The following is a 72,089-nucleotide window of genomic DNA, read 5'->3' as shown; positions in this document are numbered from 1 at the left end:
CTATACATAGACCACCAGCATGACTGACACTACAGTAGGTGTCCACCTCATCTCTACATAGATCACCAGCATGACTGACACTTCAGTAGTTGTCCACTCCGTCTCTACATAGATCACCAACATGACTGACACTTCAGTAGTTGTCCACTCCATCTCAACATAGATCACCAGCATAACTGACACTTCAGTAGTTGTCCACTCCATCTCTACATTGACCACCAGCATGACTGACACTACAGTAGGTGTCCACTCCATCTCTACATAGACCACCAGCATGACTGACACTTCAGTAGTTGTCCACTCCATCTCTACATAGACCACCAGCATGACTGACACTACAGTAGTTGTCCACTCCATCTCTACATAGACCACCAGCATGACTGACACTTCAGTAGTTGTCCACTCCATCTCTACATAGACCACCAGCATGACTGACACTACAGTAGTTGTCCACTCCATCTCTACATAGACCACCAGCATGACTGACACTTCAGTAGTTGTCCACTCCATCTCTACATAGACCACCAGCATGACTGACACTTCAGTAGGTGTCCACTCCATCTCTACATAGACCACCAGCATGACTGACACTTCAGTAGTTGTCCACTCCATCTCTACATAGACCACCAGCATGACTGACACTTCAGTAGTTGTCCACTCCATCTCTACATAGACCACCAGCATGACTGACACTTCAGTAGTTGTCCACTCCATCTCTACATAGACCACCAGCATGACTGACACTTCAGTAGTTGTCCACTCCATCTCTACATAGACCACCAGCATGACTGACACTACAGTAGTTGTCCACTCCATCTCTTCATAGATCACCAGCATGACTGACACTACAGTAGTTGTCCACACCATCTCTACATAGACCACCAGGATGACTGACACTACAGTAGTTGTCCACTCCATCTCTACATAGACCACCAGCTTGACTGACACTACAGTAGTTGTCCACTCCATCTCTACATAGACCACCAGCTTGACTGACATTACAGTAGTTGTCCACTCCGTCTTTACATAGATCACCAGCATGACTGACACTTCAGTAGTTGTCCACCTCATCTCTACCTAGATGACCAGCATGACTGACACTAAAGTAGTTATCCACTCCATCTCTACATAGACCACCAGCTTGACTGACACTACAGTAGTTGTCCACTCCGTCTTTACATAGATCACCAGCATGACTGACGCTTCAGTAGTTGTCCACCTCATCTCTACCTAGACCACCAGGATGACTGACACTACAGTAGTTGTCCACTCCATCTCTACATAGACCACCAGCATGACTAACACTACAGTAGTTATCCACTCCATCTCTACATAGATCACCAGCATGACTGACACTTCAGTAGTTGTCCTCCTCATCTCTACATAGACCACCAGCATGACTGACACTACAGTAGGGGTCCACCTCATCTCTACATAGATCACCAGCATGACTGACACTACAGTAGTTGTCCACTCCATCTCTACATAGATCACCAGCATGACTGACACTACAGTAGTTGTTCACTCCATCTCTACAAAGGTCACCAGCATGACTGTCACTACAGTAGTTCTCCACTCCATCTCTACATAGACCACCAACCTGACTGACACTACACTAGGTGTCCACTCCATCTCTACATAGACCACCAACACGGCTGACACTACAGTAGTTGTCCATTCCATCTCTATATAGACCACCCGCAGGACTGTCACTACAGTAGTTGTCCACTCCATCTCAACATGGACCACCAGCATGACTGACACTACATTAGTTGTCCACTCCATCTCTACATAGATCACCAGCATGACTGACACTTCAGTAGTTTTCCACTCCATCTCTACATAGACCACCAGCATGACTGACACTCAGTACTTGTCCACTCCATGTCTACATAGATCACCAGCATGACTGACACTTCAGTAGTTGTCCACTTCATCTCTATATAGATCACCAGCATGATTGACACTTAAGTAGTTGTCCACTGCATGTCTACATAGAACACCAGCATGACTGACATTACAGTAGCTGTCCACTCCATCTCTACATAGATCACCAGCATGACTGACACTACAGTAGTTGTCCACTCCATCTCTACATAGATCACCAGCATGACTAACACTTCAGTAGTTGTCCATTCCATGTATAGATAGTCCACCAGGATGACTGACACTACAGTAGTTGTCCACTCAATCTTTACATAGATCACCAGCATGACTGTCACTACAGTAGTTGTCCACCCCATCTCTACATAGACCACCTGGATGACTGACACTACAGTAGGTGTCCACTCCATCTCTACATAGACCACCAGCATGACTGACACTTCAGTAGTTGTCCACTCCATCTCTACATAGACCACCAGGATGACTGACACTACAGTAGGTGTCCACTCCGTCTCTACATAGACCACCAGCATGACTGACACTACAGTAGTTGTCCACTCCATCTCTACATAGATCACCAGCATGACTGTCACTACAGTAGTTGTCCACCCCATCTCTACCAGCATGACCGACATTACAGTAGTTGTCCACTCCATCTCTACATAGACCACCAGGATGACTGACACTTCAGTAGTTGTCCACTCTATCTCTACATAGATCACCAGCATGACCGACACTACAGTAGTTGTCCACTCCATCTCTACATAGATCACCAGCATGACCGACACTACAGTAGTTGTCCACTCCATCTCTACATAGACCACCAGCATGACTGACACTACAGTAGTTGTCCACTCCATCTCTTCATAGACCACCAGCATGACTTGACACTACAGTAGTTGTCCACTCCATCTCTACATAGACCACCAACATGACTGATACAACAGTAGTTGTTCACTCCATCTTTACCTAGACCACCAGCATGACTGATACAACAGTAGTTGTCCACCTCATCTCTACATAGACCACCAGGATGACTGACACTTCAGTAGTTGTCCACTCTATCTCTACATAGATCACCAGCATGACTGACACTTCAGTAGTTGTCCACTCCATGTATACATAGTCCACCAGGATGACTGACACTACAGTAGTTGTCCACTCCATCTCTACATAGATCACCAGCATGACTGTCACTACAGTAGTTGTCCACCCCATCTCTACATAGACCACCAACATGACTGACACTACAGTAGGTGTCCACTCCATCTCTACATAGACCACCAGGATGACTGACACTACAGTAGATGAACACTCCATCTCTACATAGATCACCAGCATGACCGACACTACAGTAGTTGTCCACTCCATCTCTACATAGACCACCAGCATGACTGATACAACACTAGTTGTCCACTCTATCTCTTCATAGACCACCAGCATGACTTGACACTACAGTAGTTGTCCACTCTATCTCTTCATAGACCACCAACATGACTGATACAACAGTAGTTGTCCACTCCATCTCTTCATAGACCACCAACATGACTGACACTACAGTAGTTGTTCACCTCATCTCTACATAGATCATCAGCATGACTGACACTTCAGTAGTTGTCCACTCCATCTCTACATGGACCACCAGCATGACTGACACTTCAGTAGTTGTCCACCTCATCTCTACATAGTCCACCAGCATGACTGATACAACAGTAGTTGTCTACTCCATCTCTACATGGACCACCAGCATGACTGACACTTCAGTAGTTGTCCACCTCATCTCTACATAGTCCACCAGCATGACTGATACAACAGTAGTTGTCCACCTCATCTCTACATAGTCCACCAGCATGACTGATACAACAGTAGTTGTCCACTCCATCTCTACATAGACCACCAGCATGACTGATACAACAGTAGTTGTCCACTCCATCTCTTCATAGACCACCAACATGACTAATACAACAGTAGTTGTCCACTCCATCTTTACATAGACCACCAGCATGACTGATACAACAGTAGTTGTCCACTCCATCTCTTCATAGTCCACCAGCATGTCTGATACAACAGTAGTTGTCCACTCTATCTCTACATAGACCACCAGCATGACTGATACAACAGTAGTTGTCCACTCCATCTCTACATAGACCACCAACATGACTGACACTTCAGTAGTTGTCCACTCCATCTTTACATAGACCACCAACATGACTGATACAACAGTTGTTGTCCACTCCATCTCTACATAGACCACCAGCATGACTGATACAACAGTAGTTGTCCACCTCATCTCTTCATAGACCACCAACATGACTGATACAACAGTAGTTGTCCACTCCATCTCTACATAGACCACCAGGATGACTGATATAACAGTAGTTGTCCACTCCATCTCTACATAGACCACCAGCATGACTGATAGAACAGTAGTTGTCCACTCCATCTCTACATAGACCACCAGCATGACTGATAGAACAGTAGTTGTCCACTCCATCTCTACATAGACCACCAGCATGACTGATAGAACAGTAGTTGTCCACTCAATCTCTTCATTGACCACCAGCATGACTGATTGAACAGTAGTTGTCCACTCCATCTCTACATAGACCACCAGCGTGACTGATACAACAGTAGTTGTCCACTCCATCTCTACATTGACCACCAGCATGACTGATACAACAGTAGTTGTCCACTCCATCTCTACATAGACCACCAGCATGACTGATAGAACAGTAGTTGTCCACTCCATCTCTTCATAGACCACCAACATGACTGACACTACAGTAGTTGTCCACCCCATCTCTTCATAGACCACCAGCATGACTGACACTACAGTAGTTGTCCACTCCATCTCTTCATAGATCACCAGCATGACTGACACTTCAGTTGTCTACTCCATCTGTACATAGACCACCAGGATGACTGACACTACAGTAGTTGTCCACTCCATCTTTACATAGATCACCAGCATGACTGATACTACAGTAGTTGTCCACCTCATCTCTACATATATCACCAGTATGACTGACACTTCAGTAGTTGTCCACTCCATCTTTACATAGATCACCAGCATGACTGACACTACAGTAGTTGTCCACTCCATCTCTACATAGATCACCAGCATGACTGAAACTTCAGTAGTTGTCCACTCCGTCTCTACATAGACCACCAGCTTGACTGACACTACAGTAGTTGTCCACTCCGTCTTTACATAGATCACCAGCATGACTGACACTTCAGTAGTTGTCCACCTCATCTCTACCTAGACCACCAGGATGACTGACACTACAGTAGTTGTCCACTCCATCTCTACATAGACCACCAGCATGACTGACACTACAGTAGTTATCCACTCCATCTCTAAATAGATCACCAGCATGACTGACACTTTAGTAGTTGTCCTCCTCATCTCTACATAGACCACCAGCATGACTGACACTACAGTAGGTGTCCACCTCATCTCTACATAGATCACCAGCATGACTGACACTACAGTAGTTGTCCACTCCATCTCTACATAGATCACCAGCATGACTGACACTACAGTAGTTGTTCACTCCATCTCTACAAAGGTCACCAGCATGACTGACACTACAGTAGTTTTCCACTCCATCTCTATATAGACCACCCGCAGGACTGTCACTACAGTAGTTCTCCACTCCATCTCTACATAGACCACCAACCTGACTGACACTACACTAGGTGTCCACTCCATCTCTACATAGACCACCAACACGGCTGACACTACAGTAGTGTTCCATTCCATCTCTATATAGACCACCCGCAGGACTGTCACTAGAGTAGTTGTCCACTCCATCTCTACATAGACCACCAGCATGACTGACACTACAGTAGTTGTCCACTCCATCTCTACATAGATCACCAGTATGACTGACACTTCAGTAGTTGTCCACTCCATCTCTACATTGACCACCAGCATGACTGACACTACAGTAGTTGTCCACTCCATGTCTACATAGATCATCAGCATGACTGACACTTCAGTAGTTGTCCACTTCATCTCTATATAGATCACCAGCATGACTGACACTACAGTAGTTGTCCACCCCATCTCTACATAGACCACCAGGATGACTGACACTACAGTAGGTGTCCACTCCATCTCTACATAGACCACCAGCATGACTGACACTTCAGTAGTTGTCCACTCCATCTCTACATAGACCACCAGGATGACTGACACTACAGTAGGTGTCCACTCCATCTCTACATAGATCACCAGCATGACCGACACTACAGTAGTTGTCCACTCCATCTCTACATAGACCACCAGCATGACTGACACTACAGTAGTTATCCACTCCATCTCTTCATAGACCACCAGCATGACTTGACACTACAGTAGTTGTCCACTCTATCTCTTCATAGACCACCAACATGACTGATACAACAGTAGTTGTCCACCCCATCTCTTCATAGACCACCAACATGACTGATACAACAGTAGTTGTCCACTCCATCTCTACATAGACCATCCGCATGACTGACACTTCAGTAGTTGTCCATTCCATGTATACATAGTCCACCAGCATGACTGACACTTCAGTAGTTGTCCACTCCGTCTCTACATAGATCACCAGCATGACTGACACTACAGTAGTTGTCCACTCCGTCTTTACATAGATCACAAGCATGACTGACACTTCAGTCGTTGTCCACTCCATGTATACATAGTCCACCAGGATGACTGACACTACAGTAGTTGTCCACTCAATCTTTACATAGATCACCAGCATGACTGACACTTCAGTAGTTGTCCACCTCATCTCTACATAGTCCACCAGCATGACTGATACAACAGTAGTTGTCTACTCCATCTCTACATGGACCACCAGCATGACTGACACTTCAGTAGTTGTCCACCTCATCTCTACATAGTCCACCAGCATGACTGATACAACAGTAGTTGTCCACCTCATCTCTACATAGTCCACCAGCATGACTGATACAACAGTAGTTGTCCACTCCATCTCTACATAGACCACCAGCATGACTGATACAACAGGAGTTGTCCACTCCATCTCTTCATAGACCACCAACATGACTGATACAACAGTAGTTGTCCACTCCATCTTTACATAGACCACCAGCATGACTGATACAACAGTAGTTGTCCACTCCATCTCTTCATAGTCCAACAGCATGACTGATACAACAGTAGTTGTCCACTCTATCTCTACATAGACCACCAGCATGACTGATACAACAGTAGTTGTCCACTCCATCTCTTCATAGACCACCAACATCACTGACACTTCAGTAGTTGTCCACTCCATCTTTACATAGACCACCAACATGACTGATACAACAGTAGTTGTCCACTCCATCTCTACATAGACCACCAGCATGACTGATACAACAGTAGTTGTCCACCTCATCTCTTCATAGACCACCAACATGACTGATACAACAGTAGTTGTCCACTCCATCTCTACATAGACCACCAGGATGACTGATACAACAGTAGTTGTCCACTCCATCTCTACATAGACCACCAGCATGACTGATAGAACAGTAGTTGTCCACTCCATCTCTACATAGACCACCAGCATGACTGATAGAACAGTAGTTGTCCACTCCATCTCTTCATTGACCACCAGCATGACTGATTGAACAGTAGTTGTCCACTCCATCTCTACATAGACCACCAGCATGACTGATACAACAGTAGTTGTCCACTCCATCTCTACATAGACCACCAGCATGACTGATACAACAGTAGTTGTCCACTCCATCTCTACATAGACCACCAGCATGACTGATAGAACAGTAGTTGTCCACTCCATCTCTTCATAGACCACCAACATGACTGACACTACAGTAGTTGTCCACCCCATCTCTTCATAGACCACCAGCATGACTGACACTACAGTAGTTGTCCACTCCATCTCTTCATAGATCACCAGCATGACTGACACTTCAGTTGTCCACTCCATCTCTACATAGACCACCAGGATGACTGACACTACAGTAGTTGTCCACTCCATCTTTACATGGATCACCAGCATGACTGATACTACAGTAGTTGTCCACCTCATCTCTACATATATCACCAGCATGACTGACACTTCAGTAGTTGTCCACTCCATCTTTACATAGATCACCAGCATGACTGACACTACAGTAGTTGTCCACTCCATCTCTACATAGATCACCAGCATGACTGACACTTCAGTAGTTGTCCACTCCGTCTCTACATAGACCACCAGCTTGACTGACACTACAGTAGTTGTCCACTCCGTCTTTACATAGATCACCAGCATGACTGACACTTCAGTAGTTGTCCACCTCATCTCTACCTAGACCACCAGGATGACTGACACTACAGTAGTTGTCCACTCCATCTCTACATAGACCACCAGCATGACTGACACTACAGTAGTTATCCACTCCATCTCTAAATAGATCACCAGCATGACTGACACTTTAGTAGTTGTCCTCCACATCTCTACATAGACCACCAGCATGACTGACACTACAGTAGGTGTCCACCTCATCTCTACATAGATCACCAGCATGACTGACACTACAGTAGTTGTCCACTCCATCTCTACATAGATCACCAGCATGACTGACACTACAGTAGTTGTTCACTCCATCTCTACAAAGGTCACCAGCATGACTGACACTACTGTAGTTTTCCACTCCATCTCTATATAGACCACCCGCAGGACTGTCACTAAAGTAGTTCTCCACTCCATCACTACATAGACCACCAACCTGACTGAAACTACACTAGGTGTCCACTCCATCTCTACATAGACCACCAACACGGCTGACACTACAGTAGTTGTCCACTCCATGTAAACATAGTCCACCAGGATGACTGACACTACAGTAGTTGTCCACTCCATCTCTACATAGATCACCAGCATGACTGTCACTACAGTAGTTGTCCACCTCATCTCTACATAGATCACCAGCATGACTGACACTTCAGTAGTTGTCCACTCCATCTTTACATAGATCACCAGCATGACTGATACTACAGTAGTTGTCCACTCCATCTCTACATAGATCACCAGCATGACTGACACTTCAGTAGTTGTCCACTCCATGTAAACATAGTCCACCAGGATGACTGACACTACAGTAGTTGTCCACTCCATCTCTACATAGATCACCAGCATGACTGTCACTACAGTAGTTGTCCACCCCATCTCTACATAGACCATCAGCATGACTGACACTACAGTAGGTGTCCACTCCATCTCTACATAGACCACCAGGATGACTGACACTACAGTAGGTGTCCACTCCATCTCTACATAGATCACCAGCATGACCGACACTACAGTAGTTGTCCACTCCATCTCTACATAGACCACCAGCATGACTGATACAACAGTAGTTGTCCACTCCATCTCTACATAGACCACCAGCATGACTTGACACTACAGTAGTTGTCCACTCTATCTCTACATAGACCACCAACATGACTGATACAACAGTAGTTGTCCACTCCATCTCTTCATAGACCACCAACATGACTGACACTACAGTAGTTGTCCAACCCATCTCTTCATAGACCACCAGCATGACTGACACTACAGTAGTTGTCCACCTCATCTCTACATAGACCACCAGCATGACTGACACTTCAGTAGTTGTCCACTCCATCTCTACATAGACCACCAGCATCACTGACACTACAGTAGTTGTCCACTCCATCTTTACACAGATCACCAGCATGACTGATACTACAGTAGTTGTCCACCTCATCTCTACATAGATCACCAGCATGACTGACACTTCAGTAGTTGTCCACTCCATCTTTACATAGATCACCAGCATGACTGATACTACAGTAGTTGTCCACTCCATCTCTACATAGATCACCAGCATGACTGACACTTCAGTAGTTGTCCACTCCGTCTCTACATAGACCACCCGCATGACTGACACTACAGTAGTTGTCCACTCAATCTCTACATAGATCACCAGCATGACTGACACTACAGTAGCTGTCCACTCCATGTATACATAGACCACCAGGATGACTGACACTACTGTAGTTTTCCACTCAATCTCTACATAGATCACCAGCATGACTGACACTACAGTAGTTGTCCACCCCATCTCTACATAGACCACCAGCATCACTGACACTGCAGTAGCTGTCCACTCCATCTCTACATAGATCACCAGCATGACTGACACTTCAGTAGTTGTCCACTCCGTCTCTACATAGATCACCAGCATGACTGACACTACAGTAGTTGTCCACTCCATCTTTACATAGACCACCAGCATCACTGACACTAGAGTATTTGTCCACTCCATTTCTACATAGATCACCAGCATGACTGACACTTCAGTAGTTGTCCACTCCGTCTCTACATAGATCACCAGCATGACTGACACTACAGTAGTTGTCCACTCCATCTCTACATAGACAACCAGGATGACTGATAAGTAGTTGTCCACCTCATCTCTACATAGATCACCAGCATGACTGACACTACTGTAGTTGTCCACTCCATCTCTACATAGACAATCAACATGACTGACACTTCAGTAGTTGTCCACTCCGTCTCTACATGATCCACCAGCATTACTGACACTACTGTAGTTGTCCACTCCATCTCTACATAGATCACCAGCATGACTGACACTACTGTAGTTGTCCACTCCATCTCTACATAGACCACCAGCATGACTGACACTACAGTAGTTGTCCACTCCATCTCTACATAGACCACCAGCATGACTGACACTACTGTAGTTGTCCACTCCATCTCTATATAGACCACCAACATGACTGACACTTCAGTAGTTGTCCACTCCATCTCTACATAGACCACCAGCATGACTGACACTACAGTAGTTATCCACTCCATCTCTACATAGACCACCAGCTTGACTGACACTACAGTAGTTGTCCACTCCATCTCAACATAGATCACCAGCATGACTGACACTACATTAGTTGTCCACCCCATCTCTACATGGACCACCAGGATGACTTGCACTACAGTAGGTGTCCACTTCATCTCTACATAGACCACCAGGATGACAAACACTACAGGAGGTTTCCACTCCGTCTCTACATAGATCACCAGCATGACTGACACTTCAGTAGTTGTCCACTCCATCTCTACATAGACCACCAGCATGACTGACACTACAGTAGTTGTCAACTCCATTTCTACATAGATCACCAGCATGACTGACACTTCAGTAGTTGTCCACTCCGTCTCTACATAGATCACCAGCATGACTGACACTACAGCAGCTGTCCACCCCATCATTACATAGACCACCATGATGACTGACACTACAGTAGGTGTTCACTCCATCTCTACATAGACCACCAACATGACTGACGCTACAATAGTTGTCCACTCCATCTCTACATAGACCACCAGCTTGACTGACACTACAGTAGTTTTCCACTCCATCTCTACATAGACCACCAACATGACTGACGCTACAGTAGGTGTCCACTCCATCTCTACATTAAGGACCAGCATGACTGACACTACAGTAATTGTCCACTCCATCTCTACATAGACCACCAGCATGACTAACACTTCAGTAGTTGTCCACCACTTCTCTACATAGACCACCAGCATAACTGACACTTCAGTAGTTGTCCACCCCATCTTTACATTAATCACCAGCATGACTGACACTTCAGTAGGTGTCCACTCCATCTCTACATAGATCACCAGCATGACTGATACTACAGTAGTTGTCCACTCCATCTCTACATAGATCACCAGCATGACTGACACTTCAGTAGTTGTCTACTCTGTCTCTACATAGACCACCAGCATGACTGACACTACAGTAGTTGTCCACTCCATGTATACATATACCACCAGGATGACTGACACTACTGTAGTTTTCCACTCAATCTCTATATAGATCACCAGCATGACTGACACTACAGTAGTTGTCCATTCCATCTCTATATAGATCACCAGCATGACTGACACTACAGTAGTTTTCCACTCAATCTTTACATAGATCACCAGCATGACTGACACTACAGTAGTTATCCTCCTCATCTCTACATAGACCACCAGCATGACTGACACTTCAGTAGTTGTCCATTCCATCTCTACATAGATCACCAGCATGACTGACACTACAGTAGTTTTCCACTCAATCTCTACATAGATCACCAGCATGACTGACACTACTGTAGTTTTCCACTCAATCTCTACATGGATGACCAGCATGACTGACACTACAGTAGTTGTCCACCCCATCTCTACATAGACCACCAGCATCACTGACACTACAGTAGCTGTCCACTCCATCTCTACATAGATCACCAGCATGACTGACACTTCATTAGTTGTCCACTCCGTCTCTACATAGATCACCAGCATCACTGACACTACAGTAGTTGTCCACTCCATCTCTACATACACCACCAGCATCACTGACACTAGAGTAGTTTTCCACTCCATTTCTACATAGATCACCAGCATGACTGACACTTCAGTAGTTGTCCACTCCGTCTCTACATAGATCACCAGGATGACTGACACTACAGTAGTTGTCCACTCCATCTCTACATAGACCTCCAGCATGACTGACACTACAGTAGTTGTCAACTCCATTTTTACCTAGACCACCAGCATGACTGACACTTCAGTAGTTGTCCACTCCGTCTCTACATAGATCACCAGCATGACTGACACTACAGCAGCTGTCCACTCCGTCTCTACATAGATCACCAGCATGACTGACACTTCAGTAGTTGTCCACTCCGTCTCTACATAGATCACCAGCATGACTGACACTACAGCAGCTGTCCACCCCATCTCTACATAGACCACCAGGATGACTGACACTACAGTAGGTGTCCACTCCATCTCTACATAGACCACCAACATGACTGACACTACAATAGTTGTCCACTCCATCTCTACATAGACCACCAGCATGACTGACACTACAGAAGTTGTCCACTCCATCTCTACATAGACCACCAACATGACTGACGCTACAGTAGGTGTCCACTCCATCTCTACATTAAGGACCAGCATGACTGACACTACAGTAGTTGTCCACTCCATCTCTACATAGACCACCAGCATGACTGGCACTACAGTAGTTGTCCACTCCATCTCTACATAGATCACCAGCATGACTGACACTACTGTAGTTGCCACTCCATCTCTACATAGATCACCAACATGACTGACACTACAGAAGTTGTCCACTCCATCTCTACATGGACCACCAACATGACTGACACTACAGTAGTTGTCCACTCCATCACTACATAGACCACCAGCATGACTGACACTTCAGTAGTTGTCCACCCCATCTCTACATTGATCACCAGCATGACTGACACTTCAGTAGGTGTCCACTCCATCTCTACATAGACCACCAGCATGACTGACACTACAGTAGTTGTCCACTCCATTTCTACATAGATCACCAGCATCACTGACACTACAGTAGTTGTCCACTCCATCTCTATATACACCACCAGCATCACTGACACTAGAGTAGTTGTCCACTCCATTTCTACATAGATCACCAGCATGACTGACACTTCAGTAGTTGTCCACTCCGTCTCTACATAGACCACCAACATGACTGACGCTACAGTAGGTGTCCACTCCATCTCTACATTAAGGACCAGCATGACTGACACTACAGTAGTTGTCCACTCCATCTCTACATAGACCACCAGCATTACTAACACTTAAGTAGTTGTCCACCACTTCTCTTCATAGACCACCAGCATGACTGACACTTCAGTAGTTGTCCACCCCATCTCTACATTAATCACCAGCATGACTGACACTTCAGTAGGTGTCCACTCCATCTCTACATAGATCACCAGCATGACTGATACTACAGTAGTTGTCCACTCCATCTCTACATAGATCACCAGCATGACTGACACTTCAGTTGTTGTCCATTCCATCTCTACATAGATCACCAGCATGACTGACACTACAGTAGCTGTCCACTACATGTATACATAGACCACCAGGATGACTGACACTACTGTAGTTTTCCACTCAATCTCTACATAGATCACCAGCATGACTGACACTACAGTAGTTGTCCACCCCATTTCTACATAGACCACCAGCATCACTGACACTACAGTAGCTGTCCACTCCATCTCTACATAGATCACCAGCATGACTGACACTTCATTAGTTGTCCACTCCGTCTCTACATAGATCACCAGCATCACTGACACTACAGTAGTTGTCCACTCCATCTCTACATACACCACCAGCATCACTGACACTAGAGTAGTTGTCCACTCCATTTCTACATAGATCACCAGCATGACTGACACTTCAGTAGTTGTCCACTCCGTCTCTACATAGATCACCAGCATGACTGACAATACAGTAGTTGTCCACTCCATCTCTACATAGACCACCAGCATGACTTACACTACAGTAGTTGTCCACTCCATTTCTACATAGATCACCAGCATGACTGACACTTCAGTAGTTGTCCACTCCGTCTCTACATAGATCACCAGCATGACTGACACTACAGCAGCTGTCCACCCCATCTCTACATAGACCACCAGGATGACTGACACTACAGTAGGTGTCCACTCTATCTCTACATAGACCACCAACATAACTGACGCTACAATAGTTGTCGACTCCATCTCTACATAGACCACCAGCATGACTGACACTACAGTAGTTGTCCACTCCATCTCTACATAGACCACCAACATGACTGACGCTACAGTAGGTGTCCACTCCATCTCTACATTAAGGACCAGCATGACTGACACTACAGTAGTTGTCCACTCCATCTCTACATAGACCACCAGCATGACTAACACTTCAGTAGTTGTCCAACACTTCTCTACATAGACCACCAGCATGACTGACACTTCAGTAGTTGTCCACCCCATCTCTACATTAATCACCAGCATGACTGACACTTCAGTAGGTGTCCACTCCATCTCTACATAGACCACCAGCATGACTGTCACTATAGTAGTTGTCCACTCCATCTCTACATAGATCACCAGCATGACTGACGCTACAGTAGTTGTCCACTCCATCTCTACATAGACCACCAGCATAACTGACACTTTAGTAGTTGTCCACCCCATCTCTACATAGACCACCAGCATGACTAACACTTTAGTAGTTGTCCACTTCATCTCTACATAGATCACCAACATGACTGACACTACAGTAGGTGTCCACTTCATCTCTACATAGACCACCAGCATGACTGACACTTTAGTAGTTGTCCCCTTCATCTCTCTATAGACCACCAGCATGACTGACACTACAGTAGTTGTCCACTCCATCTCTACATAGACCACCAGCTTGACTGACACTACAGTAGTTGTCCACTCCATCTCTTCATAGACCACCAGCATGACTAACACTTCAGTAGTTGTCCACCACTTCTCTTCATAGACCACCAGCATGACTGACACTTCAGTAGTTGTCCACCCCATCTCTACATTAATCACCAGCATGACTGACACTTCAGTAGGTGTCCACTCCATCTCTACATAGATCACCAGCATGACTGATACTACAGTAGTTGTCCACTCCATCTCTACATAGATCACCAGCATGACTGACACTTCAGTAGTTGTCCATTCCATCTCTACATAGATCACCAGCATGACTGACACTACAGTAGCTGTCCACTCCATGTATGCATAGACCATCAGGATGACTGACACTACTGTAGTTTTCCACTCAATCTCTACATAGATCACCAGCATGACTGACACTACAGTAGTTGTCCACCCCATCTCTACATAGACCACCAGCATCACTGACACTTCAGTAATTGTCCACTCCATCTCTACATAGACCACCAGCTTGACTGACACTACAGTAGTTGTCCACTCCATTTCTACATAGATCACCAGCATGACTGACACTACATTAGTTGTCCACCCCATCTCTACATGGACCACCAGGATGACTGACACTACAGTAAGTGTCCACTCCATCTTTTCATAGATCACCATCATGACTGACACTACAGTAGCTGTCCACTCCATGTATACATAGACCACCAGGATGACTGACACTACTGTAGTTTTCCACTCAATCTCTACATAGATCACCAGCATGACTGACACTTCAGTAGTTGTCCACCCCATCTCTACATAGACCACCAGCATCACTGACACTACAGTAGCTGTCCACTCCATCTCTACATAGATCACCAGCATGACTGACACTTCCTTAGTTGTCCACTCCGTCTCTACATAGATCACCAGCATCACTGACACTACAGTAGTTGTCCACTCCATCTCTACATAAACCACCAGCATCACTGACACTAGAGTAGTTGTCCACTCCATTTCTACATAGATCACCAGCATGACTTACACTTCAGAAGTTGTCCACTCCGTCTCTACATAGATCACCAGCATGACTGAGACTACAGTAGTTGTCCACTCCATCTCTACATAGACCACCAGCATGACTGACACTACAGTAGTTGTCCACTCCATCTCTACATAGACCACCAGCATGACTGACACTACAGTAGTTGTCCACTCCATTTCTACATAGATCACCAGTATGACTGACACTTCAGTAGTTGTCCACTCCGTCTCTACATAGATCACCAGCATGACTGACACTACAGCAGCTGTCCACCCCATCTCTACATAGACCACCAGGATGACTGACACTACAGAAGGTGTCCACTCCATCTCTACATAGACCACCAACATGACTGACGCTACAATAGTTGTCCACTCCATCTCTACATAGACCACCAGCATGACTGACACTACAGTAGTTGTCCACTCCATCTCTACATAGACCACCAACATGACTGACGCTACAGTAGGTGTCCACTCCATCTCTACATTAAGGACTAGCATGACTGACACTACAGTAGTTGTCCACTCCATCTCTACATAGACCACCAGCATGACTAACACTTCAGTAGTTGTCCACCACTTCTCTACATAGACCACCAGCATGACTGACACTTCAGTAGTTGTCCACCCCATCTCTACATTAATCACCAGCATGACTGACACTTCAGTAGGTGTCCATTCCATCTCTACATAGACCACCAGCATGACTGTCACTACAGTAGTTGTCCACTCTATCTCTACATAGATCACCAGCCTGGCTGACACTACAGTAGTTGTCAACCCCATCTCTACATTAATCACCAGCATGACTGACACTTCAGTAGTTGTCCACTCCATCTCTACATAGACCACCAGCATGACTGACACTACAGTAGTTGTCAACCCCATCTCTACATTAATCACCAGCATGACTGACACTTCAGTAGTTGTCCACTCCATCTCTACATAGACCACCAACATGACTGTCACTACAGTAGTTGTCCCCTCCATCTCTACATAGATCACCAGCATGACTGACGCTACAGTAGGTGTGCACTCCATCTCTACATAGACCACCAGCATAACTGACACTTTAGTAGTTGCCCACCCCATCTCTACATAGACCACCAGCATGACTAACACTTTAGTAGTTGTCCACTTCATCTCTACATAGATCACCAACATGACTGACACTACAGTAGGTGTCCACTTCATCTCTACATAGACCTGCAGCATGACTGACACTTCAGTAGTTGTCCCCTCCATCTCTCTATAGACCACCAGCATGACTGACACTACAGTAGTTGTCCACTCCATCTCTACATAGACCACCAGCATGACTGACACTACAGTAGTTGTCCACTCCATCTCTACATAGACCACCAGCATGACTGACACTACAGTAGTTGTCCACTCCATCTCTACATAGACCACCAGCATGACTGACACTACAGTAGTTGTCCACTCCATCTCTACATAGACCACCAGCATGACTGACACTTCAGTAGTTGTCCCCTCCATCTCTCTATAGACCACCAGCATGACTGACACTACAGTAGTTGTCCACTCCATCTCTACATAGACCACCAACATGACTGACACTACAGTAGTTGTCCACTCCATCTCTACATAGACCACCAGCATGACTGACACTACAGTAGTTGTCCACTCCATCTCTACATAGACCACCAACATGACTGTCACTACAGTAGTTGTCCACTCCATCTGTACATAGATCACCAGCATGACTGACGCTACAGTAGGTGTGCACTCCATCTCTACATAGACCACCAGCATAACTGACACTTTAGTAGTTGCCCACCCCATCTCTACATAGACCACCAGCATGACTAACACTTTAGTAGTTGTCCACTTCATCTCTACATAGATCACCAACATGACTGACACTACAGTAGGTGTCCACTTCATCTCTACATAGACCTCCAGCATGACTGACACTTCAGTAGTTGTCCCCTCCATCTCTATAGACCACCAGCATGACTGACACTACAGTAGTTGTCCACTCCATCTCTACATAGACCACCAGCATGACTGACACTACAGTAGTTGTCCACTCCATCTCTACATAGACCACCAGCATGACTGACACTACAGTAGTTGTCCACTCCATCTCTACATAGACCACCAGCATGACTGACACTACAGTAGTTGTCCACTCCATCTCTACATAGACCACCAGCATGACTGACACTTCAGTAGTTGTCCCCTCCATCTCTCTATAGACCACCAGCATGACTGACACTACAGTAGTTGTCCACTCCATCTCTACATAGACCACCAACATGACTGACACTACAGTAGTTGTCCACTCCATCTCTACATAGACCACCAGCATGACTGACACTACAGTAGTTGTCCACTCCATCTCTACATAGACCACCAGCATGACTGACACTACAGTAGTTGTCCACTCCATCTGTACATAGACCACCAGCATGACTGACTCTACAGTAGTTGTCCACTCCATCTGTACATAGACCACCAGCATGACTGACTCTACAGGTGTAGTCCGCTCCATCTGTATTGATTTTGATTCATTATTGGAACTTTTTTAATCACATTTAAAATGATTTTCTTTGAATATATGTCGATTAGGTTGGCCGTTCCTACATAATTTGTTGGACAAGTTATAACAGGCCATTGCATTGCTTTTACAGAGATATGGTTAAAGAGATTGGTAACGGAATATTGAAAAACAAACACTTTCAAAGAAAACACATGTATTGTACGTGTATTATTAATTTGCCACCATAAAGCCTTACTCATTTTTTCCCCAGATAATTTGACACTGGAATGTTCTGTTAACCGCATGCGAAAGAATTTGCAGGTGCGTGATGTCAGCCGGATAACTTAAAGAATTATCCGGAGAATATACAAAGATTTAGTTTTTCGACCGGATTTCGTTTTTGGTCGGAACTATAAATTTATTATCAGGTCGCCTTTATTTTTTCTCTTACCGAGCTATATAGGTTGAGAACCAACTCGCAAACAAATCGCGAACTTGAGACCTAAACGGTAGAAAACTGGTTTCCCGGCTTTGGATTGTACGAACTACAGTGGAGAAGGTGGAGAACAAACTTTTAAGAGCTGTATGTGACACGCTACCCTACCATCCTAGAAATCACCATTCTGAGAAAACTCATTTGGGCCTTAAACGGTAGAAACCCCTTTTTCGGCTGGGTCTGGTACACACTAGGGTGGAGCAGGCGGAGAATCACCTAGTATGTGTTGTAGAGGACACATACACTTACCTTCCCATATAGGTCACCATACCGGGAAACCCGTTGTCCGGCGAGGCAAGTTTTAACATTCGTTTACTGGATTTTTGCACAAAGTGAACATGCACATCAACAGCCAGGTCGTGGTAGACTTCGAATAATGTGGTTCGGAAGTAACTGTCTATGGATGCTCAAGCGGCTGTAAACCTCCTCCTTGCGTTTTCTACATCGACTAAAGTATGCATTCCTCGCGTCATATATGATTCGGTATCAACTAGGAAACACGTCCCTAAATACACGGCCGTTAGTGCGGCCGGAAACGCAATTTTTCCTTTCTCTGTACAGCGAATTTCGCGGAAGCCTCCTTAAGTTCTCAAGGCCATGGAAAGCACGGGTAATACGAATACTTGTGCCAGCAAAACGATTTGCTCTACCGAGAACTTTGTTAACCTGTGTGTCAGAAAATGATATCAAAATTGATCATATACAAATCATAAATCCACACGCAATACATATTGCAAACTAGGGTAGTTTGTATTCCATTAAAGTGCAGTACGGCCACATTCCACTCAGTTGACGTCATGTCATAACAAGTATCGTTGCGCGATGTCCAACAGTAGTGTCAGTCTCCACCTCCTTTTAAAAATTATGTGAAACATATTGTGACCTGTATTAGTAAAATGTTGTTGTTGCTGTTTTCATCCAGAGAAGTAAAAGTAATCTATTTAACGGCTACATTTAGGTCAGGAATGTGGACAATGAAGGTATCGGCCCGTAAGAACCCTTGTTTTACTATCGGGCTGCAAGGTTTGCCCCACCAGGGTCGGATAGGGCAAATACGAAAGACACCTGGGATTGATTGAACTAAGACTGTACAACATTTCCAATTTGTCTAATAACATTAAAGAAACGGCAATTGCGAATACACATCCACATTGGTATATTATCTTGCCGGTTGATTTAAAGCACTGATACGCAGAATACAGCTCTACCGGGTTTGAAATTGTACGGAGTATACCATTTCCTCAGTATTACCCTTTAAATGTCGAGCGCCAAACAAGGTCATTACTGATACCGTAGTTTATGTCGTCTTTCTGTGGGACAGGCCCGGTCAGGGGACTTTGTTGCATTATTCATCAGCTTTTGACGTGCCTGAAACTTGTGGCGAGTTTCAAATGTTTTCATACATGTATTAAAATTATATTGTAACTCATGGTTATGCGGATCGTAGTGTGTTATTTTTTTCTTATTGTCACAATCGATGTCGGTGATGGTCAGCCTATGTTAATGTTTTTTTTAAATGTTAGGATCGCAAACAGCAGCAGCCGTGTGTCAGAAAAAACGATCTAATCAGGATACTTGGCGGGTCCAATGTGTCAGCACCTTCATTTGGAGGGAATAAACTCCTGCTTCAGTGGCATATGAAGGGGGTCAACGTGAAATGTGTTCGCCGAATTTTAAGTGAGGGAAATTGTGTGAAGCCGAATAAAATGGCGGCGTTGAAAAGAATTTCGGTGTTTCAAGGATGTATTTTCACCTGGTAAGTAAGTTATATCACCTTTCTCGCAATATAAATACGCCTACCCGGAGACCACACGTGTAAGCGTCTCCCGGTTTTTTACCCTATGTTTCTAGAGGCCTTTACAAAAAAGTTATTGAATGTATAAGCTGAACGATTGATTGTTTACAAAGTGAAAATAGAAAATTGCGTGACTTGAAACGGTGTTTTCGGCCCTAGTTTACCATTGTTGTACCTGTTTTAGCTATTTGTTATTGAATATTTACATTATTTATCTTTTCGACCGCTACTGCACTTACATGGGTATTATACGGTCGATTTTTTTTATGTTTAAACACCTTGTATGTTGGGCGACGAAGTTTTATGCAGATTTTGTGTGAAGCAGAATCAGAATAAGCGTGCTTTAAAGCTGCATTTTCACAGATTAAACGGTTTGACAACTTTTTAATTTAAGTCCTGGAACGCGCCATTTTTGCGAAAATCCATGGGAACCCGCTTTATAAGACTGCCGACAAAAAATTATAATTAAATTTAAAAAAAATATGTTTTATGCTTTTTTTTTAAATCGTTAGGAACGGTTTAAGCAATAAAATATTATTTTTACGGAACTAATCTGCGATCTGATTTTTGATCAACAATCTTTTAATATCAGTTTACTATTACTTACGCAAATAATTGTTCTTACCAAGACAAAAAATAAAAGAAAGTTGTAAAAACGGAATATCTGTGTGAGTGCAACATTAATAGCGTTCTTTAGACAAATTTTAATATAAATAAAAAAAAAAAATGTGGTACCCGATTAGAACATACCGCGTGTTTTTAATGCAAAATTACAGTCCAGATACACCTGTGTACTATTTTAGCAAGATTGTATACTCTAAAATTCACCATTTTACACTGACCGAAGATAAATTTATCGTATGGGAAGACCCCACAGCCTCTTTTTAATTCATAGACGATGTTGAGGGTATAAACACTTCACTGCGGTCAATAACTTACGTTCACTGAAATACGTGTACCAATGTTAAGGTAGTCTTAAAGGGTCTAGAATAAATAGTTGAGTGGGTTATACATTTGCGTGAAATTCCACTATCTATAATCCTGCATTGATAAGAATACCATATACTCTTAACAAATTGTTTTAGACCAGCTTAGACAACATAAATATCAGTACATTTCAGTGAAAGTAAGTCATTGTGCTTTATTATTATATCATAACATTTATTTCATACATATATTTTGTTATTTAGCGTTGTACCCAAAGATCCATTGCAAGACAACTGCCGGGGTTGGTGGGGTTGGGTATGGGTATGGGTAGACTTAAATTGCTTTAAAACGTATTTTCGTTGGTAAGATAAAATTAGACTGATAATATTGCATTCATTGTATTTGCCGTATTGCGGGACGTTCGTGTTACATCAAGAGTTCTTACATTTATTTACCGAGTAATAATTTGATTTCCGAGTTCATATAGATGAATTGCTGGAATACTATACAAGTAATTTTGCATAACAAATACACGGTACGTTCAAATTTCCTTTTGTTCTAATTATTAACATGTGTTAAAGCTCATGTCTTAATTAAACTTTTATTAACGCATGTATATTCTGATTCTGCTTCACACAAAAACTGCATAAAACTTCGTCGCCCAACATAAAAGGTGTTTAAACATGAAAAAATCGGCCGTATAATACCCATGTAAGTGCAGTAGCGGTCGAAAAGATAAATAGAGCAAATATTCAATAACAAATAGCTAAAACAGGTACAACAATGGTAAACTAGGGCCGAAAACACCGTTTCAAGTCGCGCAATTTTCTATTTTCACTTTGTAAACAATCAATCGTTCAGCTTATACATTCAATAACTTTTTTGTAAAGGCCTCTAGAAACATAGGTTAAAAACCGAGAGACGCTTACACGTGTGGTCTCCGGGTAGGCGTATTTATATTGCGAGAAAGGTGATATAACTTACTTACCAGGTGAAAATACATCCTTGAAACACCGAAATTCCTTTCAACGCCGCCATTTTATTCGGCTTCACACAATTTCCCTCACTTTAAATTCGGCGAACACATTTCACGTTGGATCCCCTGATATGGCCTGTACATTTAAATGACATTTAACCTAAAAGTATTTATTTTTTCTTCATATTCAAATAATTAAACTGCAGTAATACTCATTTATTTTTATGCTTGGACATTTTGAAATTGTGTTTTGTTTAATGTGCGTGATGCCTTGAACACGACCAATGCTATTATAAAAATAGGTTTCAAAAACAGTATATTGAACCCTGCATATATAGTATTGTGTAACCGATAGTCAATGTCGGTATTCGACTAAGGGAAGTAATGCAAAGAAAACAAAAAGATAAACAGTAATCGGGTAAAAATTGTTTTTAATTTATATATTTAACCAATTGTAGCATGTTTCATTCTGTATTAGTCAAAATAAATATCTTATTATGATGCGTTTAGTCAGACAAACGCCATATAATTTACTTACTCCTACTAAGATACCTGTAATAAGTCAATATAATACATTTTCGTGATGTGTTCCAATAATTTTGGTCATACACCACTGAATGAATTTCCTATATTTTCTAAAGTCAGTTAACCAATATGCAGTCGAAATCATATGTAACCTTGAGTAGTTACCTCCGAGTTGGTGGAATTTGCTCTTTAGGGTAACCCTTTATTTTTCGTGTTTTATTAAAACTGCACTTTTAAAGGGACTGTACGTATGATAAAACAGCGGGAAAAAAAGGAAAATTGTCGAAAACAGACATTAACTTGGTATCGATGTGTACAATGCATTGGAACTAACTGAAGTACCACATAGTTTACAATTAATTTTTTTTTGCAGTTTTTTCGTAATTTTCCATTAAAAATATTACTAGGTATGTCTACCTAGTAGAATTTATTCCTTATGCGTGATTGGCTTATCAATGTTATCACGTGATATGACCATGGTAGGTATAAATAGCTTAAAACCATGCAGAAAATTACGATTTTAGAGCCATCCCCACAGTCTGTACAGTATTGTGTTTAAATAGTGAAAATGAAATAAAAATGTCATTTTTTTTTACATATTTTCACTGGGAATCACTTATACTTTTTTGTCTGAACATAATGTAGCTAATAATTGATTGATGATTAAAATGAAAAAAAAATGCCATCAAAACATACTGTACAATTTTACATTGAATCATGGAGAAAGTATTTAAGTCCATGATGACCACTATTGCCTTTGATATCCTTTTCGGAATTATTTAAAATCCACATTTTCATATTTAAACGCTGGACATAGTTTTTAATGTCACAATGCTATTGTTTGGAGGCATTAATGGATTAACTATATGTAAATATAAAAAAAGAATATTTGTTTTATTTTGGTAGTTTGGGATAACCACCTTGATTGGCCCCTAAAGGTCAGAGACCCCTTAATTAGTTTCCTATATATTTTATAGTCGATTTGCATGCGAAATAACATTTGTAGTGCTTAACGACCTCCACACCAAATATAGGAAGAAAGTTCCACTTGTTAGATATATAGCTTAAATATACCACTCGTTTGAACTAAGCCTTCGTAGCACAGTGGATACAACACTGGACTGCAATTTTGGCGACACGGGTTCGAACCCGGTCTCCGACACAATTTTTTTTTTACATTTTGGTCCTTTTTTTTTATACAATTATGATATCAAAGCGTAACACATTCTATTAAATAATTGTCCTGAGATTCGTTACAGAAAAATCTTTTTTTGATGCCAGTCTGGTGTATAGTCCCTTTAACAATAAACATCGTTTGAAATAAGTTACATTACTTATAAGAAAAATGAAATTGGTTGAATGTGACCACTGTGTGATTGATAAAGTAACCACAAAATATGTATTATAAAAAAGTATATCCAGTAGAACCAGCATGTTCAGCCTGTTTTTGAAATCACCAGTCATTCAGCTTTAAATACTATACGAAGGAAATACGCTTTGATTCGCTGCCATGCATGTGTTTTAGATAGAAAAAAAGGCATGTTGCAATTAATTATTAATTCATATATGGAGCCTAGTCTAGACAATTAAGACTATTCATTTAAGATGCTATTTTGTGATTCTTGCTTATGCCATAGGAAGTTTTCATGATGCCTTGTCAAAAATGGTAAAGAAGTGCTTTTAAAGAATATAACTATTTGCTCTATAAAGAAAAAAACCCACATGTAACATATATATGTAATTCTTACAAATAGGATAAATCTGAAAGCAGGAATGGAGGATTCCATGATGAGACTGTTACAACCATTGTTACAACCACTGGAATGTAGTGATAGAAGCCTGCTCCATATGTGTGCAGCTGCCTTGGCCAAACATCCACAACTGCTGAAACACGAAGATACATTTGGTAACATTTTGTTCAATAAACACTTTAAGGGAAATTAAATTAAGTTCTAAGACTTAGTTATCTAATCCTAAGCCCCATTTAAAGCTGCACTCTCACAGATATACCGTTTTTACAACTTTTTTTGTCTTGGAAATATCAAATATTTGGGTAAATATCTGTAGACCAATGATATAAGGTTCCTGACAGTGTTTCCATTTCGAAAATTAATGTTTTATGGCTTAAAACTGTTACTAACGGTTTAAGAAATATCATAAAACATCAATTTTTGATCTAAGATATAAAAATCTGCGATCTAATTTTTTGTCAGCAGTCTTATATAACTGGTTTCCATGGATTTTCGCAAAAATTGGCCCGTTCCAAGACAAAAAAAAGTTGTCAAAACGTTCAATCTGTGAGAGTGCAGCTTTAAAGGTAAACATGCTCAAGCTTCTCACCCAATGATACTAGAGTTTGACCTTGGGTATGGATGCCTGCGTTTCCATCTTAGTGACGGTATTGTGAAACAAACAGCGGTAAAGTGCAGTTATTTTTTAGAACTACCCAGCGAGGTTTTGCAAGTTGTGTGCCAGTATCTAAGCACAGAGGACCTTTTGCAACTTGCACAAGTACTAACAGATAAAGGTGAGAATGTATCGTTCAGTCAGTAATACATGCATGCGTATTTAAAACCTAAAAATGAATGAAATGCATATTTTTGAATTTGAGGACCCTTGTACTTAGTGTTGATTCAGCTGAATTACTTTGTTATATTCATATAAATGATACAATTCGAAGTTATTTTATACACATATATTTATATATATATATATATATATATATATATATATATATATATATATATATATATATATCGTGACGCTTTTTTTTTCTTTAAACCATCATGCAGGTGTTGTCACTAGAAGTGTATGGCTCCAGCACATGCTTTCCATCAACATGTCTCTTCACTTCTTCCTGTTCAAAATGACATCAGGCAGTCATGACTGTGCTTGTTTCCATGGTAACCCAGTGCCGGCGACTGGGCAGTTGGTGCTGAAACAGATCTGTACAATGTTCCCCGTCGACATGAAGACCTCAGGCATTACTGGTAAAACACTATTAAGTGTAACAGTATTTTTATAACAAGATTTTGAGCCTTCCTATACAGATTCAGGCATTTCTGGAATGTTATTTCTATTATACAGTTATTAATACACAAGTTTATCGTAATTGTTTTTGATCAACGTGTTATTTAATTTTTACTCATATTTTATATTTTGTTTTGCAGATTTTGATCTTTTGAGTAGAACTGTCCTTTACTTTACACATGTGTATGATATTTCTTTACGCTGGGGAGAATTGAAGACATTTTCTAAAGACAGGCCTCTTTTCAAAAAAATACCTTCTTTGCAAAAGAGTTTAGTTTCCATGGATATATTCGGTGCACCCCTTAATGTTCCACATGAAGATGCTCACAACGTCAAGGATTTTTTAGAATCGTTGGTTTTGCACGGAAAGCTGGCGCATCTCACATTGCACGTGAAACATGACGATTTGGATGAAGTGAGCGGTTTGTGTCTTTCAGACCTGCTAGTTCCATTTATGTCAACACTTACAGAATCCTGTACAAACCTTGGACGCCACAGTGCTCAATCCAGTTCTGTAGCTGGCGCGTTTGTAAAAGAACCCATTGCTTCTTCAGGTGTAACAAAGGAATGTCGTAAAGGAATCCATGCTATTGACCTGAAGTTTCTTGGAGACTATGACATTAGTTGTTTTAAATTCATCTGGAACATGCCGTATTTGATACATTTAGAAATTGATATCAGTGTCGGAAATCACAGGAAAGGTAAAGCGGGATGATTTAGTTTTTTTAAGTGTTGCTTAAAATATTTAGATTGGATTTATTATATAATTAACGAATGCTGATTTCAAAAGTTTGCATACTTAGGCTACATTTCACTCTTAAATATCGTTTGTTTAGGGGAGGCACGGAGTTAAATTTGAAGGTGTATATTGCTAATTCGGAGTTTGAAGTTATGCAAACAGTTGAAGTTCTTTACTGAGTATGATTTTGTCCCTTGTTGTTTCAGTGTTTTTGGACAATTTACCTATGTTGTTGAATTCACGGAACCTCCAGCACTTGAAGATATCATGCAATAACCCATACAGAGGTGAAGTAGACTTCTTTTCACTTGTCCTGGTACCAATATATTCCATATACAGGTTTGTGTTTTCTGTGTTGTATATAATGTAAATCGGCACTCGAAGGATAATTTCTTCCTAATAATCAGCCATAAGCGCAAATTGTACACACGTACAAATACATTGCTTTGTCCAGTTTGTGTATCTCGATTTGCATTTTTAAAATGCGTAACACTGAAGGAAATATTAATGATTGGTGCATCAACGAAGCCCCTACCGTGTATGTTCTGTTATTCACCAGCACTGATCAAGAACGGCTTCCTTTCCAATACCTTGGTTTAGATGGGCCGCAAAAGAAAATTCAGTGGTTAGACTCCCTGAATGGAGGCAAGTACATGTTCATTAAGTTTTAAAATCGTTATAGTTTTGGTTGCTTTTTGTACTTGGAAAGTCGAGGAATTGTCATAATCCTTGTTGCCCTCGTCCAAATGCCCGAATGTCATTAACGCTGGCTGTTAATTACCGAGTTATGTCCCTTGGTAACCTGTTTATTTAAACAACAGATGATAGTTTGAACTGATAATGTCGTTAATTATGGTTTAGCAAGTTTATTTAATACATTGCAGGAGTAAAATAATCGATAAGTAACTGCTGAACGTAACTTGAAATCCGAAATAAAAATCGTTATATACATGAATTATTACTAGGAAAGAAGCATTCTAATTTCTTTTAGGGTCAGTCATAAGGTACTTAACCACATGCTCTGCATAGTCACGGTTGTAGTGACCGCCTCGCAATGATGTACTAGTCAAGTATTGAATGATTTATAGAAATAAATTTAATTGCATTTATGCATGTGTCATGATATACAAGCCACTTTTCTTTTTTAGGTCCAGTCAATGCTGTTGAGTATTTAGACTTGGTTGGTATGGATTTGACTCCCGACACGTGGCGTCCTATAAAAGACTTCATGAAGATTAATGCTTGTATGACAGGAATAACTTTTGTGGACATGTCGGAAAATTGCAATGACGTTAGCTGCATTTACGAGGAACTTCTGTCGGATGTCATTGGCAAATGGTAAGTAGAAAAATCGCCTAGTTTCTATAAGCACAAATTTCTATGAAAAATTGATGTTAAAAAAGTTATGAAATGAATTAATATATGGATGTAATGCCGTAAAGAAGATATTTACTATTTTCAGCAATGGTCGTTTGAAGACCATGCAGTTGGGCTGTTTGGGGGAAAGATTTCAAAGCAGAGTGTTCTTAAATAATCTGACCACGTCTCTAAGAACTAATCCAGCACTTGTGTGCCTTAGTCTGTGTGATTTATGCTCTAACGGTGAGAATATCGTATATCTTTGCTCTAACTTATTTCATTCCTTGATCAAATGTTTAAAAAAATTAGAAATACGTTGACTCGCACGAAATCATGCCGTATGCCTTGTGCATCTGTTTTATTTATATCTGTGAATTCATTTCAGATACGATGGCTTTGGGATTCGTTGAAGCTATAGAAGAGCTGAACTGTTTGGAGTTTTTTAGGCTGCGGAATGTTCATCTAGGTGAGAAACTTAATGACGGACAAAGAATAAGATACACATACTTAGTAATTTGAAATATTTAACAGACACCATGGCGAGGTCTGAAAATGTATTCAACTCTGTATGCACGGTACAGGTGATCGTAACTTGTTTAACTTTAAATGTTGGGATAATTAAGAGTGTGCGTGCTTGCAAACTAGATTCATCCCCTATAAACTGTTACGCAGACCGTTTGAAATGGTAACCCCATCATTCAGTAAAGATATGTTTAGGTAATGTGTCTGTTGTTTTGTGTCACTCATTCAGTGTCTGTTAGGCCTTGAACCATGAGCCTTTAAGCAGGGTTATTTTGTTTCGACTTTTATCTTGTAGTTCCTAGCGTTGAATTGGTGGTGCGGAAGCCATATTCCTGTTGCCGTCAGTCCAGTTCCATCGATTTGAATTTGAACATTTAAATCGGCGATTTTTTTCTTATAAATTAGTTACGAGCGAGAGTTGTATTTAATCTAAAGGTCTTGAAAAGGGCAAAGACAGACATCATGTATAAAGCTTTATAACAAAGTGGAAAACCTGGGGTTTGATTATGTTTTCATGTACGCTTCTTTGGCTGATCATGGACTACTTGGCACATTTTGGGAAATTCATATTGTATATACTTCATGTAGATCTTAACCGAAATAAATGCAAGTTACCTTTGCTCCCGAGAAGTGTTTTCCCCATGTGTTCATAAATGTTTTCCCATTCATTCGTGTTTCAAGATTGATAGCCAAACTTTGCAAGATATCCAGTCTGCTTCTGTTTACTTAAGTCAATTTTATTCAAATTTCTATCAAACTTCACAGAAATGTACAGCCGCATCGGAATGTGTTTCGTGCATATGCGTTTGTACTCTCGACGCAAAGTTCAAGGCCACACACATAGGACAATCGACTGTCACTCCGACAAGGCCAAATCAGGGGCATTTTTCACATTCCTTGTTATAATATTGATTTACGTCTGTTTCAGGATCTGCCATTTACAAACTTTTAGAAGACGTATTTGTCATCGGATGTAAATTACGACCCGAACATTTCATAGTTGAGTGAGTATCACTTGTTTCTTATTAGTTGACTGTGCATTGAATACAGGTATAGTGTACGTTTATGATTGTAGGCAAGCCAATAATGTAATATTCGCGTTATATTTTTTATTCTGCCCTTTTTAATCAATGTTATTATTAATTGCACTTAACATACCAATGTCTAACTTCGGAGGATATTGCTCCCAGATGTATAATACTAATAGTCCTATACAAGACTTTGACAGATATTTGATGAAATTTGCCATGTAAGTATTATATCATGTTTGTATTTACAGAAAGTGCAAGCTAAGAGCAAATGGGATTGAAGAATTCCTCAACAAAGTGGAACTAAAGGGCATGAAGCATAGGGCAGGGTATGTGTACATGGATATTGCTTCACCCCTGAAAGTAAGGGACGGGATCAGAAAGCAACTGCAACGACTTGGTCTAACCGTAAGATTGGCCTTTGAGCCAGAGCGGGCGATGCTGGAATATGTTGCCCAAATGTGAACCATTTACCTGAAAGCAGCTGCAAAAACTTGATCTAGCCGACAGCTTGGCTTTTGAGCCGAAACGGGCGATGTTGGAACATGTTGCCCAAATGTAACGCATTTACCAGAAAGCAACTGCAACGGCTTAGTCTAACCGTCAGATTGGCGTTTGATTTGGAGTGGGCGATGTTTTGAATTTGATGCCCAAATGTGAACCATTTACCAGAAAGCAACTTCAATGCCTTGATATAACCGTTAGATTGGCTTTTAAATCGAAACGGGCGATGTTTGAACATGTTGTCCAAAAGTTAATCATTTAACAGACACCAACTGCAACGATTTGGTCTAACCGTCAGATTTGCGTTTATTTCGGAGCGAGCGATGTTTGGAACATGTTGCCCATATGTGGCTCATTTGCCAAAATTCAACTGCAACGTACGTCTTTGTAACCGTCAGATTGGCGTATGCGCCGGAGCGGGCGATGTTGGAATATGTTGCCCAAATGTGAACCGTTTACCAGAAACCAACTGCATCGACTAGGTATTAACGTCAGATTAGCCTTTGAGTCGAAAGAAGCGATGTTGGAACATGTTGCCCAACTGGGACTCATTTACCAGAAAACAACTTCAATGGCTTAGTCTAACCGTCAGATTGGCGTTTGATTTGGCGATGTGGGCGATGATTGAATGTGTTTCCCGAATGTAAATCATTTAACAGAAATCATCTGCAACGACTTGTTCTAATCGTCAGATTGGCTTTTAAGTCGGAGCGGATGATGTTTGAACGTGCTACCCAAATATGAGCCATTTACCAGAAAGCAACTGCAACGACTTGGTGTACCCGTCAGATTGGCTTTTGAGTCGGAGACGGCGATGTTGGCACATGTTGCCTGCATGAATTGTTTAGTTGAGTACCTATTAGTTTGTATTTTCTTTTAATGTCATTCTTTGTTAGTTTATTCCTGAAATGATATGTGTTTACTTAGTAGTTTTGCACTTGTATGAAATATATTGATATAAATTTGATTTGATTGGATTATGTTAATGGGTTTTAAGGCGAACACCCGGTCAATAAACGAAAATGAACCGGTCATCATTATTTATTTACATTTTATTTAACTTTCTCCAATGTTAAGGGATTAGCTATGATGTTTATAGATATCTTTTCAAATGTCTAAACAGAGTATATGGTGAGTTTTGCATTGAAGAATAATGTAGAAAAGGGAATTTCATTTTATAATATTGCAATGATAACTGCAGTGAAATCCCAGTAGGGAAAAAATCAAACATGTCCTGTTTAGAGGCACAAGGCCAAAACGACAGTAAATACGAGACACAACCCGACACAAATACAAATCCATAAACATACCAAATGCATCAAATGATAGGATTACTGCATTGGAAAGGTCAGTGAAGCACGAGTTAACTGGAATTCGAGTCTTCTGGGGGCTTAAGTAGTTTATATGACCACTGCTCACCATAACATCACTTGTGTCCCAGCATTTATTAACAAAGTCTGGACAGTGAGTGGTAACAATCATAGACTGAAATGAAGACCAAAACAAAAAACTTTATACAAAAGAAACAAGCAGTTTATTAATGAATATTGGGATAATTCCATGAACATTAGTTTGAGTGATGCAAGAAGCCCAGTAAAACTCGCGACATGTCAATATAAAACAAGCCTTATTTCGAGACATTTCTTCTCGAGTCTGACCGATTTTTGCGGATTCAGCAAGTGTTTATAACGTGTTTTATCTGTTCTGAAAACGCGACCGAATTCATTATGTTTCAGAGATATGTAGTGGACTTGAAAGTATGGTTCAAACCTTGACCCATACGTGTGTTTTGCACGACACTTTGATACGTTTCATTAATGCATTTCAATTGGTGTATGCAATACATCGCAGGCATAGACATTTGGCAAATAGCAGTGTTCTTGACCCCGTGAAACCTCGGCCTTGTTTTTGTGAGTTGAACATGTGACAGCATCCAAAGTGAGTTATTCGCGTCACCTTGATGAGGTGAACATCTGCCCATTGTGACACTCAAATCCGTCAGACGTTGGCGAAAGGGAGTGATCACCTGATCAGATGAAATGTTGGCAATTGAACTCGATGAAGAAGATTTTCATAAGTACTTTTGTAAGTTTCAGTAGCGATGCATCTTACCCAGGCTGGGTAAGATGCATCGCTATTGAAACTTACAAAAGTAAGGTATCTCACGAGAATGTAATCAAAACCTTGTAGCTTTGGAGATATGAAAATTAAATCTCAGATTTGAAAACTGTGTAGATATGCCATCAGTAAGAACAACTAAATACGAGAGTAGAACTTTTTTCCGCGTTGAGATCATGGCAGTCAGGTATGGAACAGCCTCCCAAAGGAAATAAGGTTCTCCCAAAACTTCCTAGAATTAAAAAGGCTGATCCACACCTGGACAGGTCCCTCTTGTAAATGCTCAAAGTGAAAATAATATTTTATATCTTAAAAAATAGAGGAAATTAAGAGTTATAATGTTTCTATTCTAATATCTTATCTGTTGTCTTAACACAATTAGGAGTTTTTTTAGTGGGATGGGTTACACCCACTGGACAAGATGTGGTGTTCATTTCAACGGGAATTTTTAATATGGATATTAATTATCGAAATTGAATAACAAAAACATATGTTTTTGTTGTTGTTGTTTTTTTCAAACTTGAATATATTATTAACATCTATCGAACACAAACAACTACTTCTGTGTTTTGGCAAGTTTTTTTGTTACGATTTGATAAATTCTAAAGACATTCTAACACAGAGGTAGGTTCTGATATTGTCAGGACAGTGGACGGGCAAGATTTGGATGGTTACCTGTACGTAATTCACCCATTCATAAAAGGGGCAGCTATGTCTTTGTACGCTTCTGTTTGATAACGCGGAAATGGCCGTTTATGAAAGCAGAAATTATTGTTTTTCGAAACGGCGGCCCGTTGAGAAATTATGAAAATTGATTATACAGAGGTCAAAATTTGAAGGTAACTTCTTATTAAGCTGTTTGACACTATGGTTGTCCCCATTCTGACAAATTGAGTGGAGATCACGGGTTGTAGCTACTGAATAGAACGAGTTCAAAGTTCCTTCTGTAAAAACTTTCTCGGTGTAAATATTGCCCTCATAACTGTATGTAGAATGTGGTCGTGCTCAAATCTGTGTGAACTTTTATTGAATATGTATTATATTCTGGTCACGGTAAATTCTGCAAATGCCGAATCAACGCTTCCCTTAAATTTGTTAAGTTATGTTAAAACGTTTAGAAAATATTGGGAGGATAAACTGGACAACCTTTATTAGAGGAATATGGATTTGGTTACGTCTGGTTATGGCAAGACGTAGGCGACATTAATATTTTTACCTCGCAGTTTAAACATCGTTTAATCGACTGTATCACTCAGGAGTGGCACGATACAGTGAATACTTCTTCACGATGAGATCTCTATAAACTCGTTAAATCCTTACTCAATACGGAAAATATATTTCCATCAAGTGATGTTTTTAAGTCGCACAAATTTGTTCGAGCGCTCGTGTGATATAGTTGTTCAATTGACCTGTTAAATATCGAAGATGGTCGGCATCTTAACATAGAAAATAATGACAGAATATGTGCGTCCTTCCGTTGATCAACGGAAACAGGTTTTCGTTAGAAGACTAGTTCCATGCGTTTTTAACATGCCGGAGAATTTTTAGGCTACTGTAATAATTCAGTTTTCAATTAGCTGGTACACGGGTCGTTCTGACCTACATGCCTTTTTAGACTCCTACAGTCTGATAATAGTTTTGTAAAAAGACAATGTCAATTTAGATAAAAAATCCACCGTCTAAAATTTGTATAAAGCAATGACACCATTGTATGTTAATAATGTAATGATGTATATATAATATGAGGTATTTTGGACCGGAGGCCAGTATGTACTGATTTATGTTGGGTCGACGGTATACTTTTTCCAATATGTAACCACGAACCTATAAACGGTTTATTGGTCCGTGATGTAACCTATCAAAAACTATTTGCTTTTGTTTCTAGGTCACCATGTTTTGTAATGTCATGTATGTGTGTCATTCATTCGGAAATTAGATCATTAAGCTAATGTTTCTTGTTATCATAATTATACCCGACTTTAAAAGATTTTTGGCTTTGATAATCAAGAACTTTACATGATCATGGTTCTTAGTTCTTGAATTACGGTGCCCCGTGTAAAAGGAACCGATTATAAGCCTTATAATTTGAGAAACAATGAAAACTTTGTAACAATGAATAAACGTTTAGAAATATACAACCGCTCAACGTTACCGTCGTCCTTGTCATTATTGAATTTGCTTGATATTAATATAAGGCAATCACCAACTCTTTCGAGCTTAAAGCGTAAGTTAAAAAATAAAATCAAACACACCACAGTTCCGTCGTTTTATCTTTGTGGGGAACGTCGCTTTTCTGTATATCATGCAAGACGAAGAAACAACCGTAGTGACTTAAATTCCGACTTGTTTTACAATCACGCTTGAGACTCGCCGTTATGTTCACATTGTAAAGTAATCGAAGATGTTGAACAATTCTTCTTCCGTTGTACACTATTCACAGAGCAACGCATACAACTTTTCAGAAACACAAGACGATTCCACTCATTGAGCTCTGCCAAATTACTTTTCGGGCTTGACAACATTTCCGGTGATCAAAATGTCTGTGTTTTTTCAGAGAAATTCAATGCTTCATCAAAAATACAAATCGTTTTAAATACATCAGAAGCAGGATCTAGCCTTCTTCTCTGCCTCTCTCTTCTTTCAATATTTTCCTTTCTCACATCTTACACTAAAATTTTACATTACATTTTTAAACATATAAACAATATACTTTGACATAAAAATTACTTTCTTACTTTAATGACTTATACAATGTTAAAATGTGGCTCGGACAATAATATTACGTATGGTGGCAACAACTGGGCTCACCAAGCTAAAATTATCCTACAAGAGCATGGCTTAGAGTATATTTGGACTAACCAAAACGACATAGATATACAAATACCGAAAATAAAACAGCGGTTGTTGATATGTTTTATCAATCATGGTATGCCGATATAAATAACTCTCGTAAATTAGAGTCATATTGTATGTTTAAACAAACCTTTATGTTAGAAAAATATATAGACAATGTTTTGTCTTAAAATATAGAGTCGTTTTAAGACCTTTAACAAAATTTAGAGTATCTGCACTTACACTAGCAATGGAGACTGGGAGGTATGATAATACACCAAGAAACGAACGACTTTGTAATATTTGTTTAATGACAGCTGTAGAAACAGAATTTCACTTTTTGCTTGTATGCCCTGTATACTGGGACCTAAGAAAAAACGTTTTTTAACCTTACTTTTGTTGATGGCCTCACATTAAATAAGTTCTGTTCACCACTTTTCATATGTTATTTTTCACTGCTATAAACTTTGTAAGTTTAAAGCCGACATAAACGTATTGTATTGTTATAAAAAAACGCCTTTGCTTGGTAAATAAGTTGATGTTTTGGGAAATTAAGGGCTGTAACTGATGTTGGTAAAACTCGTGGCCGAATTCCATTGCATGTTTAATATTTAATTATTTGTCTCAAATTCTATATAAACCTATTTATGTTGCATTGATTGTTACAATGTATTTACATTCATGCAATCAAATATTATTAATTTAACCGATTCACGGGGTGAATCATTTCCGAAGCCGCGGTGTGCAATTCCAGTACTGAGCAGTACGCTCTACAATTGGATGGTCGTAGCTTATATACAATTTCCAAAATGACCACAATCACGGACCTATAAACTAAGTGCCATAATAAATGCTTCTGAAAATATGAACATGAGGTTCCTTGCCCAAATTTACCCAGAATAAATGAGTTCATTTCTACTTTTGCTTAAACTTAATAGTGTCCTTTAGCCTATATCGATAACGATATTCAATTAACGGTAGCGTTTTATACGAACCCATTTAGCAGGTGCGACTTTGCGACATCTATCGTCTAGACAAATTACGCATTTTGATTGGCTGAATATTTGACAAGGACCCCCAACAGTCGCAAAATCATAACAAGTCACTCAACATGGCGAATCCTCGGAAATTTAGCGAGAAAATTGCCCTTCATAACCAGAAACAAGCCGAAGAAACAGCTGCATTTGAAGCCATTTTAAGAGATGTTAGCGCCGCTACACGAGTGCGTTTACGGATTATTTGATTCTGTACACATTTGCCTAAATAAGCACATTGCAAAAATCACATCCTTTCGAAAATTAACCAGAAAATGTTTAAGATATTTCCCCATTTTAGCATCTACCAATACCACGATTATATCTTAATTTCGCTATAACATATTTCAGAGCCATCCCAAACAAGGCAACCAACAGCTCCACATACAACAGAACATCATGCAACAATACAGAGGTGGATCACTACCAAATGTCAATCAAATGGTCAATGCAAATGCTGGCATTGATTTACAGGTATAAATAATACTATGTTTTTTTTATACCCATTTCATAGATTTCAACAGATGTGCTGTTAATTTCTGTCCTATCATGCAGTCTTCCTAAATATTTTTGAAATACAAGTAGTGATTGGCCGATTATCGGCAATATACTGTATTGTTGATTAAACGTCACCACAATCTAAAAGCCAATGCTCATTGACAATGTTATGACCGTAACGATTAATTGAAGAATTGCTGCCGTGTTCTAAAGGGCCAATGCCATAATCTGGATGAATAAACTAGGAGGCCCTCAAATATTTAAATCATTGATTGATTATGCACAGCTTATCAATGAGATAGTCCAAATAATTGTACGTTGACGGATTTTTTTAAGATTTTTGATATGGCAAATCCTTCACAAACAAATTGTTTAGTATCAAAAGTGGGTAGTTGTTCCGATCAGGATTCCGGGTTAAAGCATATAGTGTCTATAAAATATTATAAAAACAAGAAATATTACCAGATAATGTTTTTTATATTAGTTCCGTACACAAAAAATTTAAAATAAATATCCAACTTATAATTATGAGTTTGACGGCTTTTCTTCATTTCATTCTGTCAAAACATAACGATACATACATGAAGGGCACCTGCATTAGGCTTTAGGGCACAGTTTTAAATCGCTCGGAACATTTCGGCCATGGCCGAGTTGTTACGATTGTGTAACGAGGTCTATCTCGAAGCTTTGTCGGAGGAGGCCGAGTTATTACGACTGTATCGAGTTGTTCCCCTTCGCATAATTGTTTTCTGTGTCAGTCAACTTTCGTTTTATTGGAAAGGTAAACAACTTGTTTTAATGCATTAAATGCTTGTTTAGTGCAAAATAACATTTCACTTACATGGTAAAATATGAATATAACTCTTTATGATTTATTTCAACCATAAAATTATTCACTTAAAACAATTTCAATATTTTTTAAAACACCCCCGTTTTTTGCACATTCCCGTTTAGACGTTAGGGATTGGAAGAATCCCGTATAACACGTCTATTATTTTAGACTAATCAATGAGACTGTCCTCATTTCTTGTAATGTAGGGATCTTTAATGTTAAGAGACCATTGGTTAGTCACTGATTGTTTATTGACCTCTATATATTGATAAAAGAGGCTGCACCCTGTCTTTTTTGGTAGCACCCTTTTGCCCTCATGATGACCAGAATTGTCACCCTTCTGCCTTTATAGAATGAAATACTTAAAGGGACTGTACACCAGATTGGCACCAAAAAAAGTTTTTTTCTGTAATGAATCTCAGGACAATTATTTGATAAAATGTTTTACTCTTTGATATAATAATTGTAAAGAAAATACCATAATGTAAAATAAAAATCAAATCGGAGACCGGGTTCGAACTGGTGTCGCCAAAATTGCAGTCCAGTGTTGTATCCACTGTGCTACTAAGGCTTACCCTAAACGGTTGGAGTATTTAAGCTATATACCTAACTTGGTGATATCATCGACTAGCCAATCACGCGTAAGGAATGAATTATACTAGGTAGACATACCTAGTCAAAAAAATTAATTAAAAAATACGAAAACACTGAAAAAATACGAAAACACTGCGAAAAATAAATTAATTGTAAACTATGTGGTACTTCAGTTAGTAAATTTCAATGCATTGTACACATCGATACCAAGTTTATGTCAAGTTTTCGACAATTTTCTTTTTTTCGCTATTAAATCATATGGAGTACAGCCCCTTTAAGACAGTCTTAAAACATATCATATTTGATAGTCTGACTATCAAATATTATATCTTGTTTTGAGTAAAATTTATAATATGATTATACTAACATAATTACTTGACAATATGTTAGTTGAAACCTAATATTACTTCAAACAAAATTCGTACCAGTTTTTGGTGAATTCATAATGTTCAAAATCTTGATTGTCTGAAACATTGTACCCTTTTTCTCCTTAGCACCGTGTCCCTACTTTGCAGCACCCTATCCTTTTTAAAACCCCTAAAACCCTAAACATAGTGCTGATGCCTTAACATAAGATTTCATCTTCATTCAGACATTGCAGCAGATGGAGGGTATGAGAGGAGGGAACCAGCGTGTCGACCGAATGCACCCCCGAGACCGTGGCAGGCAGGTCGGCCCTCTTCGGTCCCGCCCCTTCAACATGGAAAAGAACAGGGTATCTCATATAAAATGATACATGGCAGGGGTTGAAATTACCACAAGCTTGTTCTAAATTTTGTATAGCTATGCATTACATTTTTTATGCCAATAAGTTATTTAAGAATTTTGCTTGTTCATCAAAAAGAATAATTTCTATAACCAAATATGTGACTATCATTACGTAAAATACATGCAGATTGATACAGCATGATCATTTAATAAATAGATAAATGGTCTTATCTGTTGCATCTGTGACGGCATACATTTTGAAACTTGAAGGAATTTTAATATTTGTATATAAACAAATCATATTTTGTTACGTGTGTTTGAATAGGTTTTTAAGCAAGCTGTATAACTAGTATTCACATGATGTTTCAGGCCGACTGTTCACCATATGGCACAGGAGCGTATCTTTCACCACCACCAGACACAAGCTGGCGAAGGTACATCATACTTTACACATGTATATAATGTTTTTGTAGTTTTTCATTTTTTCCGCATAGTTTTAGTCAAATATGTAACAAAATAGTGCAGACATGTATAGAGCCGTCAGTTGTAAATATGGTCTTTGATTGTTGGGCAGCTGTTTTAACGTGAAGTTTTCATCCTTTTTTCTTGAGGTTTGATCTCTCCCTCTCTCTCTCTCTCTATACAGACTTTGGTTTTTTTGTCATTAACATTGTAAATTACAATTCTTGAAATAGATTACAAGTATGTGTTTGTACATGTATATACAATGTACATGTATGGCTGAACAGCTTTTTGTGTCCCCCATGCGATGTATGGAAAACACAATGTTATAGGGATTACTTTGTCCAGCAACGTCCACATCATAGGCATCACCCTTGTTTCCAATCAGTTCTGAATGAATCAGTCTAGCGCCATGCAGATTGTTTGTTCTCAGTAAATGGCCCCTTTTGGAGTTTGTGGTCAGTATAATAAGGTCATGGTGATCTTAAATAGAAAAGTTATGAGTGCTAGTGGCAGGCGACCGGCCAAATTGTCCATGGTTAGTTGTTTTGCAGAGTGAAAGTACCTGCATGAATTTTAATTGTGGCTGTTGGCTGAGAAATACTGCTTCTTATTCAGAAAGTAAGGAGACTGAAATGTTGATTATCGTTATAGAGCTACATTTATTGACAATTTAGTGGATATTTTTTTAAGATTCATCAATAAATTAAAAATGACTGACTCTTAACACTGTTGATGAATTTGTAATCATTTTTTTTTATCAAAGTCTTCCCAAATGGTTAGATTTTCACTGGTACACCTAAAGAAAATATGCCAAAGTAATGTTTGTAGGCAGTGGCATATTAGGGAATCTTTCCATGACTACATTTGATAGTTTCATCAATTAAATGGATGTTTTTCTAATAGGTTATGTTGAAGTTAATGTTGAAAACATGTAGCGGTGTCATTCTGCTGGGTATAGAGGGGACCAGCAAAAAATCAGTATATTGGATTTGAAGTGATGTACGTAATTGTAATTAGAAATATCTTTCATGTAGATTTTTAGAGTTTATTATTTATCTTTGAGGTAGAATTAAAAAACATGCTTCAGTCTCATTACATTCTGATTGGCTCTACAGAGAAGTTGTATGCCTTGTTTAATTTTGAGCATGCAGCCACTTATATTTTAATTGTCTTGTGATAAGTCGTTTGTTGCAAGCTGTTTAATCTGACAACACAACAATAAAACCTCCAGCATTTCACCAATGTATCTAATATTTCCCTAGAAATATGCTTTTTAAAGCAATTAAGGGGCATACCTAGGCATACTCCAGTAGACCTTGCATACAAATCCATTTTTAATATCTCAAAATGGAAATCATTAAGTCTTGAAATCAGGATAAAGAAAATAGGCGGTATATATAAACGTGTAACTTTTAACTGGTTAAAGTTTGTTGTTATTCCACAGAATGTTGGCATTTAGAAGGCTTGATAATGGTTCTTTCATGTCTGTTTTCTTTAAAAAAAAAAAAAAATGTCCACTCCAGCTCCCACCCATATAACATAATTATTGAGACTTAACTAATAAAAGACCTTCACATATCAATAGCTGGCTGTACGTACACACAATTCAAAATGCTACAGGTATGCCCCTACTTTTGTAAGAAGACCTTTACAATGTTATTCTTTATTAATACAACAATTGTATGATTTAACTATATGTGTTTCTGATAAAGCCACTTCTTTATGTAGCAGTCTTAGGGTTTTAGCTGGGTTTTGAAAAGGACAGGGTGCTGCAAAAAAGGGAAAGGGTGTTAAGGGAGAAAGGGCACAATGTTTTTGGATATGAAGAACTTGAACATCATGAATTTGACAAAAACATTAAAAAATATTATTAAATTAAAGAAATGTACTGTAAGATTTCGACTGCTAAATATATAAAGTTTGTATGTATTTATAATCATATTAAATGTTTTAATCAAAACAAAATTAATATTTGACTGTTTAAGCCTTTAATTCAAAGAGGGCAAAAGGGTACCCATTCTGGTCGTCATGAGGTCAGAAGGGTGCTACAAGAAAAGGACATAGTTGCAGCACCCTTCCATAACTCTTCAGCTAAAACCTCAAGTGTGTTCCCTTAGCTGTACTACATTCTCTCCTTCAGTTTAGTTTATACATTTATGCATTACTGTGTATAGCTTTTTAATATGTTTTAGTTAATATTAGCTATTTTTCATTTTTTCTTGAATTATTTCTATATGGCCATTGACAGTTGCAGAGAGATAAATTTCAGGTGAAAAATAATATAAAAATAGCTTTGGAATCAAGGTTCTCCTTTATAAGTGAAACCAAAAGGAAAATTTTAGGGGAAATGGTGAAATAGTCCATCCTTTGTTATATATGATTATTTCAAATAAAGTGAGGTCCAAAACAAAGGTGTGATTCCTTGGACTAGAAAATCTGAGTAGCTTGTTATGAGAACCCTGTTTGGAATCATTTTCCATGGAAGATATTTGGAACACTTGTTTTGGAAATATCATTGGAACCTTTTTCCTGGTAAAACATTTGGAACTTTTTTGTGGGAAATAACTAGCAGACAGTCACCTGAATTTTTTCCAAATTCACAATATTCTGAAAGTTTCTGGCCTGTGGAAATTTTCTTATGATTACTTTACAGAAGTGCATGAACAGATAAATATGTTGGTGGTGTTAAATGTGGACTTTGATCATGTGGAAATGGGGGATGGGGAGAGAAATCATCGAAATTAGACATTTGGATGAACAAAATGATTAACTAATTTTGGCTACTTGGGGGTCATAAAAACTGAAACAAAATTGTAAATACAGGTACATAGGTTGTGCTTAAGAAAAAGCCCTGCAAACCAACATTTTATCTTTCATGCATTGTGTGTTGTTTTAATATTTATTTGCGCGTGTTTTACTTGGGAGAGGTGTCGGGTCTAATAGTCTTCCTCCCTATAACACAGGCCCATGCCGTTTTCCCGGTTACATGTATATCGACAACTAAATGGTGTGAACCATTTAGCGCGGTGAGTGAGACTCTAACTCAAGGTCATCCTAGCATCAAAATAAGCCAAGCCAAACTACCTGTTTCGTAATAATTGTGACGATAGGTAACTGGTTAACCCTGGTGTTTGTCCTTTCGTATTCATTTGACCTCTGTTGCCAAGGTTCTGGACCCTGTTTCAATGAAAGATCTTGGTTGTTACTTAAAAATTCATTTTTGGTATAAATGTCACAAATTGTAACAGGTTGATATACTATAACCTCATCTTTGTGTTCAGTTTTCATACTGGCTAAAGAAGTGTGTGTATACCTCGTGATAAATGACGTCATATATGCTATGTCGGAAGGCAACATTTTGCTTAAAATAAAGACTTAATTCAAAGATAACTTTTCTTTTATTACACCATTTTAAATGAAACAAAGGGCAGTCTATGCAGCTTAAATAGCCTCTCCTTTGTTTTATTACCAAAGTTTGAGAAGGTTATTAGTTTTATCAAACACTGACAAACCTGTTTTCAAAATAATGTTTTGACAGTGCTCCGTCAGACGGCTGTATTTTTAAAAGGTTTGGCGAAGTGTTTTAAGAAACTAAACTCTCAATCAAACACTGGAAAAAGACTGATGGTGGGGCTCCGTAAGTGGCTTAGACTGCGCTTTTCATTTAAAATGGTGAAGAAATAGTAAAATTATCTTTGTTTAAAGTCTTCATTTGAAGCAAAATATTGCCTTTAGACGAAACATTTCTGACACAATTTATCTTGTGGTATACACTCAATGTAAAGGTCAATTCACACAAATAGATCTTGATTGGAAAGGGCCACAAATAAAGATAATATTTGTGGGATGTTCAAAGTAGAACTGATTTGCAAAATCATGTGGTACCTTGGACATTCCATCATTAACCGTACACTGACAAATATTGTTTCAAGTACATGGGTATTCTTGTTATTCTGTACTGAACTGTTTAAAATTTTAGGACTCAAAATATGATTATCATGTCTTACAGGTTTCATATGTAATGCGAACATTTTTGGTTCTGGTGTTTGGCTTGGTTATATTTGTATGTTACTCTTGCATTCAGGGCTTGCCATGGATGTAGAATGTCAAGGAATACTGTATATATATACCAAGTGTCACAGTGCATGCAGATTGGGTTGGCCTTATATTTCATCGCTTCTTTCGAATGTCCAGTCCTTCCATTGTTACCCTGATACTTGTTGGAATGTCTTGCAGAAAAGTTCCATTTAGTTCTTTGACATATTTTCCGTGTAAGGTCAATCTGACACCATTAAAAAGCTTACACATATGGAAAAGTATTTTATAAAGACTGTTTTTTTACAGTTTTCATTTTGGTATTTTAAATTAGTTATCCATATAAACACTTTCCTGCTATGTCAACTTTGTAGATTATTTTTTTGATAAATTTATATATTTTGGCTTGTAAGTTATAATTTTTAACAATATTATGAAAAAAACTGTTTTTGGGCTAGGTCAAGAATATCTTATTTTCTATAACCAGATTAACTGTATAGAACCATAAAATGAAGAGCAAAGAATTTCCACAAAATGTACATTATGAACAATTTCAGATTGTATCATTTAGATTAGGTTTGCCTTTTCTGCATGACATGTCTTTACCTCTGTTTGTCTCTCTGAGATGCATTTTGACAAAATAGATTGATTTCTTTTTAAATAATCTTATTATTGAATTATCTTTTATTTATTTCGTGCTGTTCAATTAGTTCCTACCAATACATGTAAAAATTAGTATTAGTATCATGGAGTTCAATTTAAACAATCATATTTTAGGACATATATTTTTCCTTTGTTTGGTGTTTGTGTCATGTATTCATGTTTATGTGTTGCCTGAAATGAAGGATACAACTTATTAGTCGGTCTGTTGTTTTTCAAAAAAAAATTGAGTTATTGTCATAGCCTCAGAATCATTGTCATCGCTAATGGAGTACAAAACACCAATTTTGGTCATTTATATAAAAGACTTATAAGAAATCTACATGAAACTTTGTACACATGTTGCCAGAGACAATATGTACATTTAAAGCTGCACTCTCACAGATTGAAGTTTTGACAACATTTTTATTTTTTGTCTTAGAACGAGCTAATTTTGGCGAAAATCCATGGAAGGCAGTTATATAAGATTGCTGACAAAAAATTAGAACGCAGTTAGTTCAAAATTTGATGTTTTATGCCTATTTCTTAAACCGTTAGTAACGGTTTAAGCCATAAAACATTAATTTTCGAACAGAAATATGAAAATCTGCGATCTGATCTTTTGTCAGCAAATTTCATGTTTTATTGCTTAAACCGTTACTAACGGTTTATGAAAAGTGCATAAAACATTAATTTTCGAACAGAAATATGATAATCTGCGATCTGATCTTTTGTCAGCAATCTTATATCATTGGTTTGCAGATATTTAAGCAAAAAATTGCTCTTTCCAAGACAAAAAATAAAATAGTTGTAAAAATGGTAAATCTGTGAGAGTGCAGCTTTAAAGCAAGGCCAATAACTTTGAGTTTAATAATTTATGATTAATGCCCCTTGTATGACTGAAGAAAAAAAACAGACTGAAGAAAAACAAAACGACAAGCGTTTGCATTTTCTTGTGGTGCTCTTATTTGTTTTGCAATCAATCAGATTCTATATTGGAACCTCATTTTTATTAGCTCGATATTCGAAGATTAGGTGGGCTATACTACTCGCCCCAGCGTTAAAGTTTTGGGGCAAGTTGGGATTTTCAATACCCTACATTCAATTGACTTAATACTTCACGCAGTTGTTCAGGGCCATCACATGATGAGGTTAGATAACTCCATATAATTCTTTACACAGATTATGGCCCCTGATTGACTATGGAACTTAGGTTAAAGTTTTAGGGCAAGTTGGAATATTTATTAATAACTTCTATATCCTTTGTTCAATTGACTTAATACTTCACACAGTTGTTTAGGACCATCACTCCTTTGAGGTTACATAACTCCATATTATCCTAAATACGAGTTATGGCCCCTGATTGACTTAGGTTAAAGTTTTAGGGCAGGTTAAAGTTTTAGGGCAAGTTGGCATTTAAATAAATGGTCTTGTTTTACAATAGATTATTAAATATAAGTAATCCTCATAAATTTTTAACAAAATGGTTTTTCAATTCCAATATTTTTGTAGTCGGCATGTTTGTCTTATATAAAGGCTTTGCTTTTTTAGAAATGAGGGTCAAAAATTAAAGCACTGTATGATGATGAAAAGTATTACTAAACTATGGGCAGATGTATAGAATGTGATTTGGTTTGCATTGGAAATAGGTTGTTATTAACACATTATAGGTTTTGGGGGATTTATACTGATAGCATGAATTTTATATAAAAATATATAGAGATTTTGGCATTTGAGTTATTGTCATCACTCACAGGTTCTTAAAACCAACAATTGATAAAACACAAGAACAGAAAAAAAGAAATCGTCTTAATTCATTTTTCAGTTCTTAAATGTAGCTTTATTTACAAAATTCAATCTTGAAAATATTGTTTTAAACCATTCATACCCGGTACATACTGTGGCCATTCATTGGAATATTTTCAGGATTTTGTGAAACTTCGTTTTAACGTGCATGATTTGAAAAAAATAGCATCTTTCTCTGTCTGTAATCATATTGCTCTGTTTTCTCATTAATTGTCTTAAAGAAAAATTGATATAATAAACAGTTACCACTCTCACCAATTCAGCTCAAGCTGGCTAGCCCTACACCTGTAGAATGTTGGCCAGAGTAGTGGATCACTATTTTAAGTTTACATAACTAGGCGCGTGACATTATTTGCTTGTCTGGGGGTTTTTTTAGGAAAAAACCTAGGTATTATAATAGCCTCTAGGTGTCAGTATTTACCTTGGGCGTACCTCAAAAAAAAAATCAAGATATTGAAATGAAACTTGTACACATGTTACGGGAGAAAATATGCACATGTGCAGCAAAACCTGCAACTCTGGCATTAGTAATGGTTGAGTAACTCCCTTTTATTAGACTGAAAAACAACAGATAAATGTTGGTATTTGCTTCATGGTACTCTCATTTAAAGCCAAGTCACACTGCAGGAATTTGGGCTTTTTGGTCCAAGTCTTATTAAGATCACCTACCGGTATTTATTCCAAGCACCACTTTGATAATGTTGAGATATATACTCACCTTAAACATGCATCTGTTATAAATTTAGAATGGTAACCTCAATGTATAACACCATTTTGTGTGTATTTCAGGACAAACTCTGACTCGGCGATCCATGCCAGTTCCTCCATGGGGGCTGGAGGTGACATCCCCAGTCCAAACACTCCTCCGATGCACAGGAGAAGTATGCTAAGCTTCTGGGAAAATTTCTTTATTTTGTTTCTATACACGCTCAAACACCTAGTGTTATTATATATAATGTGGTATTATGAATATCATTATATGGTCTGTGATGATTTTGCCTTTGATACTAGTAACATATAGCAAGTGTTAGTTATAGTTCTTTGGAAACAAATCTCAACATAAAACAAATAATGTATTATATTTGACTAGTCTATGTTATGTGATTTTGAAAACCTTGGAGTTACAAGGGATCTTTAACTTAGCTTTAGATTTTAAACACTTTTGTGTTTTATTCTCGTGTATGATTTTTGAAAAAAATTGAAGAGCTATTGTTGTCAATTGAATGTCATCGCCGTCATTGGAAGCATTGGTTAAGTTTTGCGTTTAGGTCAGTATACATGGAAACTATCAAAGCTATCACTTCAAAACTATAGGAACTTGTTCATCTAATATCCTTCTTCACATTGTACCCTAAAGATGCACCTCATCCGTCTCACCTGTTTTTTGGATAATAAACACGAATGTTGATAGATTTTGGTTGATTTTGATAATTGGACATGTAGCTTCTTCAATTTTTGTTGAATTGATTTCATTATTTTTTACAGACAATAAATGGATAATGCCTTCAATATATCAAACAGGTGTTTGAGTCACACATTTGGAAGGGTAGGGGAAGGGTGGGAGATATTTTAGTATTTTTGGACTTTGTAATTTTTAGCTAGTCTGATTTTTGTGCTTGGGTCATTTATAAATTATATGCAAACTATCAAAGCTATAACTTTTAAACTTTGGAAAACCTCTTCACTATCAGATGTACAATATGAAATAAATAGACCGTAAAAGGATAAAATCAGACAAGCATTCAACACTCACAGGCGGTGCTCTTCTTCTTTTTGTTTGCTTTCAAACTACTTTGTATATATTGAGAGTTGTCCCTGTTTCAGTTCAAGAGGTTGTGGGTGAAAATTCCGGCTTATCAGCCGGCTACCCCTGGGACCCCAAAAAGGTGAGTGACATAGGCTTGTATGCATTAAAGGGGTAAGAGTTGTTTCTTTGATAATTTCGGTTTTGAAATGAAACAATAGGGATGTACCTTATATACAATTATTAACTTATTTAATTTGAAATACAGCTTTGTTGACCTGTGAAATGATAATTACAGACAGCTTTAAAATTACTATAAATTGATAAACTAATACTGTTTGGAACTCCTGCAAAATCCTGTTATTTTCAGTTACAGCAAAGGCCGAAGTCATGTGAAGTGCCAAATATCAAGTATGTGAATATCATGATGTTTATAAAACTAGCCATCCCTACAAGTTAAGTTCCGTTTAAGCCCTCTTTTTATGTTGTATGACAGATATATGGGGATTAAGTTATCCAGTTTCTGCGTTGTCAACTGCAGTGTCACATTTTTATGTCCCCTCTCTTTAACTTCATATAGCTTTACATCTTGTAATGGTGTATTATAATTATGTATAACATTACCTGAAACAACAAATAACAACTTCAGTTTGTGTGTCTTTCCATATTTAAGATAATCCCAACAGTATATTAACCCCTAAACGACTCTTTTTTCAGTATATACCCATCGGCTGAGCAGGAATCTCAGATGCACATCCCTATTGGCAACAACACCGGTTCCCTACCAGACCTCACCATTTTGCAGTTCCCCTCCCCTCTCACAACCCCCTTGGACCTTGAGGAACAGGTAGGCGGGGCTTATCAACAGTTCTACTCTCCCCTCACTACAGCTCTAGACCTCGAGATTCAGGTATGCAAGACTTATCAGTAATTTTCCCCTCTCCCCTTCAGGGTGCCCCTTTACAGGTAGGCAGGACTTATCAGCAGTTCCCAACCCCTCTTGCAACAGAACTTGAATATCTAGTGGTTTCATACATTTTTTTAAAATCATACCATTCAGCTGAAGCCTTGTTATCCGACTGAAAACTTGCATGTTCTGTCTTGCAGACTGCTAACTACGCAAACAGTCCAGCGAACCTGTCACCTACCAGTGCTCACCACATGGCCATGGGGCCACCGTCACATAACGGATCTTCTTCTGCGTCTCCCGGATCTCAGCGACGCAGGATGAATGCCAGTGGACCCAGCCCTCTTGTGCTCACTTCCAACGGGAACCAGTCAATGAGAGTCCCTCTCTCTCCCCCGGTATGTACATGTTCACTCATGTGAACATTAGTGATAGTAGTAGTTCTTAACGTATGGACTTCTTGTCTGATATTTTCTTGCTTATTGAATAGAATGCTACTTGATTTTTTCTGCATTGTAGATGAACTTTTTCTACATTCTTAATCATGAAATATAAATACACACAAATCAGTAAATGGATGTTGCTGTACTTGTCCGAAATAACTCTTTCAACATGTCCAAGGTGTTATGGTTTATCTTATTGACTGTTTGCGGCTCTGAGTGTTGTTTTTTCAGCTTTATCTTGATACCATTACAGAAAGGCTGATACTAACTAACTTGCAGTGGCATGAATACTATGCTCTACATTTATCATTTATTTTCGCTGCTATTTCATTTAGGCCTTGAGTCCGAAGACTCCAGATGTAAGCTGTAGATATTGTTCAAGTTACTTCCCTTGCCTGATACATCCACACTCACTTGTCAACTCCTATAGTACAGTTACCTCCCTTGTATTGTTTATTTTTAACTATAGAACATTAGATGTTATTTATGAAAGACCTGTGGTTACATTTCATCTTCACGATTTCAACTTCACATACACATGATTTCATAATTTTATCTTCATGAATTAATGACTTCAGGAATTTATTGTCACAAAAGCTTGTTTTTCTAGATTTCACAATTTCAACTTCACAAATTCAAGATTTCTCAATTTCATCTTTATAAATGCATGATTCAACATTTTAACTGTATGATTTCATTAAATTGGAGTTCAACTTTATAATTGCAAATGCCACTACAGGTCTTTTGTAGTTATGTTTTGTTATTGCTTGTATATCAAACTAGGGACTCTTTAGTACAATACATGTACTTAACTGTTTCTAAAGGCTAAACTGTTTACTGTCATATAAAGGCCATATTACTGTTATCTCAAGGCCCTATTACAGTTATCTCAAGGCCCTATTACAGTTATCTCAAGGCCCTATTACAGTTTTCTAAAGGCTCTATTACAGTTATCTAAAGGCCATATTACAGTTACATAAAGGCCCTATTACAGTTATCTCAAGGCCCTATTACAGTTATCTCAAGGCCCTATTACAGTTATCTCAAGGCTCTATTACAGTTATCTAAAGGCCATATTACAGTTACATAAAGGCCCTATTACAGTTATATAAAGGCCCTATTACAGTTATATCAAGGCTCTATTACAGTTATCTCAAGGCTCTATTACAGTTATCTAAAGGCCATATTACAGTTACATAAAGGCCCTATTACAGTTATATCAAGGCTCTATTACAGTTACATAAAGGCCCTATTACAGTTATCTCAAGGTCCTATTACAGTTCTCTCAAGGCCCTATTACAGTTATATAAAGGCCCTATTACAGTTACATAAAGGCCCTATTACAGTTACATAAAGGCCCTATTACAGTTATCTCAAGGCCCTATTACAGTTATCTCAAGGCCCTATTACAGTTATCTAAAGGCCATATTACAGTTACATAAAGGCCCTATTACAGTTATCTCAAGGTCCTATTACAGTTATCTCAAGGCCCTATTACAGTTATCTCAAGGCCCTATTACAGTTATCTAAAGGCCCTATTACAGTTATCTAAAGGCCATATTACAGTTATCTCAAGGCTCTATTACAGTTATCTCAAGGCTCTATTACAGTTATCTCAAGGTCCTATTACAGTTATCTAAAGGCCCTATTACAGTTACATAAAGGCCCTATTACAGTTACATAAAGGCCCTATTACAGTTATCTCAAGGCCCTATTACAGTTATCTTAAGGCCCTATTACAGTTATCTAAAGGCTCGATTACTGTCACATAGAGGCCATATTACAGTTATCTAAAGGCCCTATTATAGTTATCTAAAGGCTCGATTACTGTCACATAGAGGCCATATTACAGTTATCTAAAGGCCCTATTATAGTTTACTCAAGCCCCTTTTACTGTCATATAAAGGTCCTGTTATTGTCATATAAAGGCCCTATGACTGTTCTCTTAAAGCCCTATTACTGTGATCTAAAGCTCTGTTACCATGATATAAAGCCCTGTTACCGTGATCTTAAGACCATATAACTGTTATCTAAAGACCCTATCACTGTTATCTAAAGGCCCTATTACTATTATCTAAAGACCCTATCACTGTTATCTAGAGGCCCTATTACAGTTATCTAAAGGCCATATTACTCTTATCTAAAGGCCCTATTACTATTATCTAAAGGCCCTATTAATCTTATCTAAAGGCCCTATTACTATTATCTAAAGGCCCTATTTATCTTATCTAAAGGCCCTATTACTATTATCTAAAGGCCCTATTACTATTATCTAAAGGCTCTATCTAAGGCTCTATATTGTAACCAAAAGGCCATATTTATGTTGTTTAAAGGCCCTAAGCAACAAACTGACTGGGTTTTTCAGATAATTGTGCATAAAACATCATCAATTTTCACTTTTTAGAGAGTGTTATCAAGGGAAATAGTATGTTTTGTACATTTAGAGAAAGGTGTTTATTTTTTGCTATTTAAAGCGTGTGAAACCGATTCCAAAAAGATATGTAAGTTGCATTATTATGCTTATCAGGTTGTGGATATTATGTTTGTTGGTGGGCAAGAGCTAAAGTGTAATATTTTGTAACTTGGTGCGGTATTGTGAAAGGTTTCTGAGGAATTGTGAACATATAAACACATTTAGATATGGCAAAACTACTATTTTGGAACATGACTGGTTCTCTAAATTTGTAATGGAATGCAATCTTGTAGTGCATTTGTCCATATAGTCGTGCAGGCCCTTAGAGATGTGCTAAGGGTCTTTGCTCATAATTTTCATCGATTCTGGCACAGTACTGATGCAAATTCTGATTTAAAACATGGATAAAAATATATATTTTTCCCTGTAAAACAATCTTTTGTTGGCCATCTTGTTGACTATAAGCCTGTACCTTACTGTACTACCCAAAGGTTACACACCACTAATTTTTACTGACAAATGTAGACAAGATTGTTTGTACTAGTGGGTCCTAAAAATGACATGTGCAGGGACCATCTATTAGGAGAATGACGCTATTCCCTCCGTGAAAATAATTCTCCTAAAAAGTATAATATTATGGTTATTATCACACAATTATCCAATTTTTTGGGTAGGGCTATAATAATAAGCAATTTGGCTTTCTTAAATCATGCTATACAGTTACAATCCTGTGTTATCACAGTTCACATATTTAGCTTCGTTAAGTACATATAGCTTTTCAGTATAATATGTATTCATTTCAATTGATTGCTTGATTCACACCCTGATTTTAAGCAATTTAAGTAGTTATAGAATTGGAAACCATGCTGCTCTATGTCATTTTAAAGTATTATATAGATTAAGATTATTTGAAAACATTTACCTGCAAAAAGGTACGCAAAGCCTAAATGATACTGAGGAGCAGCATGGTCGCCTGCTGTTTGCATGTTCAGCTGACTCTGTAGTAAAGGGCATACATGTGAAAAACGGCCCATCCCAGTGCCCTGGTACTATGTGATAAAATAATTTAAATCTTAATGTTTGAACAAAAGAAGTACCATCAGTGAAACAATTCAATCTAGTTGAAACTATTTTAATGAACCTAAAGGAGTAGAGATCAATCAAAATTAAACAAACAGGGGAAAAACATACGAAAAGAATGAGCATTCTCGTACACATATTTTTTCTGCATGGGTCGAATTTCCCGGGGAGTTTGAGCCAACCAGAAGTGACTGTAATTACAGTAACAACTGTATGAATTTTCTTGTTATTTAATAACCCAAGTATACTTAGTAATCAGCTGGACTTGCTTGATATCGGATGTGTAAGCTGGATGTTGTGGTTACTATTGAGTGTTGTATGTCCTCCGTCTGTCCGTCCAGGTGGCGTCCCACGATCCCAGCACCGTGCACACAGACCCGCGCATTCAGCAGCAGTACATGTTGTATATGCGACAGCAACAGCAGCGGGCAGGCAGCCATAGTAACCATGGTAACCAGGTATCACCCACGCAATCACCTCTCAACTCGAGCTACCCTGGGCTTGACGAGAGCCCACGGGTGCCCCCGCCCCACATGGGGCCTGTTCCCCAAGTCTGTGTAACGTCCCATGAGGCAGATCCCCCTGAGGTAAACTTACTACAATCGTGTGAACATTTTAAGGTCACTGTATTTATAAAGGCGCCCTCTGTATTGTCCTGTATAACATCCATAGCCTTAAAGTCAAAATTATGAAATGTTGGGGGTAATTTGAATTTAAGGTCGCATTAACAAAAAAAAAATCAGCATGGATGCATTCAGAATTTATCATTCAATCATTCTATTAACACTTTTAATTCCTTCTTCATATAAATGGGCATTATGTTATGCAAAGCATAATCATATTATATTTTTTCAAGATATCAGTGTTTTTAAATTATGTATGAATAGTATAATATTGGTGTTATATTGTATAGCGTCATTGCATGGCTGTTTGCATGAAAAAATATTTGTATATTGCGTGGTTAAAATTGGCACAGATTTGGTGGAAGAAAAAAATTGTTTCCAATATTGCTATGTTTTCAGTGATGAATCGTGTTCTCAATCATAGGGAGATGTACCCCTTTGTTTTAAGATTGTCTGATTTATGAACATAAAAAGGTCTAACTATTTTCATAGCCTTGGCGTTGTCATCACAGCATTAATAAACAGGTCACTGTTCTTCTCAAAACTTCCCAGTCGTGATTCGCATGTGTTCTGAGGTAAATCACGAAGGCTTTAATATAAGTTGATTTTTACCTCTTGGATTACTGGAAAAAAAACATAAGAGTGGTAATCCAGAAAACTTCCTAAATTAATTTGTACAAGACAAGATACAGTTGAAACAAAGTTTATTGAAACTTAGTGAAGAAGGAGCAACAGAACGAGACTCTTAAATAATATTTAATAATATATATTTTTGTTTACTTTTAATAACTCGTAATTGATGTTTCAGTCTTAAGTCTTATAGTATGAAAATAAAAAGAAATGTATTTGTAATTTAAAAAAAATCTTCTATTTGTGATAGATAGTTTGATTCCTTTTGTCTTACAAGAAATAAAAACATTTATTTGAAAAATAACTAATAACATCTAAATAACACTGTAACATAACTCAATTCAATTCTGTATCAACTTTGATTTATCCTATAATTAACAATTTAATGATGTGTGCAATGTATAAACAATCAGTTTTAAGCAATCTACCTAGCCTAAACAAATATGAAACAGTAGACAAAAGTCTTCTAATTCCATTAATTCAAGTTCCCATGGGAAGTTTTATTTTCAGAAAACCATGAAATTTCGTGTCAGTGAAATATTTTTATTGCCTATTAGAATCCCTTGTATCACAAAATGCAAAATGTTTTGCCAATTTGTAATTATTTTTCAAGAATAAGAAAACTTTATTCTAATTATATTAAATATTTATGCTCATATTTACAATGGCTTACTAGGCTGTTGAAATTCTATAATAATACAAATACATGTATCATCAACTCTCAGGGTTCGTTGAGCCAGTATAGGAACAACATATCTGAGGGTAACTGCCAGTCCCCGACATCGCCCCACTCCCAGACCTCGTACTCCCCCTCTCAGTCCCCCGGGATGCCACCCCAGCCCTGGGGATCCTCCATGTTTGACGACACATACCATCTTCAGCAACAACAGACCACTGCTCTACAACAACAGTTTGAACACTTTAACATGGTATGTGGAATGTTGAATGTCATTCTGTTATTACATAAAATTTGCCTTCAAAGCTGTACACATTTTTATAAATTAGCCCACTTCCACTAGGACCAGAACGTTGCCAACAACAACAGTTTGAACTCTTAAACATGGAGGTCAAAGGTCTGTCTGTATTAACATGTTATTTGCATTCAAAAGTTGTACATCTTTTACGAATAAACCCACTCTTACTAGGACCAGAACGTTGCCAACTACTATAGTTTGAACACTTTAACATGGAAGGTGGAAGGTCCGGCTGTATTTACATGATAATGGCATTCAAAAGTTGGACACCTTTAAACAAATAAACGCACTTTCACTAGGACCAGAACTTTGCCAACAACAACAGTTTAAACACTTAGGCACAGTTTCCACTTCATTGTAAAATTTACATCAAAATGTTGGCCTCCTTTATTCCCAATTCTTATTTATTTAGCATTGTCTTAAAAAAATGATCTTATAATACTTTCTGTAATAATGACCTTTCAATGCTTTCATTTACTAATTTGCCATTATTATTTTTTTGAAAGGTTTTCAGTCTGCGAAAAAAATCTGATAAAGACTGCCCAACGATAATTACCTTCTTTGTTTTACATTTTTTATACACATGCATTTGTTTGTATAGGGTTATCTCCCCATTGGTTCAATAGTAATAAATATTTATATCAGGGTGGTTCGGCATCATGTCCATTTTAGTGTGCTGTGGATATTATTATTACACATCAAAAGTGGCATATGTGTAATGTTACAATACACATAGCTGTCCCATTTGCTGAAATATATCTTTTATCTATTCTCTTCTTGCAGCATCAGCCGATCAGTTCTAGTAACAATGTGCCGGTGTCATTAGGGGGTGGGGGATGTGTGGCTGTCTCCTCCATGTCGTCCATGCCCTACTCTCAGGCTGTGAACAATGGGTCGATCATGAGCCCGAGCCAAGAGTTCACACAGAGACAAAACATGCAACAGTTCTACATGGATGGGCTCATTCAGGGCCACTTAAACAACAGCTCAACAGCCAACAGTAAAATACCAGACATCATACTGTCAGGTAAGAGGGAAGATAAAAGATTGGAATATGTGTAAAAGCATGATTTTCTCATTGAGTGTCAATGAATTGATGGCCATATTGGATTTTGATGGCCGTATTGGATTTGGGTGGCCATTTTGGATTTGGGTGGGAATATTGAATTTGCGTGGTCATATTGGATTTGGGTGGCAATATTGGATTTGGGTGGTCATATTGGATTTGGGCAGCCATATTGGATTCAGGATGTTTTGCTTGGTATACATTTCCCAATAAATAGAGAGCAGTTTTAGGAATCAACCTCGTTTACATGTTTCCAAACTCTCTTTTTTTTAAGATTATTAATATATATGACGTTGGCTCTTGGATTATTATTTTTTTAAATAATTCAGACAATTGAAGGTAATTTCAGCTTTTCACCATCAATCTGATGCTTCTGTTTACACTTGTACATGTAACTTTTAACCTTCTTATTTTGACATTTCCAGGAATGAGTGATGGTTCATTTGATGCAGACTTTTTTGGAAGTGTGTCAGATGAGGCTCTCAAAGACGGACTTGTTCCTTTGGACTTGGACGGACTGCAAATGTTGACCGACCCGAACATGATTGCAGATGCAGACACTGAAAACTCCTTCAAATTAGACCAGTTATGAGATGTGTGTTTCTTGTGAGGCATAAAACAGATTCTCCAATGGCATCAGTGTCTGAATTTGGCAGCCATATTGGATTTTGGCGGCCATATTGGATTCAGGATGTATTGCTTGGTGTGGGAATAGAGTAAGCTCCCCTGACAGGACCTGGCCTTCCCAGTATCTCTCAGAAATAACATTGTTTATTGTGTTTTGTACTATTTGGGCTGCTGCTTTAATTAAACATTGTAGACCATTTTCATATTGTGGAATAATGTGGGTTGTTGTACCTGTGGAATGAATCAACTGAATATAAGTGTTAGAGTATTAAGACCAAAGGTAATTTATCTACGTAAATTGATCTACGTAATATTTTTTAAAAAAAAGGTTACAGAAAGTCATAAATTGGAGCATTTATTAGAATCTGATATCAGCTGATAAACACTAAATGCTTGAAGAATACACAAAACTGGGTTTTCTGAAGAGATGAGAGTGTAAAACAGAGTTTCAAGCTCTTTTCCATCTTGCGTAACAATGTTAGACTGGCAGTTTGTCTGTTCAGATGGGAAACTAAATGGCAAGGAAATTATGAAATAAAATGACACATTTTCATGTTTTTTCATGGAATGGTCTGGCATATGTGTAGATACCGATGTTCCATGTCTCGGTTGGCATAAAATTGACATCATGTTTCACTAAATGTTTCTTTTTGATACTTAGTGCTAAATGAACCGTTAGGCAATGTTATAATTACATTTGTTATAGTGCTAAAAAGGTTTTATAGCAGTTATTCACATATTTTCATATCCTGTGTCAAACTTGATGTTAATGTTTGGTTTAAGTGGTTAATTTTATCAGAACAGTTTTAATATGTAAGTATTGTTTATGGACTATGCCATAAGGACGTTCTGTACCTAAATGCATTTTGCCGTTATTTGTGAGAATGTGAAATGGTTTAGATTGTTTTCAATTTTTAACATAGTCATAATAAAATCAAAGTTCATATTTCATGAATGCGTGAACGTTCCAGTTTGCAATACATATTTTGTTTTAGAAATTTCAGAAACACTTTTATTGGAGTAAGAAATTGAAAATTGATAAGAGTAAATTTCCGAAATAAATACTTTCAAAGATAGCCAATAAGAACTTTTTACAACTTCAAAAATTGTTTTAAAAATAAGTTGTTATATAACCAATATGTGATTTTATTTTCACATTTAATATTTAGATATAATTAGTCTATTTATAGAAGAAAAAAATGTTTTTCATAGGCTTGGTCGTAACTGGCGTTGATTTGTGGTGTTTATAAAATCTCAGCCATAACTCAAAAAAAGGTGAAAATTATTTAATGAAAACTGTTACACATGTTGCAAGAGATATTACACAATGTTCAGCAAAGCAGATAACTCTGGCTTTAATAAGTATTGAATTATGCCCCTTGTTAGACTGAAAAACTTCACCTGAAAGCGAATCCCCCTATTACCCGATAATGAAATACTGAAAGCGAATCCCTCTATTACACGATAACAAAATACTGATAGCGAATTACCCTACCACATAACTCTGGCTTTAATAAGTATTAAGTTATTCCCCTTGTTTTGAGTTTATTAAGAAAAGAACAGATGAGAATAGGGGTTTGCTTGGCAGCGCATTTGTTATTGGTATATGTGGAGACAAAATGCCTTGTGAATGAAAGCTGGTTTTTTCATGCCATCAGCATTGTCATATACATGCAGTTACTCTAGTTTAGATAATTTTTCATTCATCATTCTTGTTATTTCTATTCTTGTACTGTTTTTTGCTAATTATGAATATTGTGATTTTTGTTTTGTTTCTGGGATCTGTAAAGAATGTATAGCTCTGCTGAAATAACTTAAGATAAAGTACTTAGTCTAAAAGAATTCCTGTTTATATCTAAATTCTTAAGCATTCATGAACTTTGACCTTTACGAAATTTACAATACTGCTGTTTAATTTCTCTTCATCAAAGTATAATCCTATTTTTTTGTTTTAAGTTCTATATTGTTGTTAATTTTCAAAAGAAAAAAAAAAATATCAGGATTTTATTGAAAGAAAATTGAATACTTTTTATAGAAAATCAAGGTTCTAAAAGCAAAGCTGTACAGTTTTGAATTTTTCTGCTCAACAGGAGAAGAAATCCTGCAGTGTGGAATGTTCAATGTGGTTATATTGTTTACTAAACAAACTACACATTCACTTTCATTTTATTTGTCACGCTGATTGTAAGTTTGTTCATAATACTAAGTCACTTCATGTGAAACTCTTTTACTTATACATTTACAGGCAGTTTTCGTAAAATGAAGGCTTTTATGGGCAAATTAAAAAAAATAATAATATCATGGAACTATGAATCTTTTATCTGTAAAACATTTCTTTCTATTTTGGTCTAAAATCTAGTTAACCATTGATATGAAAGTGATTTGGATCAAATCCGAGCTGTAACACATGTAACAAATGACTGTTCGCAAACACTGGCATTGGTGTTTTCATTGAATCTCATACAAACTTTAAGGTGGCATTCATTCAAAAAATGTTTTGTATATTTCAATCATCAGTTTATGGTAGCAGTGCTCATTTTACTCAAAACATTAACAACATTCTTTTTGATGATTTATTTTTGTGTCATGAAAAAATTGTTCTTCCAAATTCATTTCACATTGCTTTCATGGCAACATTTTGGGGGTATTCATCACTTTTAGTGATCAATTAAGTTACACACTGCATTCACACTAGGGCTGGGATAGTTAACTACAATATGTAATACTTTGTAATTGGTTTAAAGGAGAATATCCTTTCTGTCAAATATAATTAAAAAATAGGTATTTGTAGCTTTTCTGTATTTTGAAGAAAAAAAGTTTAGGTTATTGGCATAGTCTTGATGTTGTTGTGCAAAACATTTAATCTAAATCTATGCCATAACTCAACAAATGTTCAAGCAATTCAACTGAAACTTGGTACACATGTTGCCAGGGGCAACATGCACATGCACAGCAAGGCCAATAACTCTATCTTTAATAATTGTTGAGTGAGGCTGCTTTTTGGAGTGGAAAAATGACAACATACTTTAAACCAATTACAAAGCATCACAATTCTTAAATGTTTCAATACAAGAAAGAATGAACATTTGCCATAATCTCAACACAGCTCTAATGAAATTGTATGGAAGTCTGTTATATCTTGTCATAAATATTTATAGTAGTAAATTTACCGTTATATCAAACTAAATATCTAAAATCCACCAGTTTAATACATTTAGATATGAACTGCAGAAAAGCAGTAATGTTTTTTTTTGCATTATTTGTTAGTATAACATAATATTACGTTAATAAGAAAAGAGTATTAACCTTGTATGTTCAATGGACCTTAAATATGTCACTACATGGGCATCCCCATTTTATATTTAGACACTGGAAACTATGAGGTCATATTACCCTATAACATTAAATTAACAATGAGTGGGTGTATTCAATAACCAACTTAGATGAAACTTAATAAGTTTAAGAGCAGATCTGAGTGTTTTGATTGGACTGTAAAAATAACTGGCCAATAGGCTGAATAGAATCACTCGGGCTTATCTAAGGAAAATGATATGAATCACATTGAATACAGCCCCAGATCTACTTCTACGGGTGACTGTTTAATAACACAAATATACTTAAACGCTACTACTCAGCCCTACTTCACATCTGAACGCTTTCTCACTCATTTTTATATTAATAACTATGAGCTCTTTGAGCGTATTGGTTTTAAATTTTATTGATTATTGTTGTTATATCTGCACGACAGCTTCTCACGAATAGTTTCTAGTCATAAATGTATCCGAGTGTTGTCTCCTATAGGAGATGGATTGTTCTGAATCATTCCCGCTGTTCAACCCTGTGTGATTTTGATAGTTAAAATACACAATGGGCCGATTGTTCAGAATTTTGTTAAAGTTAACAACATTGTTAACATCACCGTTGTTAACTTTCTAATCAATATTGCTCTGTAAGTTTCACAGATACACTTATGATCTGCAGTATTCTTAAGAAGAGTATAGACAACCGTTTCAGCTGTACATGTTTTATTTAAATATATGAACACATCGTCAAATATTTCACCTTTAAAAGTTAACAACGATGTTGTAAATCCCGTTGTTAACTTTAACCAAGTTCTGAACAATCGGGCCAATGTTACATATTACTGACCACAAATTAGAGTTTACCAAACTACACAAGTGGTACATAACTGGTGCGTACACTGGGACCACCTTAACAATTAACATATTGTACGATCACTTTATCGAGCTGATAAATCCCAACAGTAATATTATTTCTTTCGAAGCAAATTTTATTGGTCACATAAGACGTAGATAGTTTGATGGGAAAAAAGCACTTTCAATTCTCAAAGTGATTTTAAGGCAATATATTTACCTTAAATGCTTGATTTTATGATATCTGCTCGCATTCGGATCTTCGCGGCCATTTATATCGAAAACAATTGCATGGTTTACAATGTCAGAAATCGGTACACTTGAACTATGCTGCAAGTAGATCGCGTAGTAATTTCAATTTAGCAGTTAAACTTAATGCCTTAACTCTTGGGAATCTTAATTATGTTTGCAATAATACACTTCAATGACAATCAATTTAAACTTAGATCTACAAAATCAAGCTTATACACTACATGTGTACATTCAATTAATAACATAATTCAAAATTTTATGAACTACTTCTGATGATGTATCCCATACATTCGATAAAATGGCTGAGGAGTTCCAAATGATCTGCTCGTACACACATTGATAAGGTGGTCCCTACATGTATTAGGATTTAAAATAATGTTCCATTTTATGATTAATGATTTGTGAACATACATATATTGTAAAAATGTATTAAAAATGAAGAAATATATGCTAAAGCCAGAAATATTGTGTGTATGTTAAGACATTGATTTGAAAATTAATGTTTGCTTATTGGCTTATTAAGATAAAATTTGATTTTTATTAACATGATTTTAGTTTTTTGACACAATAGTGCTTGATGAATAAGAATTAGTGCATGTATATTGTTTTACTTTCAAACATTAATTGAGGCAATAATGTAATCGTTTAACAAAATAATAATTTACTTCTGAACAGTGCCATTTGGTTATAATTGGTATGATAATTTCATTATATTTGATAAACATTAAGTGTACATGTTAGTCAATTTAAAAGCTTCAAAGTGTAATGATTTTCAGCTTGTTTTTTGTTATTTAAGCAAAAAAAAGACAATTGTCATAGCCTTGGCGTTGCTGTTGTCAACTTTTTGGCGTGCAAAAAGTAAACTCGACAATAACTGAAAGAATGTTTAAGATGGTTAAATTAAATGTTTGGTAATTTTTGCAAGAGACAATTTGCACATGTTCAGCAAAGCTTCAATGTCCAGCTTAAAGTGACACTCTCTTTTTTTTTAAATCAACACATACACATGTATAACAAACATTAATTTTGAGTTATACACATACTCCCTGAATTATGCATTTATGGAAACTATTAATTACTGATAACAAGATTGTAATAGATGAAAATGCAAAAATATTAAATGATTGGTGAGTGTTAACAGATTTACTGTGATCTACTATAGTCTCATAAGGTAGAAATACCATGTTTTCTGCGCCTTTCTTTCAAATTACTCGGTATCCTTCATAAGAACCATTGTTTTTGACATTAATTCATCCTTTTTGGTATATCCAAAACTATTGCATTAATTTTGGTAAATCTTATTTGGGTGAAAGTGCATCTTTAAAGGATTGTCCCCCTTTTTTACTGAAAATAACGGATGAGTGTTGTTATTTGCTCTGTTGGGCTCTTGTTTTAATTTGTTAAAATTATAGGGTTATTTTTACTTGTGTTAACGAATTTTATCTTTACCACCTGGAGCAGGTAATTTTTAAAAATAGTGTTCAGATAATAATTTTAACCTATCTTGTCCATTGTTATACAATTATCATTCCACTCAGTATACAGCAAGTAGTCAGTAGTAATGTCAGATTGTCTGTACAATTGTTAAACTCTTACAAAAAAGATATTGTAATAGGGTTAAATAGTGTCAGTTTTAAAACATTGCAGTATCTTGTTAACAAAAAAAGGTCCTTTTTTTATTAATTTTTGAAGACTTTAGATTTTATGTATTGATTGAGAAAAATATAAAAAACAGAAATAAGTAAATACTTTTGAATTCTTTAACTACTATAAGGCAGAAAACATTGTAATGAGTGCAAAAAAACCACATAATTAGAAACATTTAAATGCACACTAGTTGAAATTCAGTCATCATATACGAGTCATAATCATATGTTTGGCAGCTATATAATGTTTTATTTTACATTGGCATGTATACTTACAAGTTCTATTTCACAACAGAAGGAAAATCTACATTTCGGAGGTTTGTTTCATTTAAATTTCCCAAGCAGCTTTAATCCAAGTCCACTTTTGATATTTTTGGGAATGTTTTGTTCAGTTAAATTTGTTCAGATTTTTGCATGGAATGATCCAACTTGTCCATTGCTGATTTCCTATATGTTACCCTTCAGTTTTAAAAGCTGGGGGCACTTAAATTAACTAAATTGAGGTGCTAATTATTTATACGTTTCTAAACCATTTGTTTAAAAATATATTGTGAAGTATAAAAAATACTTTCAAAGCTGCAGGAAAGACTGAACCAACACTTATTCCTGTTCTTATGGGGCAGTCTCGTATTTGGGGCAGTCTCATGTTATGAGCAGTCTCATATGTTAGGCAGTTTCATGTATGGGGCAGTCTGATATTTAGGGCAGTCTCCGGTCTGGGGTGTTTTGTGTGTGGGGAAGTCTCATGTTTTGGGCAGTCTCATATATGGCGCAGTCTTATGTCTGGGGCAGTTTTGTCTCTGCTCATATATGGGGCAGTCTTGTGTTAAGCAAGCACTGTAATAATGCTGTTTTGATGTGAACAATCAAATAAATAGTCCGCAGGGCTTGTGTCTGAATTTGTTATACGTGTGAAGCGCAAGTGTCTTTTATGTATTTTGCAATATATTGGTTACATGCTGAATATGAGAGTTCTCCTTGCTATATTTTTATCTGCTTGTTATGATGTTTACATTATTATTATACTATTGATATGTTGTTTTGAATGATAAAGTTTATCCTAATTTTCATCCTATCATTTTCATTATTGTAAATCATCATGTAGATCTATTTCTAAATAAAAGGAATTTAAAACTGTGTATTGTATGTGTTTAAATATTGGTGCTAACCGAATCAATAAACTGGCCTCTTCTACTGCAAAATCTGTCAATCCCAAGACCCTGTCAAGTTGAATCTTTTCTAGTCAAAATGTTAAGTGGGATGGCACTATGTCTTGTTAAATGCCACCTTGTCAAGTTAAATGGCACCATGTCTAGTCTTATAACACTAGGTCTAGTTTAATGGTACTATGTCTAATGCCACAGTTCCATGTCTAGATTAATGGCACCATGTCTAGTCTTATGGTACCAGGTCTAGTGCCACAGTTCCATGTCTAGATTAATGGCACCATGTCTAGTTTAATGGCACCATGTCTAGTGCCACAGTTTCATCTCTAGTTAAATGGCACCATGTCTAGTCTTATGACACTATTTCTAGTGTCATGGTTCCATGTGTAGTTTAATGGCACCATGTCTAGTCTTATGGCACTATGTCTAGTGCCACAGTCCCATGTGTAGTTTAATGGCACCATGTCTAGTGCCACAGTTCCATCTGTAGTTTAATGGCATCATGTCTAGTCTTATGGCACTATGTCTACTGCCACAGTTCCATGTCTAGATTAATGGCACCACGTCTAGTCTTATGGCACTATGTCTAGTGCCACAGTTCCATGTCTAGATTAATGGCACCATGTCTAGTCTTATGGTACCATGTCTAGTGCCACAGTTCCATCTGTAGTTTAATGGCACCACGTCTAGTCTTATGGCACTATGTCTAGTGCCACAGTTCCATATCTAGATTAATGGCACCATGTCTAGTCTTATGGTACCATGTCTAGTGCCACAATTCCATATCTAGATTAATGGCACCATGTCTAGTTGAATGGTACCATGTCTAGTGCAACAGTTCTATGTTTAGATTAATGGCACCATGTGTAGTTTGATGGCACCATGTCTAGTGCCACAGTTCAATCTGTAGTTTAATGGCACCATGTCTAGTCTTATGGCACTATGTCTAGTGCCACAGTTCCATGTCTAGATTAATGGAACCATGTCTAGTCTTATGGCACTATGTCTAGTGCCACAGTTCCATGTCTAGATAAATGGCACCATGTCTAGTCTTATGGTACCATGTCTAGTGCCACAATTCCATGTCTAGATTAATGGCACCATGTCTAGTTTAATGGTACCATGTCTAGTGCCACAGTTCTATGTCTAGATTAATGGCACCATGTCTAGTCATATGGTACTATGTCTAGTGCCACAGTTCCATGTCTAGATTAATGGCACCATGTCTAGTCTTATGGTACCATGTCTAGTGCCACAATTCCATGTCTAGATTAATGGCACCATGTCTAGTTTAATGGTACCATGTCTAGTGCCACAGTTCTATGTCTAGATTAATGGCACCATGTCTAGTCTTATGGTACTATGTCTAGTGCCACAGTTCCATGTCTAGATAAATGGCACCATGTCTAGTCTTATGGTACCATGTCTAGTGCCTCAATTCCATGTCTAGATTAATGGCACCATGTCTAGTTTAATGGTACCATGTCTAGTGCCACAGTTCTATGTTTAGATAAATGGCACCATGTCTAGTCTTATGGTACCATGTCTAGTGCCTCAATTCCATGTCTAGATTAATGGCACCATGTCTAGTTTAATGGTACCATGTCTAGTGCCACAGTTCCATGTCTAGATAAATGGCACCATGTCTAGTCTTATGGTACCATGTCTAGTGCCTCAATTCCATGTCTAGATTAATGGCACCATGTCTAGTTTAATGGTACCATGTCTAGTGCCACAGTTCTATGTTTAGATTAATGACACCATGTTTTATTTAATGGTACCATGTCTAGTGCCACAGTTCCATGTCTAGATTAATGGCACCATGTCTAGTCTTATGGTACTATGTCTAGTGCCACAGTTCCATGTCTAGATTAATGGCACCATGTCTAGTTTAATGGTACCATATTTAGTGCAACAGTTCCATGTCTAGAATAATGGCACCATGCCTAGTCTTATGGCACTATGTCTAGTGCCACAGTTCCATGTCTAGATTAATGGCACCATGTCTAGATTAATGGTACCATGTATAGTGCCACAGTTCCATGTCTAGATTAATGGCACCATGTCTAGTGTAATGGTACCATGTCTAGTGCAACAGTTCTATGTTTAGATTAATGGCACCATGTCTAGTTTAATGGTACCATGTCTTGTGCCACAGTTCCATGTCCAGATTAATGGCACCATGTCTAGTCTTATGGTACTATGTCTAGTGCCACAGTTCCATGTCTAGATTAATGGTACCATGTCTAGTTTAATGGTACCATGTCTTGTGCCACAGTTCTATGTCTAGATTAATGGCACCATGTCTAGTCTTATGGTACTATGTCTAGTTTAATGGTACCATGTCTAGTGCCACAGTTCCATGTCTAGATTAATGGCACCATGTCTAGTCTTATGGTACTATGTCTAGTGCCTCAATTCCATGTCCAGATTAATGGCACCATGTCTAGTCTTATGGTACTATGTCTAGTGCCACAGTTCCATGTCTAGATTAATGGTACCATGTCTAGTTTAATGGTACCATGTCTAGTGCCACAGTTCCATGTCTAGATAAATGGCACCATGTCTAGTCTTATGGTACCATGTCTAGTGCCTCAATTCCATGTCTAGATTAATGGCACCATGTCTAGTTTAATGGTACCATGTCTAGTGCCACAGTTCTATGTTTAGATAAATGGCACCATGTCTAGTCTTATGGTACCATGTCTAGTGCCTCAATTCCATGTCTAGATTAATGGCACCATGTCTAGTTTAATGGTACCATGTCTAGTGCCACAGTTCCATGTCTAGATAAATGGCACCATGTCTAGTCTTATGGTACCATGTCTAGTGCCTCAATTCCATGTCTAGATTAATGGCACCATGTCTAGTTTAATGGTACCATGTCTAGTGCCACAGTTCTATGTTTAGATTAATGACACCATGTTTTATTTAATGGTACCATGTCTAGTGCCACAGTTCCATGTCTAGATTAATGGCACCATGTCTAGTCTTATGGTACTATGTCTAGTGCCACAGTTCCATGTCTAGATTAATGGCACCATGTCTAGTCTTATGGTACCATGTCTACTGCCACAGTTCCATGTCTAGATTAATGGCACCATGTCTAGTCTTATGGTACTATGTCTACTGCCACAGTTCCATGTCTAGTTTAATGGTACCATGTCTAGTGCCACAGTTCTATGTTTAGATTAATGACACCATGTTTTATTTAATGGTACCATGTCTAGTGCCACAGTTCCATGTCTAGATTAATGGCACCATGTCTAGTCTTATGGTACTATGTCTAGTGCCACAGTTCCATGTCTAGATTAATGGCACCATGTCTAGTCTTATGGTACCATGTCTACTGCCACAGTTCCATGTCTAGATTAATGGCACCATGTCTAGTCTTATGGTACTATGTCTACTGCCACAGTTCCATGTCTAGATTAATGGCACCATGTCTAGTCTTATGGTACTATGTCTAGTGCCACAGTTCCATGTCTAGATAAATGGCACCATGTCTAGTCTTATGGTACCATGTCTAGTGCCTCAATTCCATGTCTAGATTAATGGCACCATGTCTAGTTTAATGGTACCATGTCTAGTGCCACAGTTCTATGTTTAGATTAATGACACCATGTTTTATTTAATGGTACCATGTCTAGTGCCACAGTTCCATGTCTAGATTAATGGCACCATGTCTAGTCTTATGGTACTATGTCTAGTGCCACAGTTCCATGTCTAGATTAATGGCACCATGTCTAGTCTTATGGTACCATGTCTACTGCCACAGTTCCATGTCTAGATTAATGGCACCATGTCTAGTCTTATGGTACTATGTCTACTGCCACAGTTCCATGTCTAGATTAATGGCACCATGTCTAGTCTTATGGTACCATGTCTAGTGCCACAGTTCCATGTCTAGATTAATGGCACCATGTCTAGTCTTATGGTACTATGTCTACTGCCACAGTTCCATGTCTAGATTAATGGCACCATGTCTAGTCTTATGGTACTATGTCTAGTGCCACAGTTCCATGTCTAGATTAATGGCACCATGTCTAGTTTAATGGTACCATATTTAGTGCAACAGTTCCATGTCTAGAATAATGGCACCATGCCTAGTCTTATGGCACTATGTCTAGTGCCACAGTTCCATGTCTAGATTAATGGCACCATGTCTAGATTAATGGTACCATGTATAGTGCCACAGTTCCATGTCTAGATTAATGGCACCATGTCTAGTGTAATGGTACCATGTCTAGTGCAACAGTTCTATGTTTAGATTAATGGCACCATGTCTAGTTTAATGGTACCATGTCTTGTGCCACAGTTCCATGTCCAGATTAATGGCACCATGTCTAGTCTTATGGTACTATGTCTAGTGCCACAGTTCCATGTCTAGATTAATGGTACCATGTCTAGTTTAATGGTACCATGTCTTGTGCCACAGTTCTATGTTTAGATTAATGACACCATGTCTAGATTAATGGTACCATGTCTAGTTTAATGGTACCATGTCTAGTGCCACAGTTCCATGTCTAGATTAATGGTACCATGTCTAGTTTAATGGTACCATGTCTTGTGCCACAGTTCTATGTTTAGATTAATGGCACCATGTCTAGTTTAATGGTACCATGTCTAGTTTAATGGTACCATGTCTAGTGCCACAGTTCCATGTCTAGATTAATGGCACCATGTCTAGTCTTATGGTACTATGTCTAGTGCCACAGTTCCATGTCTAGATTAATGGCACCATGTCTAGTTTAATAGTACCATGTCTAGTGCCACAGTTCTATGTTTAGATTAATGACACCATGTCTAGATTAATGGTACCATGTATAGTGCCACAGTTCCATGTCTAGATTAATGGCACCATGTCTAGTTTAATGGTACCATGTCTAGTGCAACAGTTCCATGTCTAGATTAATGGCACCATGTCTAGTTTAATGGTACCATGTCTAGTTTAATGGTACCATGTCTAGTGCAACAGTTCCATGTCTAGATTAATGGCACCATGTCTAGTTTAATGGTACCATGTCTAGTTTAATGGTACCATGTCTAGTGCAACAGTTCCATGTCTAGATTAATGACACCATGTCTAGATTAATGGCACCATGTCTAGTTTAATGGTACCATGTCTAGTGCAACAGTTCCATGTCTAGATTAATGGCACCATGTCTAGTTTAATGGTACCATGTCTAGTGCAACAGTTCCATGTCTAGATTAATGGCACCATGTCTAGTGCTACAGTTCTATGTCTAGATTAATGGCACCATGTCTAGATTAATGGTACCATGTCTAGATTAATGGTACCATGTCTAGTGCCACAGTTCCATGTCTAGATTAATGGCACCATGTCTAGTTTAATGGTACCATGTCTAGTGCAACAGTTCCATGTCTAGATTAATGGCACCATGTCTAGTGCTACAGTTCTATGTCTAGATTAATGGCACCATGTCTAGTTAAATGGTACCATGTCTAGTGCTACAGTTCCATGTCTAGATTAATGGCACCATGTCTAGTTAAATGGTACCATGTCTAGTGCTACAGTTCCATGTCTAGATTAATGGCACCATGTCTAGTTTAATGGTACCATGTCTAGTGCCACAGTTCCATCTCTAGTGTAATGGCATCATGCTCTTGTTTCATGTCTAGTGTATGGCACTATGTCTAGTTTATTGGAAAATATGTCTATTACAATACCATGATAGGTCCATGTCTAGTGGAATGGCAACATGTCTGGTTAAATTGAAATATGTCTAGTGTAATGGTCCCATTCCTGGTTGAATTGCACCATGTCTTATTCAATGACACCCGATCTAGTTTAATGTCACTATGTCTACTACTAATATTCGCTGGCACCAAGTCGAGCTAGGGGCACCATGCCTAGTTAATGGCACAATGCCTAGTTAATGGCACAGTGCTAGATTAATGGCATCATGTCTAGTTTAATAGGAATATGCAAAGTGCGATGTCATTAATCGAGCTGTATAGCACCATGTATACATGTAGTTTAATGGCACTATGCATGGATTAATTGCACCATATATTGTTGTATGGCACTACGTGTAGTTTAATGGCATAATGGTATTTTGTCCATATAGATTAATTGGCCTATGTCTAGTGCAATAGGTCCATGTTTTGTTGTATGGCACTGTGTCTACATTTTGCCTTGACAATGGAACCATCTAGATTTCGACATCAGATTATTGCAAGGGCAATACACGGAAAATAAGAATTTCATAGAAATGATTATGTGTATTTATGATTTATACTTTAAAAATATAACTAAGTCTTGTGAAGAGAGCATTTTTGGACGTTTAATGCAACCGAATGGATTAAGTGTTTACTCTTCAGAAAAGGCTATCAATGCCGTAACTTTTGCATAAGTGTACGTTTTGTAAGCAAAGAAAATAGATCACAAGAGAAAGTTGATGCATATCATCAATATCGCCGGAAAACCAGTACATGTGTATCATGTAGAGGTCTTTAATTAATATAACATTTATAAAGAACTGACTTGAAACCAATACGGATTTATTTGCGTTTTCCAATACATTTTTGTGTATGCTTCCTGCGTTTCCATATTCGCCAATCTAATCTACTTTGTCTTTTGCGTTTTATATATATAAAAAAAAAAACACACACAAGTAACTGTTTGAAAAAACAGCAAAAAAAATAGAGACACTATGGCATAATCCGATATGTCATAAAAATATCGTTAAAAACAAATACAACCGGTTGTATTCTAGATGTAATTAAAATAATTCAATTGTTATCATCTGAATGACAACGTCTCTTACATGAGCAAAGTGAAAGAAAATAGAAAAAGAGTCCCAGTCTTCTAGCCGTCAACCAAAGATGGCAGTTAAATAGCTGTACGCAATCTGTCCATAGTCAAGTCGAAGTTATATTAGCATATTCAACTAAATAATTGCCAATAAACTACAAGCATTTGGCATTTCGTATTTTAATGAACTTACTTGGTGGGATTGTGCCAATTTGCCATATACTGCAGCATTGCAAGATTGCTGTTTCACACATCTAATTTGTTTTAAGAATTTAAGTTATACTCTCTCGATATCCTGTGCTTTATGGAAACCCCACACATCAGAACCATAATTAAGTATATGAGTTGTCATAGCATCAAATATGTTTAGTTTATCAGCACAATAATTTATGACTATCACAGAGCAAAATAACATTTTTTTCATTAATGCTTTTTGGTAAAATAGTGTGTGTGATCAGTGAAATAACAACAGTGAAAATTTCATTTTTTGTCAGTCTAATTCCTGTGTTTTTAATCAATAAATTTGGCTAAAATAATACTTTACTATTAAAAAGGTTACATATGTTTTATTGATATGTTTTGCAATAAACTTAACTTACCGGCAGTAATCTTGTTTTTCACACGTTTTCTCGAACTTGAAGCTCATGAAGCTGAGCGTTCAAACATTTGTTGTGATAAGCACAAATTACAGACGAAAACAACTGCTCGAACATAAATTCGAGTTTATATTATCTATCAAATATCTTTTTTAAACTGTATGGATTTGTATTACGAACTTTCGGAAAAAAAAAATCAAACAAAAATTAACTCATTTTTTTTTTATTTGCCCAACCCGCATAAAAAGTTGTCAACAACTTAGCGTGGTAATAGCTCTTAATCTGGAAAACAACTGATCTTGAAGCAAATCATACTAATCTCTGAAGTTGAGTGGAGATTGAATATATTCATGTATCATTAAAGCAACTCTAAAACTGCTTTAAATATTATCACGTTAACCAGTTATTATGTTACTTCTTACTAGTAAGTGGAATTCGCAAACCATAACTAGTTAACCTGTTAGCTCCTGAATCTGTAATGCATTTAAAGCTAAGTGGTAACACGAATCTTATTACGTTAACCAGTTAGTATGTTACTTATTAAGTGGAATTCGCAAACCATAACTAGTTGACCTGTTAGTGTTGTATAGTTAAAAAAGGTAATAGGTGGCAGTTCTGGGCACTTTCAAGCCTGTTTTATGTCTTATGATATTTATCTTAGCAAAAGAGTAACGCGAAAAACTAGATAGCTAGATAATTTTCGCGAAAATTAAGTGATTAACACGAAAAAATTCGCGAACGCTATCAGGTTATCTTACGGCAGAAACATGCCACCATACTTTACAATAGGA

The 72,089-nt window shown here is 37.8% G+C and overlaps 2 protein-coding genes across 9 annotated transcripts; both read left to right on the top strand.

Moving 5' to 3' along the window:
* The first annotated feature begins 23,314 nt into the window (after positions 1-23,314).
* Positions 23,315-31,664, top strand: LOC128227087 (uncharacterized). Its single transcript, XM_052937293.1, has 12 exons — positions 23,315-23,349; positions 25,211-25,362; positions 25,897-25,983; positions 26,249-26,446; positions 26,627-27,187; positions 27,432-27,564; positions 27,785-27,870; positions 28,374-28,563; positions 28,688-28,827; positions 28,970-29,050; positions 30,035-30,110; positions 30,386-31,664. The coding sequence occupies exons 2-12, from the start codon at positions 25,230-25,232 to the stop codon at positions 30,597-30,599; spliced, it is 1,899 nt and encodes a 632-aa protein (XP_052793253.1). The 5' UTR covers positions 23,315-23,349; positions 25,211-25,229; the 3' UTR covers positions 30,600-31,664.
* Positions 31,665-36,671: 5,007 nt separating this feature from the next.
* LOC128227085 (CREB-regulated transcription coactivator 1-like) lies at positions 36,672-63,895 on the top strand. Of its 8 annotated transcripts, none has more exons than XM_052937287.1 (15): positions 36,672-36,810; positions 36,974-37,096; positions 39,139-39,261; positions 39,624-39,688; positions 42,683-42,745; positions 46,989-47,080; positions 48,024-48,085; positions 48,314-48,354; positions 48,661-48,790; positions 49,051-49,248; positions 51,768-51,794; positions 53,128-53,373; positions 54,765-54,968; positions 55,797-56,040; positions 56,505-63,895. In XM_052937287.1, exons 1-15 carry the CDS (start codon positions 36,700-36,702, stop codon positions 56,669-56,671), a joined length of 1,896 nt encoding a protein of 631 aa, XP_052793247.1. In that variant the 5' UTR covers positions 36,672-36,699; the 3' UTR covers positions 56,672-63,895. The 8 variants fall into 8 exon arrangements, with proteins under 8 accessions (XP_052793247.1, XP_052793249.1, XP_052793245.1 ...); XM_052937289.1 differs by having other exon boundaries at positions 48,661-48,853; positions 53,128-53,244; XM_052937285.1 differs by having other exon boundaries at positions 48,661-48,853.
* The last annotated feature ends 8,194 nt before the right edge of the window (positions 63,896-72,089 follow it).

This window comes from Mya arenaria, chromosome 3, assembly GCF_026914265.1.
Source record: "Mya arenaria isolate MELC-2E11 chromosome 3, ASM2691426v1".
NCBI lineage: Eukaryota > Metazoa > Mollusca > Bivalvia > Myida > Myidae > Mya > Mya arenaria.
Note: the sequence above shows the minus strand (reverse complement) of the source record. Positions and strands in the feature narration are given on the sequence as shown.

Excerpts from the sequence above, each read along its gene's own strand:
- LOC128227087 (XM_052937293.1), top strand. The coding sequence starts at position 25,230 with ATGGAGGATTCCATGATGAGACTGTTACAACCATTGTTACAACCACTG. Across the intron at positions 27,871-28,373 it reads GTTAGACTCCCTGAATGGAG|GTCCAGTCAATGCTGTTGAG; the intron begins GCAAGTACATGT and ends TTTCTTTTTTAG. Across the intron at positions 29,051-30,034 it reads GCTGCGGAATGTTCATCTAG|GATCTGCCATTTACAAACTT; the intron begins GTGAGAAACTTA and ends CGTCTGTTTCAG.
- LOC128227085 (XM_052937285.1), top strand. The coding sequence starts at position 36,700 with ATGGCGAATCCTCGGAAATTTAGCGAGAAAATTGCCCTTCATAACCAG. Across the intron at positions 37,097-39,138 it reads ATGCTGGCATTGATTTACAG|ACATTGCAGCAGATGGAGGG; the intron begins GTATAAATAATA and ends ATCTTCATTCAG. Across the intron at positions 48,086-48,313 it reads ACCCCTGGGACCCCAAAAAG|TTACAGCAAAGGCCGAAGTC; the intron begins GTGAGTGACATA and ends TGTTATTTTCAG.